Source organism: Convolutriloba macropyga, chromosome 12 (assembly GCF_964194025.1).
Source record: "Convolutriloba macropyga chromosome 12, txConMacr16.3, whole genome shotgun sequence".
NCBI lineage: Eukaryota > Metazoa > Xenacoelomorpha > Acoela > Convolutidae > Convolutriloba > Convolutriloba macropyga.
In genome coordinates, this window is record NC_134479.1 from 18,459,250 (window position 1) to 18,531,338 (window position 72,089).

At 36.7% G+C, this 72,089-nt stretch overlaps 3 protein-coding genes across 3 annotated transcripts; all 3 read right to left on the minus strand.

Moving 5' to 3' along the window:
* Nucleotides 1-657: 657 nt before the first annotated feature.
* On the minus strand, nucleotides 658-35,721 carry LOC142350669 (E3 ubiquitin-protein ligase NEDD4-like). The gene is made up of 19 exons (XM_075402597.1): nucleotides 35,614-35,721; nucleotides 33,457-33,565; nucleotides 33,010-33,048; nucleotides 32,597-32,650; nucleotides 32,258-32,326; nucleotides 29,236-29,282; nucleotides 28,980-29,073; nucleotides 28,644-28,797; nucleotides 25,744-25,918; nucleotides 21,753-21,915; nucleotides 21,270-21,447; nucleotides 20,715-20,830; nucleotides 19,278-19,444; nucleotides 18,568-18,761; nucleotides 18,165-18,235; nucleotides 17,450-17,628; nucleotides 7,187-7,371; nucleotides 4,666-4,885; nucleotides 658-1,077 (listed from the first exon to the last, which is right to left on the minus strand). Exons 1-19 carry the CDS (start codon nucleotides 35,715-35,717, stop codon nucleotides 978-980), a joined length of 2,418 nt encoding a protein of 805 aa, XP_075258712.1. The 5' UTR covers nucleotides 35,718-35,721; the 3' UTR covers nucleotides 658-977.
* A 4,296-nt stretch (nucleotides 35,722-40,017) lies between these two features.
* Nucleotides 40,018-42,821, minus strand: LOC142350266 (PAX3- and PAX7-binding protein 1-like). The gene has a single exon (XM_075402044.1). The coding sequence runs from the start codon at nucleotides 42,781-42,783 to the stop codon at nucleotides 40,072-40,074; it is 2,712 nt and encodes a 903-aa protein (XP_075258159.1). The 5' UTR covers nucleotides 42,784-42,821; the 3' UTR covers nucleotides 40,018-40,071.
* Nucleotides 42,822-67,070: 24,249 nt separating this feature from the next.
* LOC142350279 (deoxynucleoside kinase-like) lies at nucleotides 67,071-70,529 on the minus strand. Its single transcript, XM_075402061.1, has 4 exons — nucleotides 70,285-70,529; nucleotides 69,939-70,132; nucleotides 69,642-69,801; nucleotides 67,071-67,628 (listed from the first exon to the last, which is right to left on the minus strand). The coding sequence occupies exons 1-4, from the start codon at nucleotides 70,487-70,489 to the stop codon at nucleotides 67,462-67,464; spliced, it is 726 nt and encodes a 241-aa protein (XP_075258176.1). The 5' UTR covers nucleotides 70,490-70,529; the 3' UTR covers nucleotides 67,071-67,461.
* Between the last annotated feature and the right edge of the window lie 1,560 nt (nucleotides 70,530-72,089).

Consider the following 72,089-nt stretch of genomic DNA (forward strand, 5'->3'; position numbering starts at 1 on the left):
GAAATCACTCAAGTGCGTGAAAAAGTCACTTGAGTAGTCAAAGATTATTCTAGAAAAGCGAAAATTGGTCGAGCTAAAAATTTGCATAGAAAACATAGCCAGTAGAATACCGGAAACGAATTGAAGAGTCGTGCAATGAAAATCGTATCTAATCCTACCTATTTCAGACATATGAAGAAAGAGAGAGCGGTAGTTTAGATAGGCTAGAGGGACTTACATGGGCTCGATTCTCGAAATGACCTTTCAACCTGGAATAATACCATCAGTTCTTAATTAATATACATTACAAACTAAGCTACTTTCTAAGTCCAATGTTCGCAAACAGAAATCAACGCTCTAAAACTGAAGTCAATGTTCGAAAGCAAAATTTCAAGCCATGACTTCAGCTAAAAAAAACCGTAGAATCTCAATACTCCTCTTCGAGTCATAAAAAGACATACACGTTTACAATAACTGCTTCTCATTCGAGAGCAATTAATAAAAAGGGCAACTTTCAGCCTTGCCCAGTTTAACTCATCGAAGAACAGAAAAGACACGGAATAAAAAAAATGACGAAGGACAATTCTACGGCAGCATTTGGCGATTGAGAAAAAGTTTGAAGCTAACTCACTATTAAAATAAATTGGAGAAACATTAGTGTTATAAATTTCACAAAAATAGAGGTGATAACTTAAATTAAAAAAAAAATTATTCATTTCCATTTAGAGCAAGAATATGTGCTAAAATAGCTGGCAAAAATAAAACTTCGGCAGTTGTACAATTTATACAAAAATATTCAACAGAAGTAACATAATTTCGAGATAATTTAGCTTTTTTAATTAACACTGATTGTGCTTCCTTCATAATATAAATTCAGACAGCATTAAGTGGAATTTTGATTTAAAAAACAGATATATATTCTTGGATGCCAATCGGTATCGAGTCGGGAAAGTTTTTCTATCTAACGAAGGATAAAATTGCTAGAAAATAATTATAATTTATAGAATTGCAAATTCGGAGGAATTGTTGATTGCGGTGGTGAGCTTCTGCTTGAGCTCGTTGTAGCTGGAGTACTTTGGAAGTTCCAAAAGGTTGAAACTGAAACAAATAGCAGTTTATGATACGTCTAGCACATTCAGTAGAAAATAACTAAAACAATAACCGGTGAAAACCAGTTTACAAAACCGACTAACGTAACACATATTGACCACTATGAGCAAACAGACAGACGTAACATTTTTACAATATCTGATAAACATACCCGGCCGACGGAAAATATCGGCCGTTGATTCCCATAACCCAGATTGAGATTGAAAGCACACACTTTTTCTTAATGAGAGGATACAGTGGCTAGTATCAATACCAATAATAATTAGAGATGGTAATTAAGACATATAAGAACAATTAGTATTAAGAATTAAGTATCAGGTATCTAAAATTGGGCATTATGGGTTTATGCCGTTTCTATTTTGCTGCATTTTTATTTCGATCCCGTTTTTATTCTATTAATACTGACTTGGTGGATTCCAGATTATTTTGCTGAGCATCTGCTGTTTAAAAGCTCTTTGAGTAGAATGAAAGAAGACTAGAACTAGGCTAAAAGAAGACTAAAAGAAGTCAAAAACATTTCACAAAATGTTGCACAAGCTGTCAACTAAGCTAAAGCAAAACAATTTTTTTCGACGTAGCGAAACATAGCAGGACTAGTCATGAATTATAATCCAAAGAATTGAATACAATACTTGTATACCCTCAATTGCCCAACGGCACAATGCGATAACCTTGGTTGAGAGAACACCGATATATAAGGCACAAGCACAAGCAAAAACACCAAAAAAATAACATTTTAAAAGCAAACTTTCAACACGAGCTCTAAAATTTCTTGCTGTTATTGTTCTCAAACATTTTTGCATTGTTAAAAACGATTCAAGAAATTAGCTGGAAGCTAGCTAAACGACCGATTGGAACTTTGCATTTAAAACATTGCTGCCCTTTTTTTTCACTCAAAAACTTGAAATTTGAGAAAAAAAAGTTAACATAAATTTAATTAAAGTTTAATTTGCACTAAAAATTTGAAAAGTCAATTTGCACTAAAAATTTGATTTTAGTTAATTTCATGAAACTCATTTCTTCACAGCCTGCTGCTCCTCTCCAATTAAAACAAAACGGAAAAACCAGCGGGATATCAAAAGAGCTACTGATTATATACGAGAAAAATAGTTGCAAAAACTGATCAAAACCCAGAAAATTAGCAATCACTCAAAACAAATGCGCGAGATCGTAAAATTAATGTCTTTAAACTACTTATCGTAAACCTGCCAAAAAATCAATAACACTAGATGAAAGCTTTAAAAGCTTTTGTTGCCTACTAGTGAGTGAAAAAATATTTGAAAATTGACAAAATATTAAGACGAAAAAAAGCGAAAATTAAAAATTATTAAATATATCAAAAATAGGTTAAACTGTGCTATTTAAAAACATTAATTAATCAATTCTGCGTTGCAAGACTCAATCGATTTACCGATCTGCAGTCCTAAAAATCCGGCTATTTAAAGCAGACATTACAATTCAAAACGACATTGTCGTTGAGGCAGTAAATAAAGGACTTAAGAACAAACTACAGATAAAAATTTTGACGTCTAATAGAAATTTTGGTTAGCCATTCAAATCGAAACAAAGATCAGAAAAAGTTTGAAAATTTAATTAAATTGCAAAATTTACTAACAGATTTTTATTCTTGAAAACTAACGTTATTAAAGCCAACCCATTTTAGCAAAACATGATAAAACAATTGAGCTGCTGGCTAAGAGAAATCTTGATTAACTTAACAAACGAAATCAAAAAGATAAAAACCAACAAAAACCCTTTTGATTGCCCACACCATCACTGATCAATTGAAATTCCAACAAAATCTATGAATTTACAGAAACAAAATTTTAATCAGCCCTAAAAAAAGAAGTATTAGAGAATTAGTGGCGTCAACCTAATCAAAACCAATAACTCTTGTGAACTAATCTTGAGAACTAAATACGCTTTTAAAAATAGATAATTTTATGAATAGCAATAAGTGTCAAAATGAAAGAAACTGAAAATAAATGCTAGACAAATGGTGCTCTCCAACAATGCTATCAAAAGAAAGGTGGGTGTGTACTTTTTCTATTCTAGCCTTCTTTTAGCGAACCACTAAGAAATTGCAACTATGCACACTTAGAAAAGTATGTCAATTTCGTAATAGCATTCACGAAAATATCAAGCGAAAAAAGGTTACGACAAATGTAATATTTAACATACATAACTGAGATTGATGGAGTTGTCGATGCAACCCATGAAACTATTAAAAAAATCGTTTTATATTCTACGATATTGAAACTTGCTATGAAAAGTTTAAATTCGTAATTTTAATTTACTCTCGAAGCCTCACTTTTAACAGCCTTCAATAAGCAGTGGCCCTCTATTGACCTCGATAGCGGTTATAGAAATATAAAGTGATATTAAACTGTCATTTTAAAAAAGAGCCAGGCAAGTCATTTATGATAATCATGCAATTCAGCTAAAAGCTCACCGCTAATGAGCATAAAAAATGACGCCACTCACATATAAACAATTGAAGAATGGCATGAACATTTGCACATCGCAATCACCCTTTGAACTTTGCGGCGCAAGAAAACTATTTTAAAAACAATTCAGTTGAAAAAAATCAAGAGTACCTCAATATAGCTACGTCAAACTTAAGAGCTTCGCGAACATGAGAAGCTTTCAACCTTTATCCTCATGATTTCTGTATAAACATTTTTGTCTAAATACAGTTCAGTAGAAAATCAAACAAACTACTCTTTGCTAAAAAATTAGTGCTTACTAGCAGGCCCGCAAAACCATAACAAGAAAATCATTTGCACGAATAGCAGGTTCAAAAGATGTAAAGGTTTCTGTTTCGCACCAACTCGAGCTCGAACCCATGCCCCTCGTTTAACAGCCATAGGTCTCACCACTTAAGCTATCTATGCGTATTGCAATTGTCTTTTCCCCTTTCTACAGCAAATTTATGGACAATGGCGTTTGTGACTTGCTTGTTTTTGCTATACCGCATGCTTAATCAGCGCAAAAAACAAATGTGCATATTAGGAGCTTAAAAATGATGCTAAAACTCAAAACGCATTTATTACGCTAGGTTGGATGATTAAGGACCCCTAAAACAAGTTACGATAGGAGCGCTGTTGACCCTTGCGTTCAATTGCGACTGATAATTACTAGAAAAAGGAAGATTAGAAAATACGACTAAAACTGCTCAAAACTTAATTCATAGCTATTTTATGGATAATGGTAATAGAAAAATACTTCAAACTTCAAATTAGCAGTCTTCATTCTTACGAACTGCGCTATAACCACTAGACACCACCGTTTCTCACAAACGCTTTTATCAATAAACATATTTCAGATTCAGAGCATCTGAGATTACGCAAACATCAAAAAGTAAAGCGTGAAAAACTTAGTTGAAAGCTAAGAGTGTTCTAGATTAGCGCAGAATCTGTAAAGCTAATTTTTTCGAGATCAAGTACGCGGTAATTTATGCATGCAACCCTATCCATCTCGCTGAAATTGCTAATAGTCCTCGAATATACAATTTCTGCAGCAACCATGTCAAATAGCAAAAAACCAATGTTGATCAAATAGAAAAACGTGCCACACCATGTGCGAGCTCTGGGTAAGTGTTTGTGAGTAGATTCCTGGCTCATTTGAATCGTAAACAATTGAGGTCCGTTACTTCCGTGCAGCTGTGAGAAACCATTGACGGGAACGTGCGAAGTACCAGTTACAAATTTCAGCAGTCTACACCTTTCTTCGTCTGAATATGACATGACAGCTTTCCAAAACCAGTGAATAACTTCGTGATCTTCACTATATCCTCCTGAAAACGGAATTCCACAGATTTATACATTTAAAGCTGATGATAATTTCATCAATTTTGAGGATGCAATTTGAAACAAAGCGGACAGATTGCCGAAAAAGAGCCACCGTTGACCGCACTGACCAACGTTAATATTAAAACAGTAAGAGACCAATGTAGAAAAATTGACGGAGTGTTGAAAAGTGCTCTAAAATGGTTCGCAGTTAATCATATTCAATAAAAATGTGCATTCCGCCTCCTGCAGGACAAGAACCTTAATACTGATACCAATATACTCCAATGGATTTTGATAACTTAATGCAGTAAGTCTTTAATCATTAGGTCTCAGCACCGTGCTTTATTGGTTTATCCCGTTTCGTTTGATTTCACCTTTTGACCGTGATCTTATTCGCAATCGCGTAATATTGCTGAATGAATTCTAAAATCCAATTAGTTGAAACATTGAGCGAGGTAAGTCAAAAGTCAAACGTGCCAGTAAGGATTTACGTAAAACGAAAAACGTGATCGAACGGTAAAACGAATACTAAAAAAATATAACAGGACAAATCCTGAATTACAACCCAGAGAACTTAGTTGACAGAAATCGGTCAGACAACATTGTTCCAGTAACATAAAACTATGGCAGACAACAAACAACATTGTTCCAGTAACACCAAACCATGACAATCAACAAAGAACAATCCTATATCCGCAAAAATCTGAAAAACAATTAAAACATTTCTTTTCCGGAAAAATACAAGTGATAATACAAGAAAAAACTACAAAACTGGATGACACTAATATAAATTACTGAAAATTATTTTTTTTGAAAACAAGTTATGACGAAGTAAACAAAACTTTTAGACGTCAATTCTTCTTTTACTCCTCATTAGAGAGCCAAAAAGACCAGTAATTGAGGAGACTAAAAAACATGACAACAAACTGAACTAAAAGAAAGCGTAAAAGAAATAAAAAATCTCTCATGAAATAAAAGTTATGACGAAGTTCACAAAACCTTTAGACGTCAATTCTTCTTTTACTCCTCATTAGAGAGCCAAAAAGACCAGTAATTGAGGAGACTAAAAAACATGACAACAAACTGAACTAAAAAAAGCGTAAAAGAAATAAAAAATCTCTGATGAAATAAAAATACATGTATTCAATATTAGAACATGTATGATCGTTCTGAAACATTAGCAAAAAATCCGAAGAACACGGCAAAGAAGTCCAATTAGCGCACGTGAAAAAAATCCTTTTCCAAAAACCATTTTTTTGCAAAATCAGCTCAAATCTACTCACTTCGCTCGCTTTAATACTCCACGATTAAATCACCACTCTAATTTGATTTCTCTTGACATAAAAAAGTTGAAAAAGTATGAACAGACATGAAAAAACATGACCGAAAAATCCGGAAAGGACTCGAATAGTCGCATCTGCCATAAAACTAACCTTTCAAAGAAGTAATACCTAATAAAACCAGCCACAAAATTTTGGTGAATTAAAAATGCCAGAAAACTCAACAAAAAAATCAGAAAATTAAACATTCCTTCATATAATACAAGTGCAACTATAAACAAAAAACCTCTATTCTATACAATTGAAAACACTGAAAAGCCCACTCAACAATAGGCTAGCCATGCTAGGCTCAAAAACGTCACTAGTTTCGAAAATAAAAAAACGACAGAAATTGGTCAAAATGGTTACGCAATATCTCGATTTTCTGTCACATTGCTCACTGAAAACACTGCTTTATACCAAGAGAATGGTGTTAAATTTGTGTCAAAAAATGACTTCGAGCAAAACGCGTTCAATTCCGAAATTTGCTAACTTCTCGCTCCACTCTGAAATTTTGTTCAAAAATAAAACGACCACACATTTTCCAGGCGTTTCATCTCTCAAGATTAACCCAATCAAATTGATTTAAAAACATTTCTTGCAGTCGTAAAAAGACAGCTCGCCAATACAATCCAAATCCTTCAAGAACGCCTAAATAATAGCCTTGAGACAATTTAAACAATAAAAAAGACAATTTAGATCACCCAAACGGATCTAGTATATAGATTCAATTTCTCTATATAATTAACAGCTATCAAACTTTCGGTTAATAATCAGGTTAGCGAAAATTTAAAATCCATTATCAATGGCTGGGATGCAAATTTACCACTAGCTCAGGTAGTCAACAACATTCGCCTGAAGCTTTACCATATTTTGCACTGAATTGAATCAGTTCTGTCTATTTCTCATCTCACAGTCGCTCAGGTTAGGCATAATGTAAAAAAAAGAATTCGATTATAATGACAGACCATCGAAAGAACATCTCACTTTTATATTTTGTATTGTCCCGCCAATCTTTTACATTGACATGAGGTAATCCCGCCATTAGCAGTTCCAGTTCTGTCTCATCAAACACTTTGAGTAAAGAGGGATCCACAATCTCAGCAAACCCAGATACGAATGCATTCATCTGGGGTTTCACTTGATCCACTAGCTTGTACTGGAGAACTAACCTGTAACGGCAAATTTAGTGTTCAGGAACGCACAATAATTTGCATAGCTTGACGATTAATCGATTTTGTTGATTTCTATGCCATACCGATTAGAAAAGAATCTTACTGTAGAGTCGCAGTCAATTGTGGGGTAACGAATCTATAACGTTTAAAAACCTTCCTCTAACTAGTTTTAAGAGATATCAGAACAATCGAAAAAAAGTTCTGGCCGATATTTGTTCCAATATCAAAATCCTTTTAGGGTTATTAAAACTTTATGCCACTGGCTTTTTTTGTTACGGCAATTTTGCACATCGATATCTTTTGCTCAGATAAAAAATTGATCTTTGCAGAGACTTCAAGTAATTTATTTAAAATTGATTAAAAAAGCATTAAGTTTTAAATTGATTAAAACTTAAAAGCAAATTAGAAAACATAGTCGACGACCGTCGCGCGAATTGCTCTCAAACGACCGGCCAGTGGTTAGCTTCGGTGGTAGCGGGGGGGGGGGGGGTGTTGCGTTGAGGAGGGGGTTCAAGAGATGAGGAGTAGGGATGCGACAGCTAGATCAGAGACACTTCAAATTAAGACGCAGAAGAGGGTGGACAATGGGGGTGATGGGGGGTAATTAGGGGCTGATGGTGGAGGGGTGGTGACTGAGGGGGTCAAATTTTCAGAACCGGACTTCACACCATGAAATTTTCTCCTCAAAGCAGTTCTTGGAGTATAGTAAGGCTTAGGTCTCTAAAAAAAACTTAATGCCCTCCGAGCGCTTCCCGTTTATCCTGTTCTTGAGGACAAAAAATCGCATAAAAACACCAAACACCACAGGACTTATATGATTGCTACAAACTTCGTTTGAATGCGAGCAATAATTAAAATAAATCCAAAAAGGTAGGCTGAAATGTAATAATTTTATTTAATAAGTACACTAAATTTCGTACACTTTGTTCGTACCAGAATCAATCAACTAGAAGTTTCACAAAAACCATCTACTGCATAATCTAGGAAAGAAACATTGCAAGATCATACTGTCGGCAAACAGCCACCAAACAGCCATCAAAAGCTATTGAAACGGAATAAGAAAATAAAAGGTTCAAATGAGAAGCATTATTTTTCAAAAAGTATTTCCAAATGGAGTACAGAAACATGTCGGTTACACAAGTATAGTGAATTAAACTTTCAATGAGTACGCGACCAGGCTTCATCAGCTAATCCTATTTTTCACTTTGAACTTTTGACCCGACAACAAAACTATATTAGGTAAAACTTGCTGCCTAAAAAACTATTTCTATAAACCGAAAACAAGAAAGAACGGTAAAAACGGATTAATAAAATATAAACGGAAGAGTTCGTAATCAACGTGCAGCAAAACTTGACTTCACATGCATCTGTCCCCAAAATACATCCTCGAACAAGTAATTACTTAACCAAACAAAACTTGAGAAAAAAGCATAGCTGACAGATTGCCGTAATAGCTGCGAAATAAAGTAGCATTCCGTATAAAACAGATAGAAACAGAGAAAGGTATAAGTTGAAAAGTTATCGACATCGCTCAATAAGCTATGTAAAAACCATTTAACCAAAAAATTAATAGCCTGGTTAAAATTCATTCAGCAGAAGCCTTTCTATAAGCTACTTTTTGTACAAACGTGAGTTGATTTGACCTTAAACTAATTGAACTTAAACTTGAGTTTTAAAGTGCACAAAAGTCATTTCATTGAGTAAAGCAAGTCACGTATGATCAAAATCTAATCACGTAAATCACCCGAAAACATTTTCTAATGGGAGTGAGACAGGAGGTACGATTCAGGAAAGACATTTCCGCTTTGCTGTGTAAACAAATTTAATAACAAAAATAGTCACACAAAACAAAAAACATAGCCGGACAAGACCTGACACAATTCTAAGATTTCCATTGACTAAAAAAGGATTTGGCTAAAATGGACAAAAAATGGATTGGGAAAACCACTAAAGAATAAAATCTGATCAAAAAGAAAAACTGGAAAAATTCTAGAATGAGAGTACCAAAATGGTCGAGCGAAAATTTTCCAACAAAGCTGGCAAATTGGCAGATTATCAGAAAATAGCCGTTATAGCTCTGTACTTACAAAAAGATAGTAAAAAAGACGGAAAAGAGATTGCTGAAATGCTGAGATGCTAACCTTTGAATAAGAATCTGTAGCACTTACTGCTGCTTCTATTATGTGCTATTAGATAACCTTCAATAAATAACACATACTCACTTGAATTTATCTCCACGAATTAATGTAACGAAAAATCAAATTGAGAGTGACGGAGTCAGTTTCCAGAGTGAGGTTAATTAATCGCGCCAATTATTAGGTACCTCTATTAAATCCATGAGTTCCTTTGACCTCAAAAAATTTCATATTGAACTTCACTTTCAAAGTGCACAAAGTCATTTTATTGAGTGAGACAAGGCACGTATGACCAAAATCTAAACATAGCAAGCAAATTGCCATCGTTGACCCGCTTGATGCACATTGGGATTGAAAAAGAAAAAAATAAGAGAAAGAAATTGACAGAATTTTCCAATGTGTCAAAGTTTTCTTTTTTGGTGTGCAGATTCTTCAAACTCGGTTAGATTCTAAAATCACACTTAAATCAGCTTCCAATCTGAAGGCTCTTAAGTATAAAAATAGTGCTACCTAGCAATCGCTTTAACCAACTTTGATAAACTAATGTACTATAACTTAATGACCGGGCTTTATATGTTTATCCCGTTTCCTGATTTTGCTCTTTTGACCTTGACCGTATTCAATACATAGGGTAATTAAATTTCTGAAAGAATTAAAAATCAATTCAGTTGAAACAGTGAGTGAACTAAGACACAAGTCAAGCGTGAAAATTGTGACTTAAAACAAAAAACGTGATCAAAAGGTAAAGCGAATTAAAAAGAGCGCCTTAATAATAACTTTTGAGAGGCTGACGTCGGCTATTAATCATCTAAAGGAACTAATTAAATTCGCTAGAGAGAAAAAGAGCAATTACTTACGATGAAAAAAGGCAAACCGACTAACTTCGGAAGAATTGCTCTCGAACGACCGTAGAGGAAATTTAAATCAGGGGCTGTAACCCAGATAAATTTTTCTTTAGCGTAGAGAAATTGTTGACCGCGCCGTGATTCGAACTATGGCCCATCCTGATTGACAGAATCCCTGTCCACTCGGCTATCAGGCACTACTTTTTGCTATGCTGCAGTCGATTTCATTTTACAACCACCTTTACTTCAGAGTGAGAGCAATAGAGATCACTCAAAAATGAAGAACATAAGCATGGAAAAGTCACTTTAGAAGTCAGTGAATGTTCTCGAAGCTCAAAACGGTCAAACTTTTACAAAAACCAGCAGGCCCGCAAAAGCCTGACAAAATCATATCCGAATACGTCTAAATGAATTTCGGATTTCTGTTTCGTACCAGCTCGGTTTGTAACCCCTGCCCCTCGTTTAATAGCCACAGGTCTTACCGTTTACGCTACCGACGCGTATGTTTTACGTCCTGTGCCCTATTTAGCAGCAACTTTTTTAAGCCACACTTTTGGCTTTCCATGTTTAAGGAGCACTACGTTTAATTACGTTGAATTAGCAGAAAACGAGCTTCTACGGGGTGTTATTGAGCGTCTCAAAACGCATGTAATACACTAGGCTGCATGTTTAAGGAGCTTTAAAACGTGAGGATTGGAGCTTAAACATGGTGGTACAGCATTCGAGTTAGAAATAATACATAGATTGCTACGAACTTCGTTCGAGAGCAATAAAAAAAATACCACCTCTTGCGCTAACTCGATTAACATAGCCGGCAAATTGCTGGAAAATAGCCGCCGTTGACGCACTTGACGAACACTGGGATTGAAACAAAAGGAGGAAGAAAATTGTGAGATAGAAATTGACAAAACTTTTCTAAGTGCCAAAGTGTTCTTATTTGGTGTGTAAATTCTTCATATTCGGTTAGATTCCGAAAGTACACTTCATTCAGCTTCTAAACTGAACGCTGTTAAGCATAAAAATAGTGCAACCTAGCTTAATGAACTTTGATAACCTATTGTACTATGACTTAATGACCGGGCTTTATATGTTTATCCCGTTTCCTGATTTTGCTCTTTTGACCTTGACCGTAATCACTACATAGGGTAATTCAATATCTGCAAGAATTAAAAATCAATTTAGTTGAAACAGTGAGTGAATTAAGTCAGAAGTCAAGCGTGAAAAATTTAACTTAAAACAAAAAACGTGATCAAAAGGTAAGGCAAATTTTAAAAGGCCTAACAATAACCCTTGAGAGGCTGTCGGCGGCTATTGATCATCAAAGGAACTAATTAAATCTGCTAGAGAGAAAGAGAGAAATGACTTAGGATGAAACAAAACCAACCGACTAATTTCGGAAGAATTGCTCTCGAACGAGATAAGAGGCAATTTAATTCAGTGGATGTAACCTAGATAAATTTTTCGTTACCGTACAGAAATTGACCGCGCCGTGATTCGAACTTTGGCCCATGCTGATTGACAGAATCCCTGCCCACTCGGCAATCAGGCCCTACTTTTTGCTATGCTGCAATCGATGTTAGTCTAACAACAAGCTTTACTTCAGAGTCAGAGCAATAGAGATCACTCAAAATTGAACAAAAGCATGGAAAAGTCATTTGAGTCAAAGAATGTTATAGCTCAAAACGGTCAAGCGTTTACAAAAACCAGCAGGTCCGCAAAAGCGTGACAAAATCACATCAGAATATGTTCAAATGAAATTAGGATTTCTGTTTCGTAACAGCTCAGTTTACAACACAACTCTCGTTTAATAGCCACAGCTCTTACCGTTTACGCTACCGACGCGTATGTTTTGCGTCCATTACCCTATTTAGCAGCTACTTTTTGTCAATCGACATTTTTGGCTTTGCCGTGTTTCGGGATTCTATGTTCAAGGAACGCTATGAATTCGCAGATAACGCGCTTCTACGTGGTGGTATAGCTTGTCTCAAACCACATGTACTACACAAGGCTGCATGTCTAAGGAGGATTGGTTAAGACGTGAAGATAGGAACTTAAAAATGATGGTACAGCATTTGAGTTAGAAACAATATATAGATTGCTAAGAACGTCTTTCGCAAGCAATTAAAAATACCACCTCTTGTGCTAACTCGATTACCATTGCCAGCAAATTGCTGGAAAATAGCCGCCGTTGAAGCATTTGACGAACATTGCGATTGAAATAGAAAGAGGAAGAAAATAATTTTATAGAAATTAACAGAATTATTAATGAAATTAATTTTATAGAAAATAACAGAAGAGTCAAAGTGCTATTATTTGGTGTGCAGATTCCTCAAATTCGGTTAGATTCTAAAATAACATTTAACTCAGCTTCTAAACTGAACGCTGTTAAGCATAAAAATAGTGCAACCTAGCTTAATGAACTTTGATAACCTAATGTACTATGACTTAAATGACCGGGCTTTATATGTTTATTCAGTTTCCTGATTTTGCCCTTTTGACCTTGACCGTATTCACTACATAGGGTAATTCAATATCTGAAAGAATTAAAAGTCAATTCAGTTAAAACAGTGAGTGAATTAAGTCCGAAGTCAAGCATGAAAAATGTAACTTAATACAAAAAACGTGATCAAAAGGTAAAGCGAATTTTAAAAAAGGCCTCAATAATAGCCCTTGAGAGGCTGTCGGCGGCTATTGATCATCAAAGGAACTAATTAAATCTGCTAGAGAGAAAGAGAGAAATGACTTAGGATGAAACAAAATAAACCGACTAATTTCGGAAGAATTGCTCTCGAACGACAGGCGAGGCAATTTAAATCAGGGGCTGTAACCTAGATAAATTTTTTTTATCGTACAGATATTGTTGACCGCGCTGTCATTCAAACTATGGCCCATCCTGATTGACAGAATCCCTGTCCACTCGGCTATCAGGCACTACTTTTTGCTATGCTGCAATCGATTTCATTTTACAACCAGCTTTACTTCAGAGTGAGAGCAATAGAGATCACTCAAAAATGAAGAACATAAGCATGGAAAAGTCACTTTAGAAGTCAGTGAATGTTCTCGAAGCTCAAAACGGTCAAACTTTTACAAAAACCAGCAGGCCCGCAAAAGCCTGACAAAATCATATCCGAATACGTCTAAATGAATTTCGGATTTCTGTTTCGTACCAGCTCGGTTTGTAACCCCTGCCCCTCGTTTAATAGCCACAGGTCTTACCGTTTACGCTACCGACGCGTATGTTTTACGTCCTGTGCCCTATTTAGCAGCAACTTTTTTAAGCCACACTTTTGGCTTTCCGTGTTTAAGGAGCACTACGTTTAATTACGTTGAATTAGCAGAAAACGAGCTTCTACGGGGTGTTATTGAGCGTCTCAAAACGCATGTAATACACTAGGCTGCATGTTTAAGGAGCTTTAAAACGTGAGGATTGGAGCTTAAACATGGTGGTACAGCATTCGAGTTAGAAATAATACATAGATTGCTACGAACTTCGTTCGAGAGCAATAAAAACAGTGAGTGAATTAAGTCCGAAGTCAAGCATGAAAAATGTAACTTAATACAAAAAACGTGATCAAAAGGTAAAGCGAATTTTAAAAAAGCAGGACAAGTCCTGACGTAATTCAAAGAATTTTCATTGACTAAACAAAAAACTAGACCTGGAATGAACTATGAATAGATTGGGACAACCATTTGGAAAAAAATCCGATCCAAAAACCGAAGAAACGGTAAAAATCGAAGTGAAATTGCCGCATACGAACAAAAAACCACCAGCGAGAAATCGAATTTTCTGTTCAAACACCGTTTTCTCACTTTAAATTTCACGCCGCAAAACCACTAGATAAATTTTTTTTATCGTACAGATATTGTTGACCGCGCTGTCATTCAAACTATGGCCCATCCTGATTGACAGAATCCCTGTCCACTCGGCTATCAGGCACTACTTTTTGCTATGCTGCAATCGATTTCATTTTACAACCAGCTTTACTTCAGAGTGAGAGCAATAGAGATCACTCAAAAATGAAGAACATAAGCATGGAAAAGTCACTTTAGAAGTCAGTGAATGTTCAAGAAGCTCAAAACGGTCAAACGATTACAATAAGCAGCAGGCCCCCAAAAACGTGACAAAATCATATCGGAACAGGTTTAAATGAGTTTAGGATCTCTGTTTCGTACCAGCTCGGTTTTCAAAACGTGCCCCTCGTTTAATAGCCACAGCTCTTACCGTTTACGCTGCCGACGCGTATGTTTTGCGTCCTGTGCTCTATTTAGCAGCAACTTTTTTTAAGTGACACTTTTGGCTTTCCGTGTTTAAGGAGCACTACGTTCAATTACGTTGAATTAGCAGAAAACGCGCCTCAAAGAGGTGTTATAGAGCGTCTCAAAACGCATGTAATACACTAGGCTGCATGTTTAAGGAGCTTTAAAACGTGAGGCTTGGAGCTTAAACATGGTGGTTCAGCATTCGAGTTAGAAATAATACATAGATTGCTACGAACTTCGTTCGAGAGCAATTAAAAATACCACCTCGCTAACTCGATAGCCGGCAAATTGCTGGAAAACAGCCGCCGTTGACGCATTTGACGAACATTGGGATTGAAACAGAAAGAGGAAGAAAATTGTGAGACAGAAATTGACAAAACTTTTCTAAGTGCTAAAGTGTTCTTATTTGGTGTGTAAATTCTTCATATTCGGTTAGATTCTGAAAGTACACTTAATTCAGCTTCTAAACTGAAGGCTCTTAAGCAAAAGAATAGTGCAACCTAGCAATCGCTTCATTGAATTTGATAGCCTAATGTACTATGACTTATTGACAGGGCTTATTATTTTTATCCCGCTTCTTTAGATTTTGCTCTTGACCTTGATCATATTCACTACATTATGAAATACGTGAAAAATTTAAAATCCATTCAGTTGAAACAGGGAGTGAAGTACGTCAGGAGTCAAGCGTGAAAACTGTGACTAATGTAAAACGAAAAACTTGATCAAAAGGTAACGCGAATAAAAAAAACATAGCAGGACAAGTCCTGACGTAATTCAAAGAATTTTCATTGACTAAACAAAAAACTAGACCTGGAATGAACTATGAATAGATTGGGACAACCATTTGGAAAAAAATCCGATCCAAAAACCGAAGAAACGGTAAAAATCGAAGTGAAATTGCCGCATACGAACAAAAAACCACCAGCGAGAAATCGAATTTTCGGTTCAAACACCGTTTTCTCACTTTAAATTTCACGCCGCAAAACCACTAGCCTTTTCCTGTTTCGGCGTGACCAAAATCACCACTCCAATTTGACTTCAATAATTATGAAAATGTGTGAACAAAGCTTAAAACATAGCCGGCAGATTGCCGGAATAGCTGCGAAAGAATAGACCTGCCTGCTATATAATAGAGATAAACAGATACAGATCTAAACAAAAAAAAATAATTGACCCCGCTGAAAAAACTAGGCTAAAAAACACGCAGCGATAAATTAATAAAGCTTGTTAAAATTCATTCTACAGAAGCCTCCTATTAGGTAACTTTACTGCACATATGAGTTCCTTTGACTTTAAACAAATTCAAATTAAACTTAAGTTTTAAAGTGCAAAAGTCATTTTATTGAGTGAGGTAAGTCACGTATGATCAAAATCTAATCACGCAAATAACCTAAAAACTTTTGCTAAAGCGAGTGAGAAATGACGTCACGCGCGCAAATGCCGTTATTGAGAGGAAGAAGTCATTCAGAAAATTTGACTTCTTCAGCTTTGCTGTGTGAACAAATGTAAAACGAAAAAAGAGCGTCAGACGACGAAACAAAAAAACATAGCAGGACAAGTCCTGACGTACAATTCAAAGAATTTTCAATGACTAAACAGAAAACCTAGATCTAGAATGGACTATGAGTGAAATGAAAAAACCATTTTAAAAAAATCAAAAGAATAAGAAAAAAACTGAAAATCAATGTCAAAACGCTGCATGTGAACAAAAAAAACACTAGCGAGAAATGAAAATTTAATTCAAACAAAAAACTAGGCCTAGAAAGAGCTGTGAATGGATTGGGAAAACCATTTACAAAAACATCCTATCCAAAAAATCGAAAAAACAGTAAAAATCAGAGTGAAATTGCCGCATGTGAACAAAAAACCACTACCGAGAAACCGATTTCTCACTCGACTTTAAAATTAGAGCGAAAAATTCACGCCGCAAAACCACTCCCTTTTTCGCTCCATTTCCTGTTTCGGCGTGACCAAAATCACTACTCTAATTTGACTTCAAAAATCATGAAAATGTGTGAACAGATGTTAAAAAAACATAGCAGGACAAGTCCTGACGTACAATTCAAAGAATTTTCATTGACTAAACAGAAAACGAGACCTAGAACGGACTATGAATGGATTGGGAAAACCATTTAGAAAAAAATCCGATCCAAAAAATCGAAAAAACAGTAAAAAAAAATCAAAGTGAAATTGCCGCATGTGAACAAAAAACCACTTGCGAGAAGGCGAATTTTTGTTCAAACACCGTTTTCTCACTACTTTAAATTTAGAGCAAAAAAATTTCACGCCGCAAAACCACTCGCTTTTTCGCTCCACTTCCTGTTTCGGCGTGACCAAAATCACTACTCCAATTTGACTTCAGAAATCATGAAAATGTGTGAACAGATCTTAAAAAAAAAGACAGGGCCCCAATACAATTCAAATTCTTTGAATTGTAAAAAAGACAGCGCCCCAATACAATTCAAATTCTTTGAATTGTAAAAAACCATTGGCACCGCAATATAGCTACGCTCAGCTTACAGCTTCGCAGCTATAAAAAGACAGCGCTCCAATACAATTCAAATTCTTTGAATTGTAAAAAGGAGAGCACCTATGTAATAGCCATGGAGAGGCTAACGGCGGCTATTAAAAAGTCACTCATTATGTTCCAAAAAAGTACATCAATTAGCCTATAATTAACTTCTAGAATTTCAGTAATACTTACTTAAGAAAGGATTTAGAAATCACATTTTGATCATTTGTTTAATTGACGCGCTGTAACGAGTAATCTTGGACAAAAGCGACAAAATCGAGTAAAATTACTAGAGCAAATGACCCGTTTCCAACAATGCTTACTGGACAAATCGGTGACGGTTATCCATAGTAACTGGAATCATATCTCCATGAGTGACCAGAGGTACCACTTCCTTCTGACCTAAATATTCTTCAGTGACTGTGAAGTCCGCATCAATGTCATTCAGCTCATCTTCATCACATTCTAGAAGCATCTTCATCGAGTTGTAATACCTCGCATCCTAAAAAAATATTTCCGGCTAAAATATACATATATCTTTGAATTATGAAACTCAGAATTACAAATTCTTCTAATTTCTCAGTTTCTAACCAACTCAAAAAATTGTGAACTATTAACAAAACTTCACCACAAGGCCATTTTCCTATATTATCAAAGTTAATTTACAGCCATGCGTTTAACATCAGAAAAATTCCAGTGCTGAAAATTCCAGTGCTGAAAATGCCCCCCCCCCCCCCCCGCAAACTTTTCACCCCAAAAGCTTTTCACCAAACCCTCAGAACGTCAAATTGCGAGTGATAATTCCTGAACACTCTATCCAACCGTAACGTATCCCTAATTTTGAAAGTTAATCACACCAATTATATTGGGAAATAAAATCGGGGTTAAATGACAGGGGGTGAAAAAAGCGCAACACCAATTTCAGAATCCTAGTTGTGCAAAAGGGTCTACATGCACGCTTTTAGGTTAACATAGTATCTCTTTAAAAGTTTGTTCATTTAAACGTTGCTCCAATTCGCTAAACAAAAACAAACTCACCACACTTTCCAAGTCCTCCAAAGTCACTTCTTTGCCCAGCAAAGCCTTGTAGAACGACTTCACAAAGTACCCTGAAAAAATGTCAGTGGTACTTTAACTGCGCAAAATTCAGATTAACTCTTTTCTCACGCCGCTGTTTCAAATGACTCCTTAGAACTTTGATACCTATTTTGAAACTGTTATTATTAATGTCATCGCACAAAATTTGCCAGATGTGGGATGGCAAATAATGAAAAGAATGTGCCTAGTGATTTTCGATTCTTAGTGATTCTTTAATTAGGTTACATCAAAACTTATAGTATGATAAATTTAGGTTTTATCATACTTTTATTAGCCCAGGGGTCAGGGCGGTCACTCCGAGGTATCTCTCCGAGTTATGTTCACAATAAAATCTCAAACCTACCATCAATTAATTTTCCATGATACACGGCCATGCCACAAACTCTGCCCACAAACGCAAAATACTTGAGATGTTGATCTCCACAACACAACTGGCTGTGAGGGTTAATCTGGAGAGAGTAGGAGTCGAAGGCCGAGTACTCGAAGAGTCCATAGTAGGGATCAAACATCTGACGAGAGATATCTTGAAACCATTCCCTGAAAATTGAATAGGTTTGAAAGAATTACGGATCGAAAGCAAATTAAACCAAGGTAGACTATGAATTGTCGCTTAGCATCCGTATATAATCTTATATCATCCTTATATAATCTTAATCCTTATATTAATGTTATGTAAAATGATCAGGAAATTGGACCTAGCTTATTAATTAATTATTTCGACACCCCAACGCTAGCTTCCTTATTGATCTCCATCAGCAAAATTTCCATTTCGAAATTGTACACTATGAATATAGATTACAACCACTGAATTGTACACTATGAATACAGATCACAACCAAGTTTTTTTATTTATAAATGGGCATTCATGCGCTATAACATAGTATTTTTAGTCGTTCAAGGAAGCATAGAACCTTTGACTGCTTAATGGCACTCAGGCGTACTGACATTTATCTTAACCATATTGATAAAACAGATGTTCGAACAATTTAGAGCTTATTGGTAGTGATTCAGAAAAATAATAAACGTTATTACTACACAAGATTCTCAACTAACCGGGCGAGTCCGCCATAATCGACACCAGCTTCGCCCACATACTCGATACACAGTTTACATCTAAATCTGGAGGGCTCATCTTTGGAAATTCGGGTGACTGAATCGTAGGAGGTATCAAATAGCTGAGATCTCATTACTTTGATAACACAGGACGCACTGCTACTCGGCTGAAACGCAATTAAGAATTTCGCTTAAGCACGGCAAAAAAATTAACAAAGCAGAACTCGAATAACATAGCCGGCAGATTGCCGGAATAGCTGCGAAAGAATAGACCTGCGTGCTATATAATAGAGATAGAAACAGATAAAGATCTAAATTGAAAAAAAAAATTGACGCCGCTCAAAAAACTAGGTAAAAAACATTCAGCGATAAAATAATAAAGCTTGTTAAAATTCATTCCGCAGAAGCCTCTTATTAGGGACCTTTACTGCACAAATGAGTTCCTTTGACCTTAAACAAATTCAATTTAAACTTAAAGTGCAAAAGTCATTTTATTGAGTGAGGTAAGTCACGTATGATCAAAATCTAATCACGCAAATAACCTAAAAACTTTTGCTAAAGCGATTGAGAAATGACGTCACGCGCGCAAATGCCGTTAGTGAGAGGAAGAAGTCATTCAAAAAATTTGACTTTTTCAGCTTTGCTGTGTGAACAAATGTAAAACGAAAAAATAGCGTCAGACGACGAAACAAAAAACATAGCAGGACAAGTCCTGACGTACAATTCAAAGAATTTTCATCGACTAAACAGAAAACTAGACCTAGAACGGACTATGAATGGATTGGGAAAACCATTTAGAAAAAAAAGCGATCCAAAAAATCGAAAAAACAGTAAAAATCAAAATGAAATTGCGCATGTGAACAAAAAACCACTAGCGAGAAATCGAATTTTTGTTCAAACACCGTTTTCTCACTCTTCTTTAAATTTGGAGCGAAAAAAATTCACGCCGCAAAACCACTCGCTTTTTCGCTCCACTTCCTGTTTCGGCGTGACCAAAGTCACTACTCCAATTTGACTTCAAAAATCATGAAAATGTGTGAACAGATCTTAAAAAAAAAGACAGCGCCCCAATACAATTCAAATTCTTTGAATTGTAAAAAAACCAAGAGCACCGCAATATAGCTTCGCTCAGCTTACAGCTTCGCAGCTATAAAAAAAAACTAATCCATTATTCGGCTTTCTAAAATTTTGGGTGGGAGCAGGCAAGTTTCTGGATTTGCATTCCACACTAAATCAACTTGTTTTATTTGTTCTACTATTTGTTCTAGAATGCCAACCAATGGTGCTAGGAACACCTTCGTGGAGCTGTTCAAACCGAAAAAATCTGCTAAGCTTAACTCAGTATTGAGATACTTCAAACAGTGCCGCGACCGATTGGTACACAGCTTTGGGTATATTTTTATCTCTGATCAGCTTTATGCAGTGAAGTTTACTAACGGCTTTCCGCAATTTGGACTTGAATGCCTTGTACTTGGACTTATAATTGGGATTGAATTGGACTGATGGTCCTGCTTTTTGAAGTCTCGGATCCTCCCAGCTGGTCGCCTGGGTATCTGGAACACGGTTACATGACAATTTACCCAATGCCAAAAATACCCAATTTATTCACTTTGATCTTTTCGTTCAATAATCCGATTACTAGCAGTTTTTATTCAAATTTAAGCCGACCATTTGATTTCATGTTAGCTAAGGCGTGCCCATGCACCGCTGGGCATGACCAATTAAACAATTCTTGCTACTAAAACTACTTCATCTCACTTTGCGTTTATTCTGCTACACATCAAATATTGTCGACAATTTCCATTATACAAAACAAGAATTGCTTCAGATGACTTGTTTTTTTTCTTAAATTTCACCTTGATAAAACCTTGGTAGTTACATTAGTCTATCAGACTGCATTTATTTCACTCATTTTTGCATACAAGGGCTAGAGAGGGCAACGTTCGAAATTTCGGGTATTCCATCACATCTAGAAGAGAGAAAGCAACATACTGTGGTCTACGTAAAACACCTTTCCGTCTTTGGTAGCCCTCTCTTCCCACCCAGCTGGGAGTGGATTTGTGTTGTGTGGTGCACTCATTAGCATATCTAGCACCAGTTGCGCATTTGCAGCGGAGGAGTTATTGCTCGTTGTAGTCACTCGTGATTTCAATCCCAATCTTGGATCCACCTGAAAAATATGAGCATCACCCTTTTCAAATTAATCAAATCTCAATAGTTCTATAATATTATTTAGGGTAGACACTGCGTTAGTATATTTTGAAATAGAAATCGCAATCACGGCCCACACCGGGCATTTTATATGACTATCTTCAAGCGATGAGGATGGGGGTTTGGGGCAACAGTTTCCGCATGACATGTAACATTCAAGTACAATTATCAGAGCTTACAGATCTGTCAGACTGCTAAAGCCGTGCTGAGGAAGACGTATGCTTCTAGTTTTAACTCAGTAAAATAAACAAAAATTGTCCTTACCCAAGTTGTAGTTTCGTTCACGTGGTCAATGAAATACACTCTGCCATTCTTGGCCACGCGCATGTCCCAGCCAGGGGGAAGTGGAATGTCTGAGAGGTCATCAGGTGTTGTATTGCTGCCACTTATATTAACCTGATCATTTCCGATAGATGTTTCCTCAGGCCTGGAAAAACCCCAAGTAGATATTTAGAAACAATTGTAAAAAATTCTTCAAATATTGACTGTGATAACGTCTGAAAAGCATTTTAAAATTATAGATTCTTAAAAAATGCTGGATTTAAAAACATGCGGGATGTCATACATCTTTCAGATGAAATCCTTTCAGATGAAGTGTATTTAGAAATCGTCTTTGGGTAATTCCCAATTAAAAAAACGTCAAAAAATTGAAAAGAGCCTCCGTTAAATCGAAAACAGCCTCCGTTGACCAGCAAATTGGGATTGTAACAGAAAAATAAAACAACCAACTAAGTTCGGGCGAATTGCTCTCAAACGCCCGGGGAGTGGTTGGCTTCGTCAGTAGCTAGTCACGGTATAGTGACGTAAGCTTTAAGCTTGAAGGGCGCATAAGGTGAGGGCATTGGGGGGGGGGGGGGGGTGCACAGGTGGGCTGATGAGGGTGGCAACAGTGGGGGGGGGGGGGTTGGTGAAGTGAGAGGGGGCTGATGGGGGGGGGGGGTCAACCTCTAAGAACCGCCCTTCACATAAGTAAGAGTCTCCAAAACAGTTTCTGTGAATCGCATACTTGGAGACTAGTAAGCTGAAGGGCTATAAGAGCACTTAATGACCACTGGGCGCTACCTGTTTATTCCGTTTTTGAGGACGAAAAGTCAAATGAGGTCAGACCAAAAATCGCTTTAAAAAAGATCTACAGGACTAATACAATTGCTACAACCTTCTTTGAGAGCAATTAAAAAAGAACAAGTAGAAATCGACAGAATTTTCATGTTAAGATTCAAAAAGTGTTCTAACTTGGGGCAGTATCAGTTATATTTCACAAAAATGCTTAATTCAGCTTCCAAACTGAAAGCTATTAAGCTTGATACTAATGTTAGCTAGCAATAGCTCTAATGGACCGTGATAACTTAATGCATTATGACTTAATGGCCCGGCTTTATCGGCTTATCCAGATTTGCTTTGATTATGCTCTTTTGTGTTTGACCATATTAACTACATTACGTAATTCAATGAGTGAAAAAAAATTAAAATCCATGCAGTTGAAACATTGAGTGAGGTAAAGAAACAAAAAATAAGATCATGGCTCAAGTTATTGAAGATTTTACCCTGAAGGCCGAAATTGATCCATTAAAATACGCCCATTAACCCACACACAAGCCTTGAAAAGGGTTTATTGGCAATTAAAGATAGAAAACTGAAGAAAATTGGCGGGCGGTGACAGATGGGGGTCAATCTTGTAAGTCCAAAAACCACCCTTCACACACCTTGAAATTGTCTCATCGACACAGTTTCGGTGAATCGCGTACAGAGACACTAGTAAAACGTAAGGCCCTAAGAGAGCTGATCGGCCACTTACTGCCCTCCGGGCGCTACCTTTTATCCTATTCTTGAGGACGAAAAGTCAAATGGGTCAGACGAAAAATCGGTCAAGCGAAAAATTGCATAAAAAACCACAGGACTAATATAATTGCTACAAACTTCGTTTGAGAGCAATTAACAGAACTCCTAAAAAACCAAAAAAAAAATCTAAATCAACGAAAATTGAAAAATGCCATTCCTACAATGAACTTCTTTTTACTCATCAGCTTCAGTGAACCGTGCACTTGGAACCAACAAAAGCTCAAAAACAGCTGCACACAATCTCCATTTTCTCGAGCTTGACCATTTCTTACCCATTTTTGAAGAAAACTTAAATGGCTCAAGCGAGACAAAGAATGTTCCAGAACAACAGAACAATATTGAAGACAGAATATCAGGTGGGGTTCGGCGATGAGGGGGGATGGGCAGCTGAGGGATGGGAGTAGGCGGAGAAGTGCGCGTGCGCTTTAGGTTAGTCTACGGTGAGGTGGTGGCGTAACAGAGGGGGTTAGTAGTTTGAAGAGTGATGAAGGTCTATCATGGTATCAAAGTTTCTTAAAAAAGCCGTTCCGCTTTGAAAATTGCCAGGAGTTACTAACTACTGAAAAACAAAAACAAACAGTACTCAATGTTCGAAAAGAAGGACGCCAAAGTTCAAATCATGAACAGATATGCTTCAGCTAAAACACAACCGGTAGAACACCCGAGATGGCTCAAAGAATCGTACAGTAGAAACTGTAAATTAACCTTACTTGCATCAGAAATATCAAAGAAAACCAAAACATAATTGCCTATTAAAAAACTACAGAAAGTGTTGTTAAAATTGCAGACATCATTTTCACGTGGAGATTTGTTGAAGTGGGTACGTGGTGGTTCGATGTTGGCATAGTTGGTGCACGTTGGCGGGGATGGGTGTAGGTGGTGGTAAGTGTGGGGTGCGTTGGTAGGTCGAGGAGGTGTGTTATGGGATTAAAACTTCTCTAATGACCTTTTCACCTTGAATACGAAATGACGAACATCAGAAACACACTTGAGATCTCTAAATGTTAATTAATTCCCCACAAGTGAAAACAGCAGTCAAAATTCGAAAAGAAAGTCAAAGGTCAACTCAAACAGATATGCTTCTGCTAAAAAAAACTGTACAGAACTAACAGTTCCCTCCGAGTAGTAAAAAGACACGCGTCAACAATAAATGCTTCCAAATTCGAGAGTAATTTAAAATGTCAGTAAAACTGATAACACTTAAAAAAACCAACTCTGGCAGAATTTGTGAATTTAATAGAGCATGTGCTGTGTGCTGCCAACGCAATTTGTCATTTCGTTTTTTAAGCAACATAATTTTACTCAGTACTTATCAAAAAAATCGTACGTGAAACAAACGCAGAGCTGCACTTCCAAGAAGAAAAACTAAACGACAGTTCACTGAATTCCTTCCTGTGTTTTTCAACCCAGAGCTCCTTCTCGAATTGACTTTATTACATTGTTGATGCGCTGAAAACATTTACGAGCAAATAAAATTTTCTTTGCAGTATCTATGATAATTTAGCTGAAAATTTGTAAAAGGTTGCAGAAGTTGGTGGCATTTTGTTACATTTTTGAAGCCGCCACTGATTAAATGCCACCTCTGGCAGAATTTGTGACTTTAATAGAGCATGTGCTTTCAACGCAGTTTATCATTTCATTTTTTCAGCAACAAAATTTTGCTAAATAGTTATCAAAAAACTTTCAAAAAATCGTACTTTTTAAAACGCAGAGCTGCACTCCAAGAACATAGCCGGCAGATTGCCGGAAAATAGCCGCGACAGACGCTTGTCACTTTTTGACGCATAAGTCATTTTTTGAGTGAGGTAAGTCACGCAATTGACTTAAAAGCAGAAATCACGTCACGCACACAAATTTTAACTGTAAGCAGTAGAAGTCACTGAGGTTATTGAAAAAGTCAATTTCAAGCCGTCAGGTCGTAAGAATCATCGATGGAGACGACAAATGTAAAAAAAACCCACGATGTCCCCAATAATAGCCGCTATCGCTTCGCGGCTATTAAAAAAATTATCTATAAACGAGAGTTCACTGAATTCTTTCCTGTGGACTTTTTAAACCACAGTTCCTTTATTACATCGTTGATGCGTTGAAAACATTTTCACGGAAATGTTTTCAGTATCTATGATAATTTAGCTAACAATTTGTAAAATGTTGCAGAAGTTGGTGGCATTTTGTTACATATTTTTGAATCCACCGCTGATTAAATGAAGGAGTAGCAAACAGGTGGGTACCAAAATTCAAAAATTCCCTTTAAAAAAAGTTTTCTCGCATCAGTCTCGATGAGCCGTACACTTAGATCCAGCGAACAAAGGTCAAGCTTGACCGAAAATGAGTCAAGCAAAATTAGTGCATCAAAAAGACACGTATAATAATTCCTTCAAACATCGTTCAACAGAGAGCAATTAACAACAAGTACCTGAGGCTCTCGTACTGGTCTCGCGAGCTGCAGCTTCCAGATACCAGAGGGTTCTCTTCGCTAACATGGCGTCTTGCAGCACTCAACTGTCTGTCAGAGCCAGAAAGTGATTGCCCAAGGCTGTGACTGGATATGGTGGATGGTTCAGACGGTTTATCCCATTGAGTAGTTCGAGCTGAAATTAAACTGCATATTAAACTAATTCTTTGTGGCGGTGGGCAAACAAGTCTAGTACCAAACAGTTAAATTGATGCCAGTGCCAAGAAGCCCGAGTTTAAATCACTTAACTTTCGGTTTTTATCCACGAATGAACAGCTTCACTCGTATTGTTATATGCAAGCAATTTGGATCTTTCCAGTCATTCACCCCGATCATTATGGTATTATTGTTCGGCTTTCAGCTTTTTTGATTAACAGTAACATAGCCGTCACAATTTGGTAACAAGATGTCACAATTTGATATAGAAAATTTTAAATAATTTATAGATTGTTTCAATTGCAGAATCAAGGGTAAAAATACTCAGGCACTTAAACTTCCAGGCAGCTCACCTTAGTCAATTAGTTTGCAAATAAATCATACAAATAGACGTGGAAAACTCAATTTACGACGCGTTTGTTTAAATTACTTATCCACTTAGTTGCTTTCCGACGACTAATTTTGCTTGACACTCAAATAGTTATCCTCTCACATCATGAAAATGTCACTTTTGACTTTCTGAAGTGCCGATAAAAGCGCCTATTTTTTGACCTTTGATTCTCTAAATACGTTAGAATATAAATCCTAGTCCCCCTCTTGCCTTGTGACCAGCACTCGGGCGCAAGAGCCCTGGTGTCAGGGCACTAAATCGCTTGGGAGAATATGATTTAAATTTCCCTTAAATAACTTTCATTTAGAGAGGCATTCAAAATTGACAATAACTTTAACTTAAAGTAAGAAAAAGTCATTTCGAAAGGAAAACCTGAGAGCGAAGCAGGATATGTGTAATCACCAAATTATTCACGAGAATGACAGCAAACCTGCTCCAAGAAGACTGAAGTCATAAACACAACTATGGAAACTTCATGAATGAATGAGCAAAAAGCAAGAGAGGTGGCGCGACAGGTCGCAACACAAATCTTGACCAATAAAAACATAGCCGGAAGAGTCCTGAAATGGCTCGAAGTAAATACTCACTTAGACCTTTACTAACTTCTTGCCTAACAAAATACAAAATGGGTTAGAACACACCGTGCAATAAATTTAGCAAAGAAAAATCAGAAAAATCAATCAAATTTCTTTGATTGACTTTTAGTGCAGCGCGTTTAAACATAGCAGCGCGTTTAAACATAGCAGCACGTTTAAACATAGCGGCGCGTTTAAAATTTTCTCGACAACTAGATACATGAAAATCTGTAGTATCTCATAAACAACTAAAATGACGGCAGTTATCATGTACAATAAAGACAAACACCCAAGCTTAAAGTTTTACAAAACCAGCCAATTTTAATGAAAATACCTCATCCGATGAAAAGAGCAGAGCAGAGCAAAAAAACACATCAGATACCACGGCAACCAAAATCGTCATCATTCTTTATGTGAGAACTGTTAAGAGAAAATTGGAAGACAAAAAAATCGGTCAGACTCGGTCAAATTTTGTTAATTTTGCGTGGTTAAAACAATCAAAATGACAGAGCACAAACAGATATGTAGCAAACGGCATCAGAAACAAGTAAACGTGCCACTGGATCCCAATATGCTGCGATGAAATCATTTGCCTTAAATTGCTAAAATCTTCCAATCAGTTGAAAACGGCAAATTTTGTCAATAGTCCTAATTTCAACCCAAAATGGAAGCTCTAGAAAATAACTTGAAAAATTACAATACAGCCTAGTTGAACATTTTCACTTCGAAAAAATCAATTGAAACGGGAAAACGGCTTTACAAATGCCGCACGTGGACAAAGAATCTGTCCCATAGCGAAAAACTTTCACACCTACTTTTCCGCTGCCTCGAAAATGCCACTAAACATAGATGGCAGATTGCCAGAAAATGGCCGCGATAGCTACGTAGATGTGCAGTGAAAAGGATTACAGAAACAGGCCAAAAGTTAAATTTCTCTTCATTTTATTTTGAAACGGTATTTTGCTATTAACCTGTGTAACTTAGTGCTGCTTTTATTAGCGGCTCCCATATAACCATCAATTAGAGTGACATACACTCAGTAGACGTCATCTCAAAGAATTAAAGTAAAGAAAAGTCGTTTTGAAAGACATCTTTGGGAGTGAGGTAAGTCCTGTGTGACTAACAACTTAATCGCACGGATGAACGGAAAAAACTCTCCAATACAAGTACAAAATGACGTCACAAGCAATTCGTTTGCTGTTGCATGAATGAATGACCAAAAGGCAGATTTGAAGCGATCGTGACGTCATATGGTCGTAACAAAAAATCTTGACGACGAAATAATAAACATAGAAGAAAAAGTCCTGGCCTAAAACTCAGATAATTTTCATTAAAAAAAAAGATAAAAACCAGACATAGATTATCCTATGAATGGATTGGTAGAACCAATTAGATAAAAAAATCCGATCAAAAAATTGAAAAAACAATAAACCATCAAAGTCAAATTGCCATATATTAACAAAAAACCACTAGCAAAAAAAGCGAATTTTTGTTCTAACACGGCTATCTCACTCTACTATAAAAATAGTGTGAAAATTTCACGCCGCAAAACCACTCGCTAGTTGGAAATACAGTAGTTTGAAAAATAATCCATCAAAAAGACGCTCAACCAAAACGTAAAGATAAAACACCGTAACTCCTCTTCGCGTTAGTATAAACCACGAAAAGACCAAAAACAGCTCCGCTCAGCTATCACCATGGCTACTATTAATATGTAGTATCAGGTTAATATCACTGACTGAAGTGATTGAGATAGTAGACGCGTCCATTTTGGTCTGTTCTGCACTCCCAACCAAATGGCAAGTTTTCTTTCACATCTACCACATCAGGCAATCCTGTGTTTCCACTGCTCACGTTATCAGTTCCTGGCCCAGCACCTCCACTGGTGTACACCTATGGTATTCAATTAAATAAATACCCAATTATTGTTGGACCTCCACGCCGACGTCTGTACAATAGTTAGTAAATTTTTAACATATAAGATAAGGCAATGGAAAAAAATAGTTTAGATAACTATGACCATAAGATGGTTTTGACGATGAAAGCATTGACATTATTAGGAGGTATTAACTCACATGTCCTTGCAACGACGAGTGGGCAGATGAAAATCGTTCTATGTCAACTTGCTTTACACAAATGGAGACTGTCCCTTTAACCCTTCCTTTGGCACTGAAAAACAGGAGACTGCGTCGGTACACACAATAGAAAAACCAATTGTGCATAGATTTTCCTATTCTCTGGATTTTTTTTATTTTTGCAGAATAACTACAGCGAATGCCTGTATGGCAATAAATTCTTATCAAAACACAAACGAATAAATGCCCTCCTCACCCTTTCCTAGCTCGGAGCAATTTCTCTTCGTTGCCAAAACCATCCATCTGAAACAAAGGATATCTGAATGAAAGCTTACTAAAAAACTTCATCATTGAGATACAATTTGTACCTCAGACTTTTTAAAACTGAAGTCAAAAACAAATTTTGCGGTAGAAAGAAACTATTTCGATCTCGTGTAAATTTAAATAATTATCATCTCATTCCCCAAAATTTTGACCACACAAGAAAATGAACTTCTGTAATGTCAAGCAAGGACTAACAAAATAAGAAAAATTAGGAGTATCAATTATTATAAATACTCAATTAATATATCAATTAAAAATTTAATGATTATTTAACAAACATCAACAATAATTTAAAAAAAAAAGTGAAAAAAATATGAGACAATTCGTTGAGAGATGATTTTGTTATGAAACCAGAGGATTAAAATTTTGGGAAAATAAAAAAAAGTACAGAACAAGCATTAGTTTTTCATACAGCAGATAAACGCTCCCCCAATTATTTAATTATTGCCTGAAAGTTTTGGCAAATTTTCAAGCTTTTAAATCTCTGGCGCAATTTTACTCTGAAAAACTTGCCATATTCTTTATGTAGAGGAGCTAGCATTGTGTGCTCAGAATTCGGCCACTTCACCTCGTAAAAACTAGTGGACGAATAAAATTGGCGCCTTTTTATATCAATGCTAATGGAATGATTACTCACTCCTTTCGTTGCTAAGTAAACAATCAAACGACATCATATTCACCAATCAGAGTCAAGTATTTAAAATAAGGATGAAATACATTCCAATTTACGTTAAAAAGCTCGGAAAAAAAGCAAAAAATCAATCTAACTATTGAAGCTGTCAAATAAAGAGTATTTGTCTAAAGCTTTTCGGCTCTTCGAAGGGCCTCTAACAGAATGGCCAGTGGCTCAGAATTGAGCAAGGATCAGACAAAACACCTGTCTAAACCATGCTTGGTACTGAGTCCTGGGAGATACCTGATGGTTACTAAAGGACATCTGACAAGTCAGTGGACAACACTCGGATGACGAACAACCAAAAGACACTTATACGGTTCCTCGAATAGATTGAGCTACGCAAGCTTGCTACAACCGCTATACCAAGGAGCATCGGGATATTTCAAAAATCTAGAATTACACATGTTTGGCGATAATTCACAAAAAAGTTCTCAGTGCTGTTGTGTTTCTTCGGGCTCAGTTAACTATTTCAAGTGAGCCACAATCAGAGCCTGCTTTTGTACGGGGTAAAGAATGCTACTGGGTCAAACTCGGTATAGAAACTACTGAAGTTGGCGAACTAACACAACTGGCCTTATCCTCAAGTAAGTACACTATGAAACCTCCCACGCAAATAATTCTGTTTGATGATTTCAGTTGTTGTCAATGGTGTTCCATATAACAGGTTACGCACTACGGCTGTTGCCGTCACATGATTGCTACAGGATTTCCGATGGTAGTTTCACTGATCCTGAGCTTGAAGCCGAGCGTCAGCTTTAAATTCTTGAGCAAGGAAAGCCAACCAATGCCCAAAGGATCTCCACAAAACAAATCCGTCAAATGGAGAAGCCGCATTGTTCTGTTTTCTCTTTGTCAGCGTTTTGTTGAAGTCCATTTTTATTTAAAACAGTCTACCACTGCACCCACGATTTATATTTGCCAAGTCACTCTTTCGACATACCTACATTGAACATCGCCATCAAGATATTGACTATCCCCGTGCAGTTATTTGGGAACGCTACATCATCTTTAAATTACGATTCTCACTGCAATCGATACACCTAACCCCATTACTTGCAGAAAACTGAACTGCCAAAAGTCAACTCATCATGGCTGACCAACGAAAATAGAGACCTCCACGCCAGTCTCCTCCACTCACTAACACAGGGGTCGATTATTTTGTCCCAATCAACCATACCGTGCCTAGGACAACTAAGATTAGGTTTTCTCTTTACTTGCGAAACCAAGCGTTCCGTCCATGTAGAAATTGTTCTACAGTTCATGTGTAAGGGAAGTGGAGCGGTTTGTTTCCAGTTGGGGTACACTGACTTGATCTGGTTAGATAACGATAAACTTTGTTGAAGCACAGAAAGCTCAGCGAGAGTATTGAAACTCGAATAAGTCAATGTCGCCGTCGAAATTGCGCGCAAAGGCTTTAAGTGGAGGTTCAACCCGCGCAGTGCAACATCTGGGAGAGGATGGCTTGTAACTTTAAGCGAGCGCTTTATACATACATGGGTACTCGTCGCCTCACCGGCAAACTTTTGGTCACCACTTCGTCTCGCTGAATAAGCATTTACCGCGCTCGGTTAAAACCCGTAAGTATCGATCCCTCCGATCTGGGCGCTCTTACTCCGAATAATTTTCTACTAGTCAATGTTTCCAATTGTATTCCATCGATTGCTGTAAGAAAGATTTTGATAATCAAAAGCGGTACGCGCAGTCTTACGAAAACGCTATTTGGTCCCATTGGATCAACGAGTAATACACATTGAGGCAAAATTCACAGTTGTGCCAAGTTGATGTTTAAGGAAGAAAACCTTGTTCTTCAATAAGATTGAACAGAAGCCAACTTTATGTTTAAAAGACAAATCAATTGTGACTAAACATAATCGACAAACGTCGGGTAAATTGCTCTCCAACGACGAGCAAGAGGTTGTCTTAAGGCAAGAGGTGGCTTAATTTCTAAGAAGCTATCCACCCTGGTTGTGTAGGAGAAGAGGAGGAAATGAGGCGTCCAAACGTTCCAAAATTAACATCCAAATCGTTAAATTATATCTCCTCATCAGTTTTGGAGCAAAGTATACCTAGATACTACTAGAGCTCTAATAGTACTGTTCACACTTACAAGATACAAAAAGTTAACGAAACAAGATAAAAATTAACAAGATAAAAAAGATAAAAATTAACGAAACAAGATATAAAGAAACAATTAAGAGAAGGCCGAAAATACCTCTCAGCAATCGCTTTTTCAGCCATTAATGATAATAATATCAATGCTTTCAACAAATAAACTTACGGCTCTCAATTCGTCCACATGTAAGGAGAAATAGCCATATGAAGATTGGGCGAGAGATTTACCCGTCACCTAAGCATTAATTAATAACTTAATATTCAGAGTATGCCATCAGAGTCACATTCCATGTGAAGAACTTCCTGGACGTGAACACAGAATACTCAAAAACATGAATAAAATCGACTGCCAGTCAATTTTAGAAAAAAAGGATAACCCACAAGATTTTGAAAGCATAAATTTCAATCAAAGTTCAATTTGAATGTCCTGATTTTTGACCTTCTGATTCTAATTGGATTAACAAGTAATAATGATTGATGTTTTGAAAAGAAAGAAAGAACTTACAATTTTGGCAGCGTCTTGAATCTCAACGAACAGCCAGCAGTTGTCTGAGTCAAACTAAAACAATCATAGATAGAACATCAGTTTCAAAAATCTAGCGAATATCAACTTACAACGAACACAAAAGAGGAGTGCAAAAGTTCGCAATAAAATACCACCAATTAGATTAGCTGCAATCACAGAATCAACATTAGAATCATTCCCCCCCCCCCCCGCCCCCGTGAACAATTCAGTGCTTTTCTTTTTTTTTTCAAAATAGTTTGCTAGACGGAAGGGGTGGAGATGGAGGAAACAGTTTTTAAGTTTTTTCAGAACGGACAAAGATTGAGAAACCTGGGATGCTCACTCAATCAGAACAAAGTCGCTTCAATCAGCTGCTAACAAGTTAAACATACGATAAACAATTACTTAATTACCTTCACAATAAACTCTTCTCGCCACGAAGGGTTTGAGCTCTGAAACATTAATCGGTAGTTACTTGCATCAAATTTTCATCTTCGTACATTAATTAAATTAATTGAAATACGGTACTCTGATGAAGTTACTGAGGAAATGTATGTATCATTCATAGTAACGGCTCGCTATGCAAATCAGAATTTCGAAGTAAATTTAGCAAGAATCACGTAACGTTGCTCGAAACACGCACTGTCCAAGTGTAAAAATCTGGTACCCTACAATCCGACACTACGGAGATGTCGAATTTCAAAATTTCATCGCTTCAATCTTGATCGCTTCGATGATCAGCTCCTGACGGCAAAAACAGATATACTAATTTAAAAATCACTACGCCGGCTCAATTGTGACTAACTCTTTCAGCATTAATTTTTCTTTGAATACTTTCACTCAAACAGGCTGTTACTCACATTGCGTGCTGGTCTACTGGATGTGAAATCTTCATGCCGACTGAAATCTCCAAAATTCTCTGTTATGTTCTCACTATCTCGCAGAACAATGAGCCTAACTATAGGCTCCCTAAAATTAAATAATAATTTTTATTAACCTACAAGTGAAACAGAGACCAAAATCATATCAAATTTGTCATATCAAATAAGTTATAACACAAAACCTTGATTTGAAATGTTGGAAAAAAGTTATACTATTTTCGACTTGAGAACTTTGTCGAGCTGTTTATAAATTTAATTCAAAATCAATCATAATTAATTCAAACATTGAAAACTTAATTAAAAAATAGCCGGCAGATTGCCGGAAAATAGCCGCGATACACGCTTGTGGCCTTCCATGAATTGAAACAACTAAAGAAACAAGATAGGCAGATTGACCAAAGTCCTTTAATAGACCATTGGATTTTTGGGGTTAGATACGTACTGTCATTTTTATAATACACATACGGTCTATAAGGAAAAAGCCCTAAAAGAGCGTTTTCAAAATTGATTTTCGAAATCAAAAACTCAAGACTAATACCCAAGAATTAGGGCATATATGTTTGGCACATAAAATAAAGTTCCATAAGTGAGTTCAGAAGTCATTTTTTGAGTAAGGTAAGTTACGCAATCGACCTAAAAGCAGAAATGACGTCACACTGACAAATTTTAACTGAACTGCAAAGCAGTAGAAGTCACCGAAGTCATTGAAAAAGTCAGGGCAAAACGAAACAAAAAACTGTTAGATGAAGTAAAAAAACATAGCAGGACAAGTCCTGGCGTACAATTCAAAGAATTTTCATCGACTAAACAAAACACTAGACTTAGAACGGACTATGAGTGGATTCGGAGAACCATTTCTTAAAAAATCAGAAAAAACAAAAAAACAGAAAATCATGTCAAAATGCCACTAGCGAGAACAAAAAACCACTAACTAGCAATGCAAAATTGATTCTAATAAAAAACTAGGCCTAGAATGAACTATGAATGGATTGGGAAAGCCATTTAGAAAATAAAATCCGATCAAAAAATTGAATAAACAGTAAAAACCAAAGCGAGCGAAATTGCCGCATGTGAACAAAAATCACTAGAGAGACAGCGAATTTTTGTTCAAACACCGTTTTCTCACGCTACATTAAAATTAGAGCAAAAAAATTCACACCGCAAAACCACTCGCTTTTTCGCTCCATTTCCTGTTTCGGCGTGACCAAAATCACTATTCCAATTTGACTTCAAAAATCATGAAAATGTGTGCACAGATCTTAAAAAAACATAGCCGGAAGAATTACGAAACGACTCGAAGTGGATATCCATTTAAACGCCATCCAACTACTCATCAGACAAAACGTGTCTCCACTAATTTATAATTATCTTGAAACAAAACCATAAAACAAAGAAGTAAAACAAGAAAACCAAATCTGTTAAAATATGATTATAAAAATCTGATCAAACTTTGCTGGAATTGCTGACGCGGCTATTAAAAATGGTGTAGAATGAATTTGTAGAATGAAAATAGTTGTCATTTTTCCATCTTTTAAAAATTATGACACACATGCTAACACGACCACCCGATGGTAAAAGCATCTGCTGTGACTTCTTGTCTTGTATCCGGCATTTGAGCTTGTCGCTAATTTCTTAAATCTCGTCTTTCAAGTTAACGTAACTTCGAATGAAGTTAAATACGCTGTATAGCAAGTAATCAAAGTATTAAAGTAACCATCATAAAATTAGTTTTTGAAGATTCTGGAAGTCTGAACAGACCGTCCAACAAAATTCGTCGACAAATTAAACAGAATTAGGCAACTTCTTCAGCAGTGATACAGTTACCAGGGCTCTTCTTAAATTCAGAATCATTTGCTAAGCTTCACAAGCTTGTATCTAGCTCATTAAATTTTTCAGGAAATATTTTAAAAATTATGTATGTTATTGATTCTCCACAACGTAATAGTGTGCAAAAATGAATGTCTTTGCCAATCCATCACCAAACTTTCAAAGATCATTTTAAATTTTATAGAATCCCACGTCATATGTGCTGCACTGGCACAAAACATAACTGATGGGTTCTTCCAACCACTCTCAGCAGAATTTAAAAATGGTTGGTAAAATTCTGAAACCTCAAACAGTGCTCTAGCTACTTACGTGGTGCCGAACAAGGACTTCTTGCCCAAGCCACGAGCTGATATATTGGAGAGGGAGAAGTAAATAGTTGAATCCCCTTCCCATCCTCCACTATCATGAGTCATGACAAAACCTGAAAGATGTCAAGCTAAGAGTGCACGATTGTTTAACTCTGCAATCAAAATAGAGAAATTGATCATATTGCGAAGTAAAAAAAATCATTTTTCGATGCAAGAAAAACGATAAATTCAGTAATTTTGACATTCAACTTTACTACAAAGCTTGATTTGATTCATTTTATATCACTAAGGTTTACGTCTTTTACTCCAATACGCAATATCGTATTTTCGAGTATGTTCAGTCACTTTTAAAGCTGGTTTCCATTTTTTATCTCTGAACATTTTAAAAGTGGACTCTTCCTACTTGTACTTAATTCTTTTATTTGGTCTGTTATCCCGAAGCCACCCTCTTTAAGAGTAGGTTTCTTTCGCTACCAGTAGACACTTGTAATGCGAGGTAAAATGGGTTATTTTTTCCTTATCTGAAAAACCAAATTGTTGATTTCATTAGCCCAAATGGGATATACAAGAAGTAGCCTCAAGAGGCAACCTTTTCAGTTCAAACAATAAACCCTTCACACTAAAAATAATGAAGTCAAATAGTTGGAAACCTTAAACTAATCACAAGAGGATTCCTTTGGGTCTGGGCCAGAACATTTTCCAACATACCGCACAGAAATTTTTGAGAGAAAATTGGGAGAAAGGATGCATCATTTCACATGAACTGCAATACCCGTGGAAAACTTGGAACATTTTTTTTCCGAGATTTTTGCTATAAAGTTCGCTAAAAAAAACGAACTTCACACACACTTATCTACCCAAACACTAATGAAACCTAAGATTTTGCCTAATGAAAAAAATTTAACTACATGAACCGAAACAGCAACGTGTAAAAATATGCTGAAAGAACTCAAACGACTAACATTAAAACTATTAAGGTATCAGTTCCAATTTGGAAAACTCCATTATTGCAGCAGCATTGCTTGATCAATTGCAGACGTCCTAAAAAGAAAAACTATTTATAAAATTTTTATACAATAATCAAAAATGTAACAATACTGCTACTGCTAGCAAACAAAGTCAACCAAAAAATCACTTGGGAAGAAATCCATGAAACATCAGAAGCAGATAGAGTTCGAGATCTCTCGAATTTGCATATCTCGTTTCACACTTTCTCGGCTGTTCCTTAAAGATTTAGAAATCAACAATTCGTTAATCTTCTATTTGATTTGATTTTAAGAACAAAAAAATCTCGGCTGTCCCTTTCAGACTCAGAAATCCACAGTTCGTTAAACTGCTGCTTGCTTTGATTTAAAGAAAAAAAATTATTGTCTGACCCTTTCAGATTTAGAAACCCACTGTAACTGCTACTTGATTTAATTTCATGAAATTAGGTTTGGAAGTTTCGGCTGTCAATTTCAGCTTTGGAAATCCACGTTTCGTTAAACTGCTGCTTGATTGCACTTTAGTTAATCAGGTTTGGAACTGGAGCAAAGAGGGAAATTGCGTTTCCTTCGTCTTTCCAATTTTGAAGCAAAAATGTGGATCTCTGAAATTGATACAAAAATTCCATAGTTAAATGAAGAAAAATTAAATTGTGCAAAAAAAATGAATTTAAATATTGTAAAGAATAGAAAAAATTTTCATTTCATCTCTCAATTCTTATGTATTTTTATTAAAAACTCAGCAATGGGCTGTGTTTGGGGCTTAACTCATCAAAAAATTACATCACAGAATCTCAATTTTTATATGGTCCATTATTTTTCCAATCCCAATTTTATATTTCAATTTTTGAATTAAAAATTTTGCTTTAAAAAAGCTCAATTTACTCACCCTTAGCATCCCTTCTCTTTTCAATTTCCTTGAGCAATTCTCTTTTTTTTCAAATCGCAAAAACAATGGATTAAGTAATGAACTGCCGCCACTTACGTTCAGCTGCTTAGAATTGCAAATGAGAGAGAAATGTAGATGACCCAAAACGAAAAAACCAAACGCGCAGAAGTCACTCAAAAAATCAAATCAGTCAAGTGAAAAATTTGCATAAAAAAGACCAACACGTTTACAATAATTGCTTCAAGCATCGTTCGAGAGCAATTAAAAATTTTGTTTTAAAGACATTTTTGTTTCCTTGTTTGGTTTCCAAAGTTGTGGTTTGATACGAGAACAATGCAAATAATTTAAATCAGTTCCAAAAAAGCGCCTTTGAAATTCGCATATCACCAATTCCTAGCAAAATTTTTGCCAGAAAGTTAAACTTCGATAATGAACTTCGATAACCTATTTCTCGATGACTAAAAGACCGGAACTATCCGTTTATCATGTCCGATTTGACATTGATATTTTAACTTAGACAGTACTCACCAGATTGCGTGATTGAATGTGTGAAGGAACTTCAATTCCATTCAGTTGAAACAGTGACTGAAATAAGTCAGAAGTCAATCGTGAAAATCGTGACTTATTTAAAACAGAAAACGTGATCAAAAGGCAAAGGGGAATTTTAAAAAAAACAGGAGAAATCATGACGTACAATTCACAGAATTTTCATTTAATTAACAAAAACTAAACCTAGAGCGGGCTATGAGTGGATTGGGAAATCCATTTCTGAAATCAAAATTTCAGCTGCCTAAAATTGCAAATGAGAGAAAAATTTAGATGACGCAAAACGAAAAAACCAAGGGCGCAAAAGTCACTCGAAAAATCAAACCGGCCAGCTGAAAATTTTGCATAAAAAAAGACCAACACGTTTACAATAATTGCTTCAAGCGTCATTCGAGAGCAATTAAAAATTTTGTTTTAACATTTTGCTAACGTATTTGGTTTCCAAAGCTGTGGTTTGATAAACGAACAATGCAAACAAATCATATCAGTTCCAAAAAAGCGCCTTTGAAATTCGCATATCACAAATTCCTAGTGACAATTTTGCCAGAAAGTTCTTCGTAAACCATTTCTTTTATATATTTATATAATGACACAATGCAGTTGGAATACTAGTTCAAACATAGCCGGCAGATTGCCGGAAAACAGCCGCCGTTGACGCGCTTGATGCACACCGGGATTGAAACAGAAAGAGAAAAAAGATAAATTGACCAAAATTTTTCCTGTTTTTTCAGTGTCAAAAAGTGTTCCAATTTGGCGTGCAGTTTCAAGTGGATTAAAAAACTACATATATTTCTGCTTATAAACTGAAAGCAAAAAAGCATAGTACCAATGTCAGCTAGGAAACTCTAATGAACTTCGATAACCTATTTCTCAATGACTTAAAGACCGGAACTATCCGTTTATCATGTCTGATTTGACATTGATATTTTAACTTAGACAATACTCACCACATTGCGTAATTGAATAGGTGAAAGAACTTCAATTCCATTCAATTGAAACAGTGACTGAAGTAAGTCAGAAGTCAATCGTGAAAATCGTGACTTATGTGAAACGGAAAAGTGATCAAAAGGTAAAGCGAATAAAAAAAACAACAGAAGTCCTGACGTACAATTCAGAGAATTTTCATTGAATTAACAAAAACTAGACCTAGAGCGGTCTATGAGTGAATTGGGAAAACATTTCCAAAAAAAAATCAGATCAAAAAGGGAAAACCGAAAATCAATGTCAAAATGCCACGTGTGAACAGAAAACCACTAGCGAGAAGGAGATATTTGGTTCAAACCGTTTTCTCACTCTACCACTCGCTTTTTTGCTCCACTCCCTGTTTCGGCGTGACCCGAATCACTGCTCCAAATTATTTGACTTCAAAATAATGAAAATGTGTGAACAGATCTTCAAAAAAAAGACAGCGCCTCCAATACAATTCAAATTCTTTGAATTGTAAAAAAGTAGAGCACCTAAATAATAGCCTAAATAAAAATTCAACTCAATAGGCTGTAAGCGAGAAACAATATTTGCACTATAAATCAGGCAGAAAGCTGAAGACTTGAACATATTTCAGTTTAAAATCACAATTTCGAAATATATTGAACTGTAACAGGGATGACATAAGGTCAATCTTAAAACGAACAGTTCCTTCCTATTACGAATACTTGTAAATATTTAATATCAGAACTCCTGGAGTTAATCCTGTCTATCCAGCTCGCATTATTTTTTTAATAATTGCATTCATAAATTCTCAAAACAAACGTCCAGTCCTCTCAACCCTGTTTCAGATTTTGTTCTCTGGCGGCCAAATATTCAATCAACGCCAATCCTCGCTAGCTAATAACCAAAAATTGAGCCAAAACCTTGGTATTTGTGTACCGCAAAGCGACTACAGATACGTAATACGTTTACCGTACTCAAGGGGTACGAAAGTTTAAGCCATACTTCTTTTAAAGTTTAATCACTGCTTTGGGGATGACTAAAGCTGATTTTTATAAAACAAGAAAGAAAAATTGTATTCAACAGTAAATATAACTCAAATATAACCGAGATTTCATTTCAAAAGATGTTCATACCTCTCTAATTTATGTTTGGAGATCAATTCACGGGCAGTATCAACGGCTTTAACTTTGACCAAAAGTTGAATTAAATGACCAACAAAAGCTTCAGAATTCGAGTCATACATTGAGTTTGAACAAGCATGCGATAATGTCTGTCCTAAAAACCTGACAAAATGCTGCATTTCTTGAACTTCTGACTTTATATCCTCAGCTTCAAGCCACGATTTTGGAATGATGTCAACTATCTTGTCAAGTTGTCGCATTAAACCTTCATCTAAAGGAACATTTGTCATGGCCATTATAAGATACTGATTAAGCACTCCGTTAAAAAATTTTTCCATCAAGGTTGCAGGTGAGAATATATCTTCGAACAGCGATATTGTATACGCGAGTTTGTAACACGTCCAAAATTGCCGATCTATAAATTGTCGCATCGGTGAATACGTCAATATATTATCTTTAGAGAATATAGGAACAAAACAATTTTCAGATACGTTTCTGTCAACCTGTTTTAAAATACACTTTACTAAACGTTGAACACGCTTACTTTCAGGGTTCACCAAAGGGTATGTGTAAAACAACTGAGATATTAAACTGTGTAAATTGTAACTTTGACTAACAGAAATTGGATTCCAGACATTTTCAACAAAAAAGGTAATCTTAGGAATTACGAATCTGTCCATAACTTTGCAAACAAGCAAACAATCAGAGTCGACTTTATCGTTTTCGGCTGATGACGTAAGCAGTTCTTCGGACCTGATTCCAAAAACGGTCAAGAGTTTGAACCAAGTGAACTCTTCCAGAGAACTTCCCGAAGTTTTTAATGGGTTCCAGTGTAACATTTCCAGTTTGATGAAGGGTGAAAACAGTTTTGGCAAACTTTCAGAAACAAATGCATTATCGTAACTTTGGGGATATTTCAGTTTCCAGTCTTCTAATTTCTGCATAACAATTTCAATATCTTGAAATTCATCAATAGTATCTTCAAATAAAGTATTTTCCTCGTTCACGATTCGATTTTGTTCTTCCATAAGAGACTGGTTAAAATTCATGTCTAATTCTTCGTCGCTGGACAAACCCTCGCAAAACTCCGGACTCAACTTTCTGAAATCTTCAACCGGATTTTTAAACTCAACGTTTTGAGTTATGTTCAGCCTCTGAAGTTTTCGTCTCTGTCGCCGACCACATCTGTCAACGATTCTCTGGTTATGCAAGGGTTCAACTTGGTTGGGGTTCAAAAACCCGCCCGAAGAAGCAATCAAAGTCATTTCTAGACTTTCGTCTGAGATTTCTTGCTGTCTTCGTTGAGAAAAATAGTCAGATTCTTTCATGTAACACTGATGAATTAACTGCTCAATTTTGTCAATAATTAGAACCTTTTCAGCCATGCAATCTAAATAATCTCCAACAAAGTTTCGAATAGTTTGGAAAAACTTGAACTCGTTTTCAAATTCGGGTAACTGTTTCTTTGCAGTTTCAATCTCGCTTTCAGCTTCTAAATTTTGACGAACTATTGACCTCATTTCGTCTTCAGTTTTCTCATGGGTAGTTTTTAAAGACTTCAGTTTTTCGGATAAATCAGAAATAAACCCTGAACATGTAATGCTAGGTAAATCAGGCAGGTTTATTTCCGTCGCGCCTTGCTTATTATAACCCATCATTGCTGCGTGATTAACTTCCGCATACGGGTTATGATAACTAGCTCCATTGTTGTAGCTCATATGACTACTGTGAAATTTAGGTTGATGCTGCGCCAAAATTCCCGAACTTCGATCTGTCAAATTTTTGAGCGAAGTTTTGCCAATAACTTTTTCTAATTGCTCTTTTTCCCATTTCGACATTTCATTTTCAGAATCTGAATTATCATTATCTGAATTTGCTTTTCGATCGCTGTCACTGTTATGATCATCGATAGTTTCCTGTATGTTGATTCGGTTTTCAAGGCGATCGTTCCGTTTACCAATCATTTGCATTCGTTCGTCTTCGTCACCGCTCGACATATCATCTTGCTGTTCTAGTCTGGGATTTTCAGTTTCGTTTCGACTGTTCAGAGCTACGTAATCGCTACTTGCGGTTTCCCGAGCAAATTGACGACGTTTACGCGCGGCATGAATTTCCGCAGCATTTGGTATCATGCCGTGCTCTAATCTGTTCAAAACTCGGTCATACTGTTGCGAATCATTGTCATTGTTGTAATTTGTCTCCGGTCGATTTCGGTCTAAAGGTTCAACTTTTATCTCCATTTTGATATCTTTCAAAGGATCTTCCTTTTTAATGCTAAATTCTATTTCTTTACTCGGCTTTTCGCTTTTAAGAGAACTGGTTTCCACAATTAGTTCTTCACGTTTGATCACAACTTTATCCTTTTCCTTCTTTTTAAATTTCAGCTGGGCTGCAGCTTGTGCTGCTGCCTTTTCATTGGCCCGCATTGCTGCTTTCTGATTGGCCAAACTTTTCTTTTGCACAAACCAATCAGGATTCTCACATACATCACTATCATCTGAATTGTCGTTATCGAATGACATTGAAGTTTTTGAAGTGCTGTTGGATTTTGGAACCGCTGAAAATGGGTTTTTGGATTTCAAAGGTTTGATTATGACGTCATTCGTTACATTTCCGAGATCATTTGAATCACTATTCTCATCGCTGCTGTTTTTCCGCACACGAATATTTCTTCCTGCTCGTTTCTTGAACATAGTCGACATAGACAGTCTGAAATCAAAGGATGTCAAGGTTGGTCATCTGAAAACACCTCACATCAACACTTCTTGAGATTATAGACTTTAAAACAGTTCCGTAAGCCTTAAAAGGCAAGTTACTCAAGGCGAAAATGTACGAGAAAGCATTCACATATTGATGATAAAAAAGCGATCTTGACGACGAAAAACCACCCCCCTATTCTTTCCTTTCGAGGGGCGCTTATATATGAGCAGCCAACCTAACCTTTTGACGAAACAAATCATCGTCGCTAATAATTCCAAGTTTTAGTTAAAACCACTAAATTGAACTTATTTCTTCAATCATGGCACAATCATCATTTATTTTCTTCTTGATTGAAGGCAAATTCTGACGACAAAAACTAGCTGCTCACTGGCCTTCTGCAGCATATACAGATAGTCACTCATTTTGTGTCAAGGTATTCAGCTACACTTTCGCTTTGAGATCGTCCAACCTATGTATAGGGTCTGCGTGTTGCAAATCGCTTAACAACAGCAAGAGGCTTTCGTATTCCGACTTCAACTTCTTCCTTTCTACGCTTCTTGAATCTGCAACCACTGGCATTGCTGTTATTTCAGCTTCTGAGACCGAGTAGATAGAGATTTTCTGGCTCACTGAGAGAACCCACTTCCATTTTTAGCCTTTCAACCGCCGAGACTAGTAAATAATCTACTTTACCTAATTTGGCTTCAAGAGCTGATATAGATTTGAAGGCGTACAGTAAACACAAGACCAGAAGATCATTCCCCGAGCACTGATTGTGATAAACAAAGGCACACTTCGTGGGCAACGTTTTTCTTTTATCACACGCACATAACAGGCGTCTTCTCTTGCAGGTCACCTTGGAACATTGCAAGGGGGGTCAAAGGAAGCGGCGATGGAGGCCTGAAAGTGAAGACTCCTGGGTCTCAAAGGACCAATTCACTCAAGCAGATGCGAGGAACTCTTATGCCAAATGCTTAAGTGATCAGACTACGCAAAAAATAAATCCAATCTAAGCAAAACAAGTTATTGACACACAGAAATGCGGAGAAACCTCATGCCAACTTTTTGGTTTTAAATTAAGGAACGAATGTCGGAAGAATTGCTCTTGAACGACGGGCGGGTAGAAAACTTTTTGAACATGCCGAGATTATAACCATTGACCTCCCGATAGTAGTATAAAATTCTGACTAGAACCTCAACGGGGGGGGGACGGACAATTACTGCAGCGTGGCAATCTACAACGGGGTGGGACATTTTGAGGTGGCCATCTACAACGGGGTGGGACATTTTGAAATTTTTTAAAATGCAGTAAAATGTCCCCCCTATTTTTGAGGTTTTAGTCAGATTTTTTGAAGATTTTTTGATGCTATATTATTATTTCATTCGTGTTAATTTCTTTTCGGCTATTTGAAATCAGTTCTTATTCTTTGCAAAATTTGCAAACAGTGCTAATTTCCCGCCAATTATTCAGCAATGCCAGACAGCTCCGCTCAAGTATGTGCCATTTTAGTACTGTAAATCTCCGCATTTCTACGCGCTATTGTTCTCTGTTGCTGACTTTTGCTATAAAAGAGCGTGCGTATATCCGATTTTCACAAAACATAACCCAATTTTTAGCCAAAATTGTTCCAAATTTTCGGTTTTTTGTCCCCCCACTAGGTTTTTGCGGCAAGATCATAGAAAAATTTGCCGACAGATCAAAAATTCAAAGTTATGGGTACTAAATAAAGGGTTTGGGGAGAACTAGGGAAACCAGCCTATAAACAATTTTGGCTATAAAAACAAAGTCCCGCTTGAAAAAAAAAACTTTGTCTGGTCCATTTTCTGTTCCACAAAGTGTCATTTTACTTTCACTTATTTATAAATGCAGTTAGGTTCCTTCTGTTTTTTTATTGTTCGTTTAAACCTAATTTACTAGCCCACAAGGATCCAGTCGATACAGCTTTAAAAAAATTGGCAAACTTTGATTGAGGAAATTTATTTATTTGCGGTTTATGCTTCTTAAGATTTCCGTACTGATCAACGCGGAATTCTTAAGATTTCCGTACTGATCAACGCGGAATTCTTAAGATTTCCGCGTTGAAAAACACGGAATTCTTAATTTAAGATTTTCGTATTGAAAATTGCCGAAAATTCATTAGTAATTCAAAGTAAGAGAAGCAACTGCGAAAATGATTTTTAATGGCAATGGGAATTTTTGAGTTATAAATTTCTATTTTAAATTTTTGAATTTTAAATCATTGGTTTAGACGTTGATATAGTTAAAAGATGAAATTAAAATTTGCCAATTTCAACCAAATCGAATTTGCAGATAGTCGTCAACATCATCATCAACATTATCATCTCTACGAAGTCCTATTAAAAATGTGAGTTCACTTTTTGGGTGTTTTCATTATACCCCCAGCTTAGTGGATGCAATTCATTTGCACAAACAGACGCACATGCCATAGTTTTACATAATGATTTACCCTGTAATTACACATGCTCTGTTACTGGGGGGGGGGCAAAACGGAACATATCTGTTTAACTGCTCTCGAAGAGAAGCAATTATTGTAAACGTGTGCGTGTGTGTGTGTGTGTGTGTGTGTGTGTGTGTGTGTGTGTGTGTGTGTGTGTGTGTGTGTGTCAATAACGCTTGATCGTTTTTGACTTTTCGAGTGACTTTTACGCGCTTGACTTTTTGCGTTTTGGGTGATCTACAATTATCTCTCACTCACAATTTCAAACAGCTGAACTGAATTTAATACTAAAAGTCTCCCCATGCCCTGACTCAAGCAGGCAGCAATTGATTAGATCTCCTACTAGTCAATCGAGAGCAATTTTTTCTACGTTTATTTTATTGAGTTATTTTGAGGAAAGTATTGTTTCAGCTGGACGTTAATTGAAAAAACAACAGAAGTAATGCCAACAACTGAGAACAAAAAAAGTAAGCAATAAAGCAATAAGATTATCCATTCCAATAAGGTGTTTTGTAGAAATTTGCTTTGAATGATAACGTAGACCTGTAGACATAGAGCGAAAAACTACTATTATACAAATCATAGAAAAAAGAAACTTGTCTAAAAAGACTGTGTAACAAAAAAAAAATTTGACAACCTATTTAGAGTTTGTTCTCCGACCAATCAAAGAGTGCTTGAACAGAGGCTTTATTGACCTCAATCTGTGTCATTGTGGGAAGTGTGAAGTTCCCGAAAAGTTCCAGGTAGAGGGCAGGGTTGTCGTTCAATTCAATAACGGAGAGCTTCTCATCTACCTTCGCAACAACTAAGTAAGAATTTTTTTTTTACAGGACCTGATTACGGGAAGGAACTATCTGCTCTATCCGGTTGTTTTTCTGCTTTTTAACTTATCATATCAATGAACCGGATAAAGGGTAGGAGCTTTTGAAAAAAATTTGGGTCCTGCGAAATTTTATTTGACTCAAACATTGTTGAAGGGATCAGTAAATCACATACACAACTTTTTCTGGTTTCTCAAAAAAGCCTAACGACAAAAATTACAAAGTAAATGAACAGTTAAGCCAAGCCCGCGAACTTTTTTTTGGTTTATACGTTTCATTAAACAATGTACAAATCTTTTATTTTCGATGTGTCTTTTTTGTACTGAATTGTAACCTTTCTATTTAATTGAAACTAATCTCTATGTAAACTTCTGAAATGAGCTGAGAAAAGGCCAAAGTACCTATTGAGTAATCTGTTGGCAGTTTGTTTCGAGTCAAAATCAAAAATCCAAAATTCCAATGGAAGACTGTGAACTCTGGAGGTTGAGCTCGCCGTAGAAGTTCCGGTCGCGAACTTTTGAGATCGGCTTTGCAATATATTGAAGTGGAGATCAAGCAGCTTCTAGCAATCAAGCTAGTGGTTCGCGGCGCACGTTGAGGGAGTTTTGTTTTGGGGTGGAGGATTTTTGATTGAGACTTGAAATAACTGCTACTGGATTCTTGAGAGGAACTTTTTACTGCGGGAGTTGTTACTAGCTACAGGTTTGAATAACAATTTGTGGAATACAAGAGGGACCGGACGTTCAGCCAGCACTTCAACAAAAACTCTAAAAATTTGATATCAATTGGTGCTTACTTTTGTATAGTTCTGTTCGCGGGCTTTTTAATGGTAAAAAACTTTGTTAGTCTGTGAACATGCATACACAAATCACTGAGTTTAGTCTTCATCAGTTGATGAATAGTCTATAATGCGAGCTCTTGGTTTTTTCGCCGCTCCTTTTTTTGCGTTCTGCTTTCTCTTTTTGCTTTTTGGTGCTGGCAAAGTGACTTGATTCTCACTTGAAATACTTGCGTTATCGGATTCAATTGCTTGGTCCAAAATAAAACCATCGCAAGCTGGGTCTGTAGAAGACCCACTGTCCGATAACTCTGACATTTTGTCAAAATCTACCAAGTTTTCTTCTAATTCATCTTCACTATAATCACGTTGATAAAAACCTGGGTCTGGGGAGTTGAAACTTGAGTTGTGAATGGTGCTTGTTTGTGGAATGGTTGTTGTTGGTTGTTGCTTTGGCTGCTTATTTTTCTACTGCTGGTTCTGTTTGCGCCTTTGCTGTGCATGCTGCGTGCTACCCTGCGCCTGCTGCGTGCTACCCTGCGCCTGCTGCGTGCTATCCTGCACCTGCTGCGAGCTAACCTGCGCCTGCTGCATGCTACCCTGCGCCTGCTGCGTGCTATCCTGCGCCTGCTGCGAGCTATCCTGCGCCTGCTGCGAGCTATCCTGCACCTGCTGCGAGCTATCCCGCGCCTGCTGCGAGCTATCCTGCGCCTGCTGCGAGCTATCCCGCGCCTGCTGCGTGCTTTCCTGCTCGTTTTCGCTTGCATCAAGTGAACCCCAATCCGGCTCATCTAGTATTGTTTTGTAAAACATGTCCTCTCTCAATGAGTTGTGTCCATAGGGCAACGTTGATACTTGGTCACTTAATATGAATCTTTTATCATCATAGCCCGACAATGATTTCTTGTTGACAACTATCGTGTGAAGCCTGTGGTTGCTAGAGGCTATTCGGGTGTTGAGAAGACGCACAACCTCGCCGCCCAAAAGAGTTTGCTTGTATAATTCATGGGTCATGCTGCGCCGTGCATCTTTTGTGACCCCTTTTGCTGACTGTTTGGTGCAACCTGAAAAAATAAAAGCTTGGTTTATTTCAAATTTATCCCGTTTTTTCATTCCCCAAAAAAACTTGGTTTGCTAGAATGTTTTGCATATGCCTGTTGTTTTGATTACTTGTGTTTGTAGAGTGAAAGGGGGGGGGCTAGTGAAAAAGACTTGCCTTCAGCGAGCTTGATTGAATACAGCTTTGGCTTGAGTCCACAAAACTCAGCAATTGGCCGGCTTCCCATCTCGTCTTTGAATTTAAGAGTGACTCGTTCATTGTCCCTGCTGTATAGCGGGTGCTCAGGAGGGAAGTTTGAAAAATCAAATTGATCTGCAACCTGTTTTTTCTTCTGTATTTCTGCAAAGAAATCTCTTGAGCGCACTTCATATACGAAGGAGTCTGTGTCTGAATAAAGCAAATTGCAATCAAAGTTCTTCTTCATAACTTTGTAGTGAAACTCAAACATGAATTTCTTAGCCAAATCCAGTATACAAGCACCGACGATGGTTGGTTTGTCCCACAGTATTTCTGATTGTTGAAGGCATACAGTGACCAGATCCTCACTGATAATTTTTGATGACTGGTACTCGGGCTTGTCTGTCCATTTGAGTGTTTCTTCTTCAGTGCGCGTCAATTTCACTTTCATTCTGTTTCGTTTTCCCTCGCAAGTTTTTCCGAATGATGAGTTTACCATTAATTTGTAGAAATCTTCCTCAAACTTATTCTTTGCCTGCTTTCTTTTTTCGGTATTTAGTTTCACGTATGGCGCCAGCCACTTTTCTTGTTTGAATGATAACACCCGATGAAGCTTGGTTACTACCAATCCTAGTTCAACATAGAGTTTCAAGGTTTGGTAGTGCAGTGTATAATTTTGTTTATCGAAAAGCGTCTGGATGAGCTTTTTTACCTGCGGGGGTTTTTTAATTTGCATATCGGCCAACAAGTCGCTTTGGTATTCACTGAGCCAACATTCATCAATAGCTTCTTTTGTGGGTGCCAAAGGAAAGTCAGAGTGTAGATCATGTAGGCTGTCGGGATAGCTTAGGTCTACTTCAACTATGTATCCTACTGGGTCATCATCTGGTGTATTTAAAATTCGATGAAGAATTTCCTGAGCATTATCGTCGGTCCACTCACTCTTGTCGAACAGTTCAAAATCACATAGTGGCAGTGGGAATTTTTCCATGATTCCTCCGTATAGATTGTTAGCGTCTATCATAATGATGAACGAAGAAATGTTTTTTGGTTTGTAATCAGGAAGAAATTTGTTATTTGCGCGACAAAGACGCTTACTGTACACCGAGCTCACGCCTCCTCTTATAAGGTTCTCAACCATATCAAGGTGTTCCCTCTCAGTTAGAAGATGTAAATGGGGATTGCAAATTTTGAGCATTGCGTCGCCCGACAAATTTGATGCAGTGTAATACTGACAGCAATCCAGTCCGTAGGTGTCATAGCAAACTTGTCGAAAGCAAAGAACAACTGCGGCGAGTAGGAACACATCAGTTTTCAAGTACAAGTTGTAGTATTCACCAATATTTTGACATGAAAATAAATTGAATACCTGGAGCGCTCGCTTGTACTCATCTTCACTCACTGTGACTTCATATTGCTGTAAACTGTTGGTCCATTTGTCACGAGGGGGAAGCTGTGTCTCTTGAAGTTTTTCAAAACTGTCAACGTAGCAATAAGGAAACGAGCCTTTTTGTTTCAACAGGTTTACCGACGATGTGGGCCACTCTTGAAAATGTTGTTCAAGCAAGCTGAACTGATCCGGGGGCAGGTTCTGTACCAGTTTGTCAAGAGAAGCATTCATGAACTTGAAGGAGTCCAGTAGTCTTATGTATTCATACTGGTTTGTCCAAACGCCCTTTTTGTTCTGTGTTGCTTTTATATGCACTCCAATTTGCAACGAGATGAATTTCTCACTTGTGCTTGGTACCACAGAAATTGTGGTTTTCTCATTCAGGCTCTGTAGTGCAAGTACTACGTGATGAAGGTCATAGTTTGTCAAATTGTGGGCAAACAGTGGAGTAAAGTTTAGGTTTCTACGTTTTAAATTACACTGCGAGTGGGCCCACCCCAAGAATTTTCCTGTGAAGTGACAGTGATCTAGTACTGTGGGATCTTGTGGACTTGTATTCAATTCGTTTTCGCAAATCCAACACAGAGTAGCTTCTCTTTTTGGTATTGATGGTTCACCGGAAAAATTTTTGTATTGTTGTTTAACATCATAAATGCTCTTGGCAATTTGCTCCAGCGACTTGACAAATTCAATCATGACATTCGGCCCACACTTCAGATCGAAAAAGAATGGTTTCGTTTCATTCAAGGCCACAAAAAGCAAAGCATAGCTGCATGGCTTGTGTTCTTCTAGCGCTCTAGTATTGCTCGAGCTTTTTGTGTTGCTGCTGCTGCTGCCAATAACGGGTTCAATTATAGACTCCAGATCAAAAAATCCGACTATAGGTGCAAACCAACGTGCTTGATTATTTTTAAATTCAAATTTTTGCTGTCCTGCTTTTGGCATTTTAATAATTGCTCCTGTGTTTTGGTGGCATATTTCTTCATGTCTCTCATGTCGTTCGATTGAAGTGCTAATATGAAAACAGTTTCGACACAAATGGTTGTCTAGACGCTGTTTTTTCTGAATGTACTGGTGAATTAGTCCTTTGATATTTGTGATCAGCACATAATGATGCATTGAACCATCACTTAGCAAGAGTAAGTCCAGGTTGAATTCGAAATTTTGATTGTTTGATATGCGGAAAGGAATCAATTTTTTATTTGAGTGCCGAAATACATTAACGCGTACCTGGTTAAGCTGTTCAAATTTTTTCAATTGGTGAAAGGCCATTGGCATCAAGAATTCACCAACTGGTTGCTTTGCTCTCGGATTTTCTGGACCATACATTATTGGATTTGTTTTTTGTCTCCAGGAGGCATTGTCCGGTATCAATTTGGGTCCAATTTTGTTATGATATTGTGCTGTATAGCAGTATAGGAAACATTTTTCATCTTGTCTGTTGCGAATGTTGAGCAAGTATTGACTTCTAGCCAACTCAGTTGGGAGAGCTAGATAGGAAGAGGCACTAATTGGTTTTGACTTGACAAATCGTAGTTCGACATTCTCAATTCTATCTACCGTCCACCCGCTCCCATGAGATGCGAAGTTGTTCAGTGAGAGGAGCATTTGCTCAATCATTCCAGCAAAGCATGATTTACTCAATCCGGTGAAGTCAACGCGCTGCATTTTTGAATTGATATATATCTGAATTCGATCGGGTTGACTATCAACGGTTTCATCACTTGTTGGTTTTGTTAATTGCACCAATGCACTGAATTGAAGTTTTTGTGCACTATTTTGCGTGTTCAGTTGAACAACATTTTCAATCTCGTCCTGTTTGCTCCGCAAAAAACTTAGCAGATCTATTTCCTGTTCCCCCACTGGTATGTCGTAGGTTTTCAAAACACCACCAAAAGCTTGCTCGGACGGAAGAATTCCAGAACTTGGGTTGTTTTCCAGATCAGCGTTCCATACTGGAAGTCCATGGTTTTTGTTCATATGCTCCATGTACTTGAGGTTGTTTACATAGAACTTGTTGCAGTAGAGACAATAGCGGGGATGTTTTGTGTTGTGTTGTTGTATCATATGCGTTTCGAGTTCTATGACTTTTTCATGAGCAAACGCACATTCATCGCACACGAATCGGTTGGTTTGGACGTATTGTTTATGAACCGTTTGCATATGTCGTCTGAGGCTGCGCTTATCTGCGAGTTTTTTCTGACAAATTGTACACGTTTCAGCGTTCATTATGAACAGTGGAAAGAGAGAAGGAATAGGAACGCAAAAAAAGAGACTTATAAAATTATGATAAGGAAATGAAAGAGTTGAAGTTTTTCAATCAAGTGAATTTCAGGTTAAGGCAAAAAGCAAATGTAAGAATTTTATTGTCGGGCAAGCTGTAATTTAAACTTGTTTCATCCAATCAGAGTGCGCGTCTTTTTTGTTTACTTTTGCAACAGAAAGCTACTGCTCCGCAAACAGCAGTAGAGGGGGACACACCGCGCAGACTGTTGTGTAAACAACACATAGATTTGTATGCTCAACGGTTTTTCTACTTTGTTTGTTTAAAACAGGTGATATTGAGTTCACAGTTTTACTTCTTATTTGTTTACCCTAATTTTGGTACGGCGTACGACTATCTGATAAAAAAGTGTTTATTGATTGTTTACTGTGATTTCACTACAATCCAAGCTTTAGCTGGGTTTATTTCAACCCAGTCCACTTTCGCTTATTTGTTTAAAACATTGTTTCGCACACTTGTTTGTCCAATGTCTGAAATTTTCAGCATCGCTTAATTCTGTCTCACAATATTTGTCTAGTGCTAAGATGAATCTTTAGTTAAAGTTTAATTAAGAACTGGTTTCGAGATGTTAACAAAATTATCATGCTTTAACATTGTGAAAAGCAACAAATACAATATGTACAATGAGTTTAAAGAGTTTTGTTGTATTTTAGAGTCGAGATAACTTGATGACTTTCTTGACGGGGGCATAACATTGGCTCAATGGAGGTGTTTCATCGATGCTGACATCATCAGAAAAATTGTTGGCAAGCAACGGGAGGCTTTCCGGGGTTTTTCTTTCTTCACTTGGCGACTGATCAAAATTCCAAAAACCAGATATTTGCTCAACTTCTTCTAGCTGCCCCAATTGATTCTCCCAAATTTCAATGCAGTCATGATCGTAGTCTGCAAAAAGTTTTCTTGTTCGCTTTGCCAACTTTTTCACATCCTGCTTTTTTGTTTGAATGGGAGTAATACATCCATAATATCGATGAGCATATGGAGACTCTTCTTGTCTTGGTGATTTTTCTGGCGTTTTTGTAAGATGAAATAAATCGTTTTGTTTTGTGTATTCAAGTATTGGTTCAATGTAATTAACTGGAACAATAAAGCTGTTTTTTGTGTGCCATAATTCTGTCTTATCATCAAAGCTTTCCTTTACAAGGACAATATTTTTGAAGTTGTGACACATTCGCACAAGGGTTCGAGTGCCTCGCTCACTTGTCTTTGCAATTTCTAAATATTCAGCAGCCATATTGCAGGTGATGGATAAACAATTGAGATGTTTTTGTTCTGATTTTACGGATTTAAACGGTAACAAAGCACACAGTTTTCTTTGTAAGGAAAATTTTATAAAGACCTAGAACAGCATCGAGTCTAGAACCAATTCTAGTAACAAGAGAAATGAAAACTTGCTTTTATATGTTATGGAATGGAAAGGAAAAGCAGGATGAAAGCAAATTCAAGAAGAAAGTTAAGCAACAAAAGACTTGCAGTAATGTAATAATGTGTCAAAGAACTAAAGAATTTTCACAAAACTTATATTGAACAACAAGAAAGAACAATGGCGGAAAGATTGAAAAAATTGTTGCAGACTGATTTGTTTATTTGACTTAATCATTTCATCATTATGCCGTCATGTCTATAAATAGAATTATGTCATAATGACCTAAGTTGAATTGGGTTGCTCTCTAGAAATATAAATAGACTCGAGGAGGCGAGCTAATTTATCCATTGCTAATGTAAATTTGTCAGTTTTTAGATTTAAAGGTCGGGACTTGTAAAACTGTTTTCTGCTATGGCCTTTATAATGCTTGGCCCGGCGATGTTGCATTAGTGAATGGAAATTTTTAAATTGCCTTGGACAATTGTGACATTGAATGGGTCTTGATTCAGCAGGGTATATTTTTTCCGATCTTTTGAATTTCATATTTCGTATAAATGTCATAGCTAATATAAAGGAGTATAAATTTGTTTACACGCGTAGGGAGGGGGGATTTGTTTGTTCAGCTGTTATCTTGTCTAGACATGTTGGCGTGGGGTTTGAAATTGTTTACATTCCGACAAACAGTAATGTATTAGTCATTTATCATTTCAGATTACTTTGATACAGTTTGTCTCAATATATGCATCATTATGGGTAATGTTTTGTCTAAGGATGCTGAGTACAGCGACTTTCATTTGGATCTCTCACTCAATCAAAAACGGCTTGTTAGGGCTGCTGTTAAGACTTATCATACCACTGGCACCTATTTATCCTTGAAATTGTTCAAACGTGATAGTGAACAGGTCGACTGGGATTTCAATCAAAAAATTACACTTTCAGCGCGAGAGTTTCGTTTGCTATGTCAGAACATAGAAAAACTAGAACAAATGCTTGATCAACCAGTTGGGTTGATCGACTCACTTCTAAAACCGGATTCAACCGATGACTCGAAGCGTCCAGCAAAACGGGCCGGCAAAACACCAACTCAGCGCCAGAAGAAGATACCAAAAACATCTGTAACAGTCAATGAGGAATCGGAATAATTTCTATTATACCTTTTGCTTCCTGTCATTGTTTATGCTTTCATATTTAGTTTATTAGCTTTTTCTTTTTTGTTCGTTATGGTTGAGGCGATGTATGAGAACAGTCCTGAATATTTCAAGAAATTTCAAAAACGTTTCAAGTACAATATTTGTGAGACGGAACCAAAATTTGAAAACACAACAATTGAAAATTATGCATATGGTTATCATTCATCTGCAACAGTTATCGAAGGTTGTACATTTGGCTCCAATCATTATCATGTTATGTATGAATTTGGTTCGCAAGATGATAACATATTCGATTCTCTTTATGTACCTGCGGTGATACCGTGTCTGGTTAACTGTTTCAAATTACTTATTCAGCCTACGCAAAAAGACTTTGTTAAACGTGGTGCAATAATTTCACGACTACATGTTGCTGTTGAATACCTTTCAAAATCAACTTCTTCGTCTTCAGTTACCAAGAACCAGAAACAGCTTCCAGCACCCTTGAGTGAGGCAACAGCAAAATCTATTAGTACTTTGACGGCCAACAAACGTTCTTCTACAGTCCCTGATGTAACTATGAAACGATTTTGCCAGCTTATGCTAGGTGAACACTCGTCAGCTCTTTATCAGATAATGGATATTCTGCTTAGTGGCCACGGAAGTTTTGTGAGAGAAACCTCAAACTCTTTCATAACCTTTCAATTTTGTAAAAATTGATATTCAAAAAATGGTGTTGTTGTTTCAAAATTAAATTAACTTTTACTTCATATGTTTTACAAAAGCTAGCAACTCTAATTCATTTACATCAGGTATAAATGGAAATTTCTCACTATAAAAATAATGAACAATATATATGCAAAATAAGCCACAAAGCTGGGAGTCTGAGGATTGCAATGGAGACTGAATGTCTCTTCTATGTTCCATGATATCCATCATTATCTCCAAGTCTTTACACTGTTGTAAACGGTTGAAAATATCCTTGTAGGTAGTCAAGGGTAGAGCCAGTGGATCCGCAAAATAAATTATTGGGTATGCATATCGTTTAGCTAGCACTACCCAGTGGGTTCCAATAGAGTTGGATCGTGATGCATTAACAATAATAAATGTGTTGGTTTGCAAGTTCAGAGGATAATTATCAGCGGCATAAACCCCTCTGAATTTGAATTTGAGGTGTTTACACTTTTTCACTTGAAGATGAATTTGATCTTCGTCCATTAGTATGTGATCATGGGAAGAGCGTTTTTAGATGCGTTTCTTGCAGAGTCAATGTAGATCGTAGATGCTTTTTCCCCAAGAAAAAATATTTCAACGTTATGAGCTAACGCTGCATCGAACTTGAGTTCGACAGACAATGATGAATTTGTGAGCTCTGGATGAATAAAGTCATGAGTTGCCTCTTGAGTGCTGGTCAGATCAAATACCATTATATAATGGTTTCCGAACTCACTCAGAGGTATTCCATGGCCATTTTCTACATAAGCTAATGCACTCATTGAATTGTAGTACAACCTCTTGTTGTCAGTTGTTGACATTGGAGTTCCAGCCGTTGCAAAACCATTTCGATAAATGGTTATCTCTCTTAAACCAAATTTTTGATAATGGAATGGATTAGCGGTGTTGGTACCGATGAATGCTGTACCAACGCATAATGCAACAATGACTCTTCTTATTGGCTCTTTAGTGAAAATATCCTCATGTTTCCAGCTTTGTTGGCCTGTTGTAGCCAAGAATGTTTTGGTAATTACTTCATTGTATCGGTAAATTGCCGGAGTTTTCAATAATGTCTTCTCAATTGCACCTACAACATTATCTGACACCGTCATCTTCCTGACAAATAAATTAGCCTCATCTATTTTAACCTTGTAGTGTTTCGCTGCGTCTTCGCTGATGACGGCAAAGTCATCTTGGGATCTTCTCATTGAAATGCGTAACGTAACTCCACTAACCAAATGTTTCTCACATGAAAAGAAATCAACCGCCAACTTTCCATAAAATGTTATGCGTGCGGATTGTCGCACTGTTCTTTTTCTTATATCTGATATTGCTGCTGGAATAGTGCCGGGGTTTTCTTCATACTCGTAACCCTGACATTTCAGCCAGGTTTTCTTTGCGTCTGTCCCATGAGAGAATTCAGTTTCTATGAAACTTTTGTGTGCATAGTGTCCATTAGCTGTTGAAATTTTGATACCATTTGCAGAAACAGTACAGTCGGCGAAAAGTGAATGAAGGATATTATTAGCAAAATATGGAAGATCACTGGCATTAGCGTCACCAGCTGTGAAGCGTAAATCCGTTCCATCTGTTTGAAGTATTCGACACTTGATCTCCAGGTAAATTTTTTGTAAGTCAATAAAATTGTTGCGATCACCAACAACTTCAAATTCCAATGATGATCCTGACGGCGAATAAAGCGGTCCTGTTTTTTGCTCGAATGATTGATCAAATGTTACCAGCAAAGGTGGTTTTTCAAATAAGTCTAGAGAACTGTGCGTAGCTTCAGATGGTATCACAATATTAGTTCGCATTTTTCACTCGCGAGAAAAAATCCAGACGACTCCTTTTTGGACGGGGTTTTCGAGAAATGATTCTTCTGGTTGAGATTTTTCGTTTTTGGTTGGGTGTTGTGTATTGTCGTCTTTTTCGTCTAATTATTTTACGGCCTGATGCAATACGCGATTGAAGAGATCCACCTATTTGTTTGCGAGCTGTTTTGGCAACTGTACTTTTCAGTGCTTGTTTTGCTGACTTTCTTTTGGTTGCAACTTCTACTAACTCCGGTGCTCCTTGAACCAATAAATCACGACCAATCTTTTTTGCTGCGGGCCAGAGAAATTTGCGTGCTAATGGCAGAGCAACTCTTCCAATACCTGCAGCAAGCGCTCCAAAACCGCTGCCTCTTTGTCTGTAATGTCCGGAAAAATGCGGCATTGATTGAGATGCTTGATTGCTGTAGTATGCCTCCATATTAAACAATTTTTTGAAACTTTAAACTGACTATAACTTTTCCGGTTCCAGTAAAAGGAATTAGTTTTCCAGTTTCGTTTCTCAACTCTACCTGTATGTTCTGAATGTTGTTTGATAATATTGGCTTGTAATCCAAATTTGTGTAGGACTTGTGGTGTATGGGTGTCACTGTGTTTATGCTACCGTTTCTCAAACGTCTTTCAGACTCAATGATTTTTATTACCGGAGCTCTCACGTCACCAACGTTCTGATGTTCAATTATATCAATGTATACAAATATTAACTGTGATCCGCAAGTGATATCAACTGGAAATTCTCCCACATGTCTGTTCAAAGAGTTGCCCACACTTTCCGACTTGTAACCAATATGAATAAAACCATGATTCGAATTGTCCTTTGTTCCTTTAAAACCAAGAATACTGGGGACCTCTTCGTTCTCAAATGACAAACCTTCGTTAGGCCCAAATTACAAAACTAACTTTTGTGTTACAGTGTCAAAATCATAGTCAAACTGTTTCAATTGAGCGATTCGAAAAATTTCTTCCAGAAGCTCTTCTGAACTGTTGTATATACCTTTGCGAATTCTTCGAAGTTGTCCGGTGCGGTTATGTGAAGCATCAAGTTCAGCGCCAGAACTGACATACGCAACTATTTCGGCTGAGTTAACATTATTGATGTTTGAAGGAAATGATATTGAAGCAAGGGCAACTTGCCAATCTCCATCTAACTGTAATGGTTGGGCAAGTTGATTTCGAAACTTGGCCATAGTATTATTGGTAAAAATTCCCATTGATGCATTCGATATCAAATCAATAGTAAATTCTCTATGAATACTCATGTTTAGTCTTCGACAGGAAGAACGTTCACTTGGACTAATTCTGGTTCATAAAATTTACCTTCAATAATTACGTTGTTTGCGTCTATAAGGTTGTATGTTGGTGGACTAAGGGTAGCAACCTTGAATACTGTGAAGACTTCGTCTGTGTAATTTTGTTTATAACCTTTCCTAAATATTTCGTCCGGCTTTGCAATCCGAACCAGATCTCCTTCTTCGTATTTTGGCTTGTACTTTTTTGTGCTAATTGCTAGGGATATTAGAAACGGTTCATGTTTTTTGAAAGTTTTATTGGGTGCAAGTTGGGTAACACGATTAACACGACTGTTTATAGTATTTACAAACTGGGGTAACTCCTTAATATAAGTCCAAGTCCAATTTTCCTCCAGGTATTTGTGAATGATATTTTTGAGCGATCGAATATTCCTCTCAGCAAATGCCGACTTGGTTTCGTTTTCGGTTGTATATAAATGAATCTCCTTCTTTTCACAAAATGTTTTGAATTCACCTTTAAACTCGGATCCCTTGTCTGTCCAAACCCTTTCTGGTTTTTTCTGCTTTATCATTTTTTTGAACGCTTCAACAGCATCTTTTGCATATAAAGCTTTCATTGGTTGCACCCGTAGGTATCGCGATAAAACATCAACAGCCACCAGTAAATATTTGACTCCATTGTTGTGTTGGGCAATTTTATCCATATACGCCACATCGACAGACCAGATTTCGTTTATTCTGTATGCAACAGCTTTTAGTCTCGGAAAAGTTTTTCTGAATTGTTTGTATTTTGTGTATGGGGCTTTTGACTGAAGGTATTGAACCACTTTGGATCTTGGTAAACCACTGGCTTTCTTCAAATTAGCTATGCTACCAAAGGCTGCACTACCTTTTGTGTATAATTTGTTCAATTGTTTAACGTGAGAGGAAGTAATTTGCCCACGAGCTGGGCGGTTGGATCTCGTCTTTTGCATCTGCAAAGCTTCCTTCATCGTCGCCAGAAGCTTTTGATTCTTCTGTTCTCGAGACTCCTGATTCTTCGTTTTCTGGTTCATCCTCAAACAACTGTAATTTTTCGTTTAGTGATAAGGCAAGAAATTTTTTTGCGTATGTATTACAAGTTAATTGTGAACTGATATCTAGAAAAGTCAGGACTTTGTAATGTTCAAGTGAAAGCTTAGATGTTGTTTGTTGTAGATCGTAAAGAAAATCTGCGACAAGAATTCCCGTGCTTGACTTATTAACCATTAGTCTTGATGTTTGATCTAACGATAGAGGTTCTGACTCTTCTATTTTTTCCAAAATTATGCTCGCTTTTTCAAACTTTTTTCTGTCAAGGTGTTTAATATCTCTCAAAACTCGCTCCCTGGTTTCAGCTGAAACTTTTGTATCAATTTTGTCATCTCTAGTCTCATTCAACTCATCTTTGACATTCTCCAAAGTATTATCTGTTTGCTGTTGCGTGTCTTGTTGTGTGGTAGAAGGTGCTGGTGGAGACTTGTTTCTCTGCAACAGTGATAATTGTTTTGCTTTCTCTCGGACATTTTTATTGTTGAGAAGTTGAGCAATTTGAGGTTGTTCATTTGCATACATTTGACGAGGAATTAGCACAAACTCTTCAGTGTGCATTTTGCTCCAGAAACACAAAACAAGGTAACGCAATGAGTTTAATTAGACGGATTCCAGAATCTGATCGGAAAATTTTGATTCTCTCGCTTTTTTCAACTCGCCTGTCTGTAAGTTTACGTAGTGGTTTCTCGAATTTTTTTAATTCAACTTTATTGATTGGTACAACTCCAGAGAGTACGTTCATCACACAGTCACTCAAGAACCAAATGAAATCGCCCTGATGTAATATTTCTATTTGAGCTGTGTTCTCATTCCTCTTATTTGCCCATTGCTTGAGCATAAGCAAATGTTTCTTTTTCATTTGTAATTGTTGTAATCACTGCTTCAGGGGACGAAATGTAAAAAACAGAAGGATCCGGTCCAATTAGTTGCGATGAAAAACGTAAACCCTGGCTAGTTTTTGGGTCGAGATCAATCATCAAATGTCCAAAGGGCTCCGCAGTTGCTAGTTTGTATGCTTCTTTTATCAGTTGGAGACAATTCAACTGCTTTCCAAGATATTCAATTTGTTGAATGTCACGAAGCGACTTGAATAATATTATGTGTGTTGTATTCAGATCAATGGTTCTGGACCATTTGCTTTGATGGAACAAATTATGCTTGACGTATATAACATGTAATTTGCGATGACGTCCTGAGGTAGCTATTTTTACAAATTCTTTATCGTTGAAGATTTCTTCACATGAATCGTCATAGATAAGCAGACAATGCGATAGTTTTTTTGTTATATCAAAGCCTGAGTATTTTAGAAACTCAATCCCTGGTATAACTCGTTGCATATCTTTGAAAAGTGGTTGGAACTCTTTGTAAAAATAATAAATTTTTTCAAAACGTGGATAAAAGGTCGAACCTTTTAGCATTCGAAACAAGAGTTCTGTTTTACCACAACCACTTGGTCCTACAATTGACATGAATACCCTGTCATGTGTAAGAATAACTTTGTTCATAGTTTAGGATTAGGTAAAACGTAACCAACTAAACTCGATAAGAGAGCAATCCAAATTGATTTCTCTTCACAGCTTTCTGATAATAGAAAGAGCATAGAAAAGCAAAGAATGATCATTAAGACAATGATACTCACTTGAACAAAAAATATTACTTCGGACCTTGGCACTGTTGAATTTGAACAACAACGCCATGGGGGCCTCTCCTTGTTGTTTACATCGAAGACTAAATTACTGATACCGGCGTCAGCCTCGTCTCTTTGATTCATTGGAGAAAAATAATTAAGTGAAAAGTGAATTGAAACAAGGATGATATAAAATGTTAATTCTTTGAATTATTCACTGGGCAACTGTTTCATGTACCAGAACTCAAATAAATTGAAACCCTTAATATGACTTTTTATCTCTAGTTTATAACAAACGGTTGATGAGTCATTTTCCTCGAACGATGGTTGATTGAAGACTTTTTCAACTTCGGGGTGCTCCAAGACATATAACCGCAACTCATTCGGCATCTCATTAAGTGATAGCTCACGTTCTGGTGGTGTTTTTTTCAATCTAAATTGAGGAACTTTTTTGTCCGCCCATTGCTTCCAACGTGGGATTCGCTGCTCGTTGGGGGACTGCATAGGCTTCTCGTTTGTTTTGTTCATAGCCATAATTGAACTGATTCCGATGTTCTCGAGCTCTCTGTTTATTTTTTACGTACAGTTGGAAGTGATAGAAATTATCTATCACGGGCAGGAAAGCCCTAAAGCTGTCTAGCTCGTCGGGAGAAAGAGTAATGGTTGCAAAATAACGTTTTGCTGCTGCGCTATAAAGCGGGTTGTAACGCGGTTGTTGTGCTGTGTTTGGCTTATTGTTGAGATAGTTCGCTCGGTTCTGTTGATCACTTGAAAAATTATTCTGTATTGGTGGAGAGGGATCCTGAACTCTATTGAATATTACAATCGGTTGATCGTCAAGTGGAGTCAAGCAAGTGAATATCTTCAAGTTGTCTGACAGATAAGTTGTTAAAGTTGCCGTGTCTTCTCTGTGCATCACTTTGTGTCCACTGTGAGAATATTCTTGCTTTACGTTCCGCGCAGTGATTTGATAATTGATCGCTTGTTGAACGAAAGTTTGAATGAAGATAACAGGAGGGAACTTGTTCTTCTGATATTATCTCTGAGATTCGGGGACAATTTAGATCCTCCAGATTATAAACAGTTTTTTGTAAAAGCTTACTGAGGAGCTCACACTTTTCAATGCCTTTGGCAAAAAAGTTTTTCCGTGTGAATCGGAAACTGAAACTCAGACAGATTGTTTTCAAATCACAGTAAGGTATATCACCTTCGTCCCAATCAAGACCGTGTAGGTTATTGGTCAGCCAAATAACAGTTTGTCTATCGTGTGCGGGTAAATCAGCGAATTTAAGCGGTGGTTTGAAAAATATTGTATCGTTGTAACTCGAACACAAACTGAGTTCTTTTATAATGAATCCAAGTGACTTGAGTTTGAAACCTTCGAGATCGAGGACAATAATATTTGTGGTTTTGCTGCCAAAATTTTCTAGCATTCCAATTCACGAAACAATTGTGAATGAAAAATTTTCACTGATAGAATGAATAAAATTCCTGTCAAGTGTCCAAAAAGACAATTGTTTACTGGTGAGTAACGGAAAGCGTAAACATATCCAGGGCCTTTGTTTCTGCAATCTTTTATAAATCCAGCGGCGTCATGCAATGCAGCATGAAGCCGTAGCACTTTGCTCCGTTTCAATAAAGGATCTAGTCTTGAATTATCAATTCCAATGAAACCACCATAGGGTCTAAATTTAAGTGCTATTTCTCCGTCAACTTCTGGATCTAACAAAGAACAAGCAGCTACGAAATATAATTGTCGATAAGATATATGTGTATAATTTATGTTACCTCTCAGTGATAAAACTTTCTCATGAATGAGCTTGATGTCTTTTGTTCCTATTGTGTTCATTATTTACTGTTTACTGAACGTGAGCGTTTAGAGTTTTTGTTTATAAATCTTTCAATTCTGATTGGTTGTCAACTTGAATAATAAATCAAGCACTCCGATTGGTCAATTAATTTTGGAAAGTTTTGTGACCTTGAACATGTTTGGACATGATCTGATGACTCTCTAAATAATATCATTAGTGATTTTATACATCTACTAACAGGTTAGTTGTTTTACTGTTGTTTTCACCAATTTATGTATGCATTTATGGACATAAGTGATTATGACCATAATTGTGTACATACTTAGGTAAAAACTTGTTTTCTTGTACAACTCTGGGTTTTTTATCATTGTGTACGTATGTATGTATATGTATGTATGTATGTATGTTTGTATGTATGTATGTATGTATGTATGTATGTATGTATGTATGTATGTATCTATGTATGTATGTATGTATGTATCTATGTATGTATGTATGTATGTATTTATGTATGTATGTATGTATGTATGTATGTATGTATGTATGTATGTATGTATGTATGTATGTATGTATGTATTTATGTATGTATGTATGTATGTATGCATGCATGTGTGTATTTATACATACATCCATACATACATATATAGATACTCACATACACATACATGCATACATATACATACATAAATACATGCATACTACAATACACACAAACATTCATACATACATACATACCTACATACATACATACATATATACATACATACATATATACATATACATATATACATATACAAAATACATATATACATGCATATACATAAATACATATACATAATACATACATACATACATACATATATATATACATATATACACAATACAAATATACATGCATATGCATAAATACATATACATAATACATACATACATATATACATACATACATATACATGTATACATATATATACATGTATGTGTGTATTGTGTATATGTATTTATATATGTAAAATAGGGGGACATTTTACTACATTTTAAAAAATTCCAATTGTCCCACCCCGTTGTAGATGGCCACCCCGCAGAAATTTCAAAATGTCCCACCCCGTTGTAGATTGCCACGCTGCAGTAATTGTCCGTCCCCCCCCCCCCCCCCCCGTTGAGGTTCTAGTCAGAATTTTATACTACTCCCGATCCCTAACCAAATGCACTGCCAATGCGCCATCAGACACTTGTTTTCCATTTGCTGCAACCAATTTATATTAGCAATAAGCTTTACTTCGGAGTGAGATCGATGGAGATCACTCAAAAATGAAGAACGAAAGCGTGAAAACAGTCACTTGAGAAGTCAAAGAATGTTCTAAAGAAAAGCGCAAAATGTTCATGAGAAAAATTTGCATAAAAAAGACCAACACGTTTACAATAATTGCTATGAACTTCGTTCAAGAGCAATAAAAAAAACACCTAAAAATATTGCAGAAAATGAGCATGAATCGTAAATACTGGTAGAAGTTGTATTCTGCAATACTCGCAACAACAATGGTAACTTAAATATCTCCCGCGAGCTTCTGAGATCCGCAACATATGAAGCTAACAAAAGAAATCCCGGCCCGTACACAGTCATAATAAACAACAAAGCTGAAACACAATTAAATAGCCTCCAGGGTGCCCAATGACGCGCTTTAAACAATTTTTCTCTAAACAAAGTACAAAAAAAAAACTGTCCAATATCAAGATTTGGCACTTATATTTTTTCACAGTTACCCTGCCGTTTCCATGAACGGCAGCAAAAAAGTCATAATCTAAAGCAAACAAAACTGAAAATTATGAAAGTCAATTTTGCCACAAGATTATTATCGACAACACAACACTCTGCAAACAACATAATGACAGTGACTCGTTTGGACTGAAAAGTGAAAGTTCATTCTAATTTAAAGAACAACTAAATTCAAAAGATGTTCGGAAAAAGGCCATTTATGTCTATTTTGCCAAAAATATGATTTCAATAAATGGCACTAGAAAGCACAAGTCATATGGACATACCTCAAACCAGATCCAATTGTATGCAGAAAAATGCTCTAAGATGATAAACTGCCAAATAATTAACATAACCGACTAACGTCGGGCGAACTGCTCTCAAACGACCGGCGAGCGGTTGGCTTCGTCACAGGCCAGCCACGGTTTAGTGAGGCTGACTTTAGCTTGATTCGACTTGCAAAATGTTACAAAACTTAAAAGAAAAGCTTCCAGATTTCGCAGTGAAATTGTTCAAAACTTTTTTGTCTCTGGAGTTATGTCAAGCAACCCATCTGCAAGACTTGAAAAGCTTCGTTGGTCAGTAATGGTCGTTAAACTCAGAAAAGAAAAAATACTCAAAAATTTTGAAAAACACTAGCAAATTTTAACAGAATCTTGCTAACATTCAATATATTAAAATCTTCATACCCATTTCAGTCTCTCAACAGACTATCCAGTATCCCTATTTCAAGCGTTAAATAGTTTCACTGGCTAAAAGATCCATAAATTTGGAACATAATAAATTTCCGAGAATTTGAAAAAAATTAAATTTTATAAAAAAAAATTGCCAAGGCTGGAGTCATTAAAATACTGAAAACCATTCCATTACCTCCAGAAACTATGCAACAACTCATCATCAAACCTTGGAGGAGGTCCCTAGGACCCTGGTGCCGGAAAAAAATGATAAAAATTAAAAACTTGAAATTGCAAAATTTTTTTTAAAAATACTGATAATAAAATCTTGGAAGAACATTCCATTAAATAAAAAAGCTAAGCAGTAACCTGTAATCAAACGCTAGAGGAAGCTATGTGGCTCTTAAGGCTGGAGAAACCTTGAAAATGACAAAAAAATCAAATCTTGGAGAAATTTGCAAGTGGCATAAAAAAAACTGCTAAAATTTGTGATAACAAAAGTTGAAAACTAATCCATGACCAAAAAACATTTTCCCGAAACTTATTATCAAACCCTAAGGGAGATCTTCTTTTAGGCTGAAAAACCTGAAAAATGACAATAAATGAACAAAAAAATGAAAAAAAATGCAAGTTTTGTAGAAAAAAAAAGTTCTACAAATCGTATAGTTTAAATCTTGAAAAACATTCCATTCAATTTAGAAACTATACAGTAACCTATTGTCAAATCTCTGCGGAAAACCGACAAACATTTTCAAAAAACTTGAAAAAATGCAAGTTTTATCAACAAAATTGCTAAAAATTGTTATATTAAGAAATTAAAAGCTATTTCATGGCAAATAAAAATAATTTCAGTAGCTTATTATCAAACCCTTAAGGACGTTTTCTGGCCGCTGCGACAGGAAAGACATGAATAATGAAATAAACGTCAAAAACCTGTTGAAAACTTTTCCATTGCCAATTAAAATTTTTCAGTATCTTATTATCAACCCGTAAAGAGGTTTTCCTGCCCCTGGATCTGGAAAATAAATGAATAATGACAATAAATTTCAAAAAAATTGAAAAAAATAGCAACCTTTTTAAAAAAATTTAAAATTCGTGATGTTAAAATGCTGAAACCATTCCACTACCACTAGAAACTATGCAGTAACCTGGAGGAGGTTTCTTGACACCTAGGGCTGAAAGAACTCAAAAAATGGCAAAGTTCACAAAAAACTTAAAATTGTGAAAATATGTATAAAATTGCGTGTTTCCAGCGATCGGTTGTTCGTCAGTAACCACGAGGGGGGGGGGGGGGATAGTGGGGGGGGGGGGTTGTCTTCAACCTCTAAGAGCCGCCCTTCACACCATAAAGAACATACCCGGCAGATTGCCGGAAAATAGCCGCCGTTGATTCCAATAAGCATGATTGGGATTGAACGAATAGAATATATTGAAAAAAAAATTTTTGTACAAAAATATTTTTAAGTCCGATTTATTTTGATGGCATTTCGTAGTTGAACATATTTCTGTTTCTTAGAGAGAGGCTACAGGGGCTACTATCAACACCAATAAGCATTGAGGTGGTAACTAAGACTTATAGGAACGACGTTCAAATAGCGGGCATCTAAAATTGGGCTTTATGGGTTTATCCCGTTTCTATTTCTGACTTCAATTTTTTATACCGACTCTGTTCATTTTGAATTGCTTTGCTTAGCAACTGATGTTCAAATTCACTTTTAGCAGAATGAGAGAAGAGAGAAACTAGCCTAGAGAAGTCAAAAAGATTTCACACAAAATGTCGAAAAAGAGGCAAAATGGTAAAGCGAAAAAAAGTTTGACGAAGTAAAAAAAAATACGAGCGCAATACTAGCCGGCTGAGAAGATGAGGGCGGCTATTAATAAGTATAAGTCTTCAAAACAGTTTGAGCTGAAACAGAGCTGAAAGGCTTTAAGAGCACTTAATGCCCGCTGGGCGCTACCTGTTTATCTCGTTTTTGAAAAAATGTTCAAGCGAAAAATCGCATAAAAAAGACCAATATAATTGCTACCAACTTTTTTTGAGACCAATTAAACAGCAAAATCTCTATAGGTATACAATTTGTCTTATACAAATAAGTTCAAGGTAGGAACAATTTATTTTATCTATAATAAAAGTTTTTAAATTAGGGGTATCTATAATAGAAGTTTTCAAATTTCTGCATCTTGCTGAAGGCTTTCATAAAAGCCACAAAATTTACGAGTAACAATTAAAATTTGTAAATTCACAGGCAGCAGTTTATAAATACGATAGAGTATTTGGCGGTCAGTAAAATTAACTCATGCGGGATTGACTGGAATTATAAATCTTGGCTAAATGCTGGAATTGCTCATTCTGGACGAATCATCAATGAGTCGCCGGATGCTAAAATAATAATAAAAAATAAGACTGCATAAAAGTGATACATCATCAGATAAAGGTCTTGTCCAGGCACACGGACAAACATCTTTCCAAATAAACAGAAATACAACTAGAATCCCAGATTTCGGATAATTTCTTCAGTTGTCAAATTGGCGTCAATTCTGATGACTTTGTCTCTGAATTCCTCCCGCGACAACATATGTGTCTCGTAGAGCTCTCCTAGTGACCTGAGATAATCTAACGTAACTCGAGATTCCTCTTGGGTCATGGTCGCATCTAAACATGCTAAGAGTCGAATGCAAAAACAAACCCACTAACGTCGGACGAATTGCTCTCGATCGACAGGAGGGGCAAATTTATTTATGGGGGGTGTTGCTTAGCATTTTTCATGGTTGCAAAAAATCCCGGTTGATGAGGGGTTCGAGAACATCTCCAACGCTAAAAATCGCCTTCGTGTTAGCAACGAACTTTCGTCCGAATAAAAGCATCTGAGATCACACAAAAATTCAGAAGTCAACCGTGAAAAAGTCACCCTAGACAGAAGGATGTTTTAGAACAAAAACTCAAAACTGACGTCAACTGCCTCGAACGACGGGCGGTGCAATTTATTTCTGAGCAGGCTGCAGCCTATATATTTCTGAGCAGGCTGCAGCCTATATAAACTTATAAGTCCAAAAAGATCCACTTTGTATTGAAAATCTATCTATCTAGCATTGATCCAAACTCGCACTTGATATGCACTTGATTTTAGCATTGAGTATCTCTCACGAAACATTTGAAATAATTCTAAGAAATGTCGTACTATCTTGCCCATTCTGGCTACGCCAAAATCAACCGCCTGCAAAAATATCCGAAGCCGAAGCTCTGTACGACAGCAACAACATTAACAGATGTCTGTATTTGAAACTATACGAATTTTTGTTTCTCACAAGACGCAATCAACAAAAACCAACTCACTTAGCTGTGAGCAGACAGCACCAGTCAAAATGAAGACTAGTTATGAATAAACATCGACTCAGGAAGACCGATAATAACTTCTGGTACAGTTCGATAAAAACTAATGAACATCTATAAGTAGACTCCCTAAACAAGGGAAACTACACAAATTTCTTCCTCGGAAGTTACAATGGACTTGAACATGGCTGATTCTCTGCTCCTGCTAAATCTGCAATCGTTCAAAGAAACTGGTGTTAAACGCCTGAATGGGCTAAACACTCCGTGGAACGATGGTAAAGCTATTCCTATTACAGCTAGAGCTGGGGAAAAACATAGCCGACAGATTGCCGGAAAACAGCCGCGATAGAAGCTTGGCCTTCCATATAATTGAAACAACTAAAGAAATAAGATAACAGATTGACCAGCAGTCCTTTAATAGAACACTAGACTTTTTAGGATACATTCGGACTGTCATTTTTATTGACTATTTTTATTAATTGCTCTTTTGACTTTAGACTGTATTCACTACATTACGTATTTCAATTCGTGAAAAAATTTAAATTACAATCAGTTGAAACAGTGAATGAAGTAAGTCAGAAGTCAGGCGTGAAAATTTTCATTGACTGAACAAAAGAACTAGTCCTTAAACGAACTATGAGTGAAATGGGAAAACCATTTTGAAGAAAATCATTAAAAAAAATTTAAAAAAAAAACAAAATCAAAGTCAAAATGCAGCATGTGAACAAAAAAAACCACTAGAAAGAAAGGGAAATTGGTTTAAACAAAAAACTAGGCCTATAATGAACTATGAAAGGATTGGGAATACCATTAAGAAAAAAATCCGATCCAAAAGATCGAAAAAACAGAAAAACCAAAGGGAAATTGCCGCATGTGAACAAAAAAACCACTAGCGAGAAAGCGAATTTTTGTTCAAAAACCGTTTTCTCAATCTACTTTAAAATCAGAGCGAAAAAATATCAGGCCGCAAAACCACTCGGTTTTTCGCTCAATTTCCTGTTTCGGCGTGACCAAAATCACTATTCCAATTTGATTCAAAAATCATGAAAACGTGTGAACAGATCTTAGCCCCAATAATAGCCGCTATCGCTTCGCGGCTATTACAAAACCACAGACCAGTCGAGAAACGCAATGCACAGCCCGTCGAAGGGAAACTTGCATATGCACATGAAATAAGAAAAAACTGAAGGACGTTAAGAAGTAAAATGACAAACTCTTAGTTTCCATTCGAAAACGCCGAAAATAGAATTCTCGAAAAAAATGATTTTTCAAGAACCAGTTTTTGCACAAGGCCTTACAAGAAAATTGGATTTCTGCAATTGCATTTGCTTTTACCTTGAGTCCTCAATCGGTTGGCAAGTCTTTCCAGACAGACTTCTATATCCGCCTCTAGGAAGAGAAAGTAATCGACTTTCGATAGCTTGTATTCCAACTCGCGTGTTATCATTCGATAGAATTCGTCCAAAACGTTGTACTCAACCTGCTGCATATTGCCCTAAACGCACCAAAGACGTGCTATTTCTTCAAACGTTCAAAACATACGTTCTCTAACGCTCGACAATTCCTCGGTGCTAAAAATAACAATCTTGTTTTAGGAAATGATACAGACAAATAGCGCATAAATCAACTCACAAGTTTTTTATGATTTTCCACAAACACGTACCGCGCTGAGTGTATTGACCTTTCCACCAAATGTAATTTTGATTCCTGAGTGTTAGTTGCAATGCTTCGACAGTGAGCGTTGAACATTGATAATTGCACATAATTTTGAAATGCGAACGACCATCGCTTGGGTTCTTGCATCATCATATCAAATAGTTTCTCTCCTAAACATAAAATTAACATTTCGATATACTCATACCATCTTTAGTTGAACTTGAATGTCTATAGTACCCACTGTAACTCAATATTGGCGGGCAGGGTCAAATAATATGCACAACATAATCTAGGGGCACAAACGGAAATTTAAAAATTTTACCTCCGACGTCATTCCACTCTTTGACCGGTTCGGGAACTAAGTTGACACAATTTTTTCCGTAAAGATCTTCAATTTTTGGTTTCAATTTCGTCATCAAATTTGTTTTTCCAGCCGCGATATTACCTTCTACACAAATAACAGGTTCCACTTTGCTTTGAATTATGTGCAAGTCCAGCAACTTGGCGAAATTCCCCGAGGGAGACATTGCCTGAACTCCCTGTTCTGATGCTGTGGCAGTTAACCATTCATCTTAAAGTCACAAGAAGTGTACCATTAGCAAATCACATGTACTTGGTTGTTAATTATATTAACATACAATTATATTTGAGTCGCTGCACACAAAAAACCTGCGACTCTTTATCACTTCGAAGCTTCTCCATTTTGAAAGATGCTCAATGTTCTATGCTGTGAACTTTTTCTGTTTATTTATTGTTTATTATTCTGTTAACTATGTTTATTTGATCTATTTCAGATGCAGGTTCTGAGCAGATTCCCTCAAACTCAAAATAAAAATGTTCAACTTTATTCTACCCTTTCATTTATTCAACTCTACGAAGCGCAATTATAAAGTAGAAGTGCATGTTGCTTCACGCAATTTTGGGTGCAGGGTTCACCTTTTGTTTGTACCTTGATTCAAGTTGCATCTTTTACAGTTGCACTGAAGGTTCAAGAAACAATTTTTATTGAAGCTGGTATTAAGTAATTCCAAAAAATTACTCAGACTTATTAAGTATAAAGTCTTTTCAGTTTCGCGTACGTCTAATTTTAGTCGTAAATGACACTGATGTCAATTAAAATTAATTCAGATTTCTGAAACAGAGCTTTTCTAACTTTACGTTCATCGTCAGGTTAAAAACCTTTCACGAATTGTTAATGCATAAAATGAAAATGTGTTTACATTTGTCTGAGAACACAATGTAAACATCCAAAAAAAAACTTCTCAAGTCAATCAGGGATAATAGCCTAAAAACGGTCATCCTGCTCCGTCTTATGCGTTGGTTTTCAATTGATGCAACATTTTTTTAATTTTTGCCATGAGGAAGTTGTTGAATTTGGAGGCTAGCACTTGTTTGCTTTCACATCGTGGACCTTCTTTTCCTAAAAGAGATTTCAATAAGGCATACTTCTCACGCGCAGACTCATTCTTCAGTGTATTTTCGATATAAATGGCACGTTTTTGAAGAAACTTTTGAAAATAAGTTTTTGTGTTTATTTCAAAGACGGATTTTAAGTCAATGTTCTCCGACTTTCGAAAAACAAGCTCTGATTTTCTTTTCTTCCTCTTCAGATTCAACAATACCTCGTCAAAAAACGGACATCTGTGAGTTGTCACAGTCTTAATTTTACGCGGAGTAAAAGCCTCCAAGATTGTGTCCTCTGCTGCTAGATAATTGTTCCCAGCATTATCAACATCTGCCATATGACTCTCCTTCAAAAACTGAGAAGAGCTTCTGCATAAACATCAGGGTTGATCTACAACAAATGAATTTGTTGTAACTTCAATGCACATATTTTTGGAGCGTCTGACATGATCAAGAAGCCCTGTTTTTTATGAGTTTCGCTTTGTACGTGCTGAACTAAGCCAAAGTCTTCCTTAAATAGAGTTGAGGCATCATTGGCTGTTGTCGAAGAGATATTCAGATCACCTAGCAACCTTTTCTTTTCAAAGAAATGGTTGGAGTTCTCAATAAAAGATTTGACATTACTTCTAGGAGTTCAAAAAACAGCGATTGATAGTAAAGTTATTCCTTGAGCTCTGAGTATCATAAAGCAGCACTCAAACTATTCAGACGAATCAACTTCAA

Bases quoted from the DNA above. Each gene is read 5' to 3' on its own strand.
- LOC142350669 (XM_075402597.1), bottom strand. From the start codon at position 35,717: ATGACTCATGATAGTGGAGGATGGGAAGGGGATTCAACTATTTACTTC. The intron at 32,651-33,009 runs GTAATTAAGTAA...TGATTGTTTTAG, and splicing joins GAGAAGAGTTTATTGTGAAG to TTTGACTCAGACAACTGCTG. The intron at 19,445-20,714 runs GTTAGTAAACTT...ATTGCGTTTCAG, and splicing joins AGTCCAAATTGCGGAAAGCC to CCGAGTAGCAGTGCGTCCTG.
- LOC142350266 (XM_075402044.1), bottom strand. From the start codon at position 42,783: ATGTCGACTATGTTCAAGAAACGAGCAGGAAGAAATATTCGTGTGCGG.
- LOC142350279 (XM_075402061.1), bottom strand. From the start codon at position 70,489: ATGTCTCCCTCGGGGAATTTCGCCAAGTTGCTGGACTTGCACATAATT. The intron at 69,802-69,938 runs GTGAGTTGATTT...TGGTGCGTTTAG, and splicing joins TGGAAAATCATAAAAAACTT to GGCAATATGCAGCAGGTTGA. The intron at 67,629-69,641 runs GTAAAAGCAAAT...TAGCATGTTTAG, and splicing joins CAACCGATTGAGGACTCAAG to ATGCGACCATGACCCAAGAG.